The sequence below is a fragment of the Psittacula echo genome, assembly GCF_963264785.1.
Source record: "Psittacula echo genome assembly, chromosome: 4".
Taxonomy (NCBI): Eukaryota; Metazoa; Chordata; class Aves; order Psittaciformes; family Psittacidae; genus Psittacula; species Psittacula echo.
In genome coordinates, this window is record NC_137738.1 from 83,869,796 (window position 1) to 83,939,920 (window position 70,125).

General features: G+C 38.7%; 1 protein-coding gene across 1 annotated transcript; it reads right to left on the reverse strand.

The window, feature by feature from the left end:
- Positions 1-4,821: 4,821 nt before the first annotated feature.
- Positions 4,822-60,699, reverse strand: AGPAT5 (1-acylglycerol-3-phosphate O-acyltransferase 5). The gene is made up of 8 exons (XM_080617074.1): positions 60,272-60,699; positions 44,381-44,450; positions 44,036-44,151; positions 39,842-39,931; positions 32,257-32,347; positions 23,109-23,270; positions 9,032-9,155; positions 4,822-7,290 (listed from the first exon to the last, which is right to left on the reverse strand). The coding sequence occupies exons 1-8, from the start codon at positions 60,488-60,490 to the stop codon at positions 7,065-7,067; spliced, it is 1,098 nt and encodes a 365-aa protein (XP_080473200.1). The 5' UTR covers positions 60,491-60,699; the 3' UTR covers positions 4,822-7,064.
- Between the last annotated feature and the right edge of the window lie 9,426 nt (positions 60,700-70,125).

Genomic DNA, 70,125 nt, shown 5'->3' on the forward strand with positions numbered 1-70,125 from the left:
AGAAGTACATTTGCTCTACCAGGAGACTGCTGTAAAGTGATGCGGGATGGTACTTTAAATGTTCCTGTTGCCTTCTACAGCACATGCAAGTCCTGAACTCCTCTGCAAACTAGGCTTATTTTAAGTCAGGCATCTAAGGAATAAGGGATTCAAAGCTCATAACTTCGTGTAGAAGAATTTGGCCTGAGCTGAGGAAGGAGGGAGAACCTGCAGCCTGGGAGACCCTTATCCAATTATTCAGTGGTATCATTTGATATCAAAGTTACTCCAAACTTTGGGGCTTTGGGAGCACTCCTTCCTTCCTTTCCAGAACGTCAAAAAATGTGGAGAGGATTTTTCTTCTATAGTTCCAAATTCACCTTTTGGCTTGAGTTCCCATTACCAGCTTCTGCAGGGCTTGTTGACGGGTCATCTAGGTTTTCTCACTGTAACCAGTGTTCTTGGTGATGGTACGTGTCCCTGCTCACACCTTTGCTTTCATACATGTTGAGCTGCCAGGAATAATTGTTAGTTTTAAACTGGCTCTGAAAGCAGCAGCTGGCTTTCCAAAGGGACACAGAGGACAAGCTAGCGGCAGCAGCCACTTGGTGTTTCCAACCCTGCAGTGTAAAAGGAGATGTGTTTTGAGTATTGCAACTTCTTGAATCTCTCGTTGTCTTGTCACAGAACAGGAATGCAATTGACAGTATCAGGATACGTACACACAATCTCTTATTACTGTTTAAACATAGAAACAATACCATGTCCTGCATTGACAGGAGTACTATTAGCTATGCAAAATTATTTGTCAGCTCTTTGGAATACCTTTCCTTTTCTGGAAAAAAACCCCCACCATTTCTTCATTAACTGTACTTTCCCATCTTTAAACAGCAGTGGGGATTATGTTATTCACCTGTATTTATTTCTTTGTTGCTAGAAATGCAGGCGGACCTGTGACTGCCATCAAGTCCTATTTCCGTGTGTGTGGTTCCAGAAAAAAGTACTTCTACATTTTAATTTATCCTCCCCAGCTATAAAAGCCTGTGTGTTTTTAAAGAATCTTTTCAACATTTGTCAGTATGTGATCACATTAACGCCATCCTTTGTGGTCAATGGGAATTTATTAAAGCACCTTGATGTCAAACGAGCTTTTACAGCTCGTGCAACAAGAAGGGAACACTTGCTAGTTTATAGAAGCCAAAAAAAGTTCATTGATTATACAGATTAGAGGCAATTTTTTATAGTCTCCTTATCACACAAGACTTTAAAAGACTTCAGGTGCAAACTAATGTAAAGGCAATGCCATTTTCTGGGCCTATGTTCCTGCTGAAAGTGCAACGTTAGACTGTAGGAGATGTAAATGCCTGCTGAACTGTAAGTGAAAACCTCACCAAGGGACTATTATGCATACAGCATGAAAAGTAATTTAACTTAATACCCCCAGTTCAAGTTTCACTCTTGAGAATTCCGCATATCCTTTTATTTGTGCCTAACGATGCTGTACAACACTTGATACTTTTTGGGATCATTACAGTGTTAACTCTCCCATCTTGGCCAACTGCAAATTAAATTCTCTCTAGCTCAGTTTCCACTGTGGTCCCCACTGGATGAAATAGCTGCACAGCTGAGTAAGGCCAGGGGCTGGCTGCATCCAGAAATTCAAAACTGCTTCGGCAATTCCAGCCTTCATGGGTGTCTCGAGATGACAGGGAAGGAGGTCTTGGTGCAGAAAGTGCGGGATCACAACAGGCGCAGTGGTGACAAGGTCTGCTAGTGCCCACGGCGTGCCAGGCTCATTCCCAACATGGAAAGGCACTTCAAAAATATGGCACTTTAGAGCAGAACCCTCCCTTTTTCCTTACTTCATAACCACAGCCTGGAGCTACAGCTGCCTGCAGACTGGTGTGAGCTCACAGGGCCATTTCCAGTTCCACCTTGTTCCTAGGGCAGTTCAATTTTGGGTGCAGAAATGACCCAGGGCTGAAGCAGAATACAGACATCCATGTACCAGCCAGTGCCTTCGGCATCAGTTACAGTCATGCTGGTCCTACAGTTCTTGAAATCTTTTCTGACCTTTGCCAGAGCACCCAGAAGAGGTGAAAAGCAGCACTGGTACATTGCCTTGAGGTCTTGGAGTGGAGGGGACAGCACCGTGAGCTCTGGAGATGTTCCTACATTGGAACAGAAAGTCTGCTACTTTCTGTTCTAATGACTGGGCTTTTCATGCCCTTAGTAGGCATCATCCTCCCAACTCTTTGCCCGTCCATGCTTCAAAGCCCTAGTGAGCTCCAGCTTTTGGGAAGACTCTCTAGAGAGACTACCAGGTCCTGGATACTTTGCAAACAAGTCACGTGGGTTTTAGGCACAACTTCCCTCCAAAACCCTTCGTACTAGCAGCCCATGGTGATGCCTGTCTCAGCCTATGGTGGTGGGTCTGGGTCTTAAGGGGCTTTGTAGGGAGTCTGGCAGCTCAGACCAACAGCTCTGGCACTGCACGGCCAGAGGACTAACAGCAGTGTCTGGCCTTAAACATCTGCATCCCCTGTAGTATCTCTGGGCCAATCGGGCAAACAGGTTGAAATGGCTCTGGTTCGAATTAGTCACGCAGGGAATACAAACAGAGGCATCAAATATGCTTCGAAAACTGGGTTCCCACACAAGATGAAAGGGAGACAGAATGGCTGTGAAATAGTTTGTACAAACATTAACTAATGAGATTTTCACATTGCAAATATGACCCAGGAACAAGTCACTATTTTTCAGGGTAGCGTCTAGTCTTTGCATTTACTTACAGCCACGCAAACTGTCACTGGAAGAGCATGCTCCAGCAGAGGTGGGAGGGAGATCCATCTTGGATATCCAATACAGACTTACCAACAACCCCCCTCAATGGCGGCATCTCCTTCCAGCCCTTCAGCAAGACCTCTCCTCTGGCATTTGCCCACCGAATACCAGCCCCCAAAAGGAGAATGTAGCTTGAAGGAGGTGGGTGTCATAGAATCGTATCAGGCTTCAGTACAAATAGGGAATTTCTTTGGGTCCAGGATGAGAAAGCAAACCCAAGATCAGTATGGAAAGTGATGAGAGACTCTTCCTTAGGAACATACCAGACCAGTCAGCCCAGGGCAGGGGTGCAGGTCCGGGACTGAAAGAGGACAGGTATGAGAAATACCACCCTGACAGGGAAATTGGTTCCCATATGGAAAAGAAATCTTCCCTGGAATCAATCAGATATGGTCATGCCTGGAGCTGATGTTTCTAATCCTTTATTTTTATGTATTGGATTATCACTGCTTTTCCTTCTCTGGACTTGCTCTGTTTAGTTTTACTCGCGTGACTTGTCATTATACAAACTTAAAGTAACAACCGTTTTCTGTCTTAAGCTTAGCAAATTGTGCAACATGCTTCACCGGGACCACAGAGCCCCAGAATGGTGACACAGGCAAGAACATGACAATGAAGACAAGAGAATCACCGTCATGTTCACTTCAAGCCCTGTCATCCGAACTATTATGCTAGAAAGTGACCTGGAGCTGCAGGAAAGGGCCAAACTGTGGTTTCCACATTTATAAAGGAAAAGTCTTTACAAAGCAGGTGCCAGATATCTTGAACCCATTAACTGGTTTTCTATTGCCTTTCAGGGCGTGGTTGAAATTTCTGCCATTAAAAATGTTATTTGGAGGTGATGGGGGAAGAAATCTTGTTTCATTTTAAACAATAAGCCAAAAATCCCCAACCTGCGTCTGGTCCCCTTCATTATTCAAACCTAAAATGGTTGCCTCTCTCCCCCCCCCAGTTTTTGTTCTAAAATTATTCTGATTATTCTCATTATTCATGCTAAAATGCCAGAATAACCAGGAGCCAATTTTTAACTACTAAAATGTTTATACTAAGTGCTAAAAAAAGCTTTACAGCTGTACTACTACAGTCTACTGAAAGGAGAAAGCCCAAGTACTACACTAAGAAAATGCTTCAGAGGAGTTAGAAAAAGACTGCAGCAGGCTGGAGCCCCTCATATGTCTACTCAGTCATTTCTTCACTGTAGCATCCGTCAGTGCTTTAGTCTTCTGTCTCACTTCACCTTCTGTGTTCTCCATTATTTAAGTTAATGCTTCCTTACTATCCCAATTCCTTCCACAGAAGTAAACACAGAACCATTGTGGAACTTGCACATAGTGGTTGTACATATAGTTTATGCATATGAACAGAGTAGTACTTGCATAGAGTGAAATTGCTATGATCAGATGCACTTATGCAGCTGGAAAAACAAGTTTTTGAACATAAAGGTCCCTTTCGGATTTAACACATCACTAAAACTTAGGTGGCATTTGCTGTGGAGACATGCTTTGTGTATTTGTTTGCAGTACCTCTTCCCACTCCCTGGTTGTGCCCAAACTCACCGTCTGTGCAAGGCTGCAGAGCCCCATTCCTGGCCAGGACTCTGCTACTGCACATGAATAAACATTATTAACAAGCAACATGTGGTGCAGGTGTTCATGGGTGAAAAGCTATTGCAATACAACCGACCTGGCCGTGCGTTGCATTGGAACAAGCACAAATCGATTCTAACGCATTTTTTAGCTGCACGGGAAAAGATGACAAAGTTGTTTTTTTCTCATTGACTGCTTCTCACACAAATCCTTCTGCCAAGGACTCAAACTGCACTTGTAGCCTTTTTGTAGGCAGTTCCTGTTAATCAGATTACAAAGATAAAAGTACAGAAAAGTACTGAACAAGTAGACAGGACAGAAAAGTTGAATGAGCATTGGCTCTTCTTATTTTAATGAAGAAATATTTCAAGTTAATATCAGTGCAATTTAGAAATAGCATGTGATACTCCCAATGCCAAATACATCAGCAAATTACAGTTCCAGAAACTTATAAATTAATGGCAAGAAAAAATAATTAAGATTAACAGAGAGAATAAGGTTCAAAATAAACATCCTGTTTGTCTGTTGCACTGCATCGATTATATTCCTGGTACTTAAACAGCAAGAAAGATCTAGTATTTCGTGGTAATTAGGCTGTCCAAAATAGCAGTTATTTTTCTACAAATGAATTAAGCATTTTCCATTTATTTTTGATGTATAATGAAATGTTATTCTTGGCCGTTACAAAGAAATTTAGTCATGTCAGAGTAAAATTTCATTGCATGATTGAAAAATCACACTAACACAGGAACACTGCCTTCTGGTTATACCCACTGGAAACAGCCAGCTGAGAATAGGAAGAACTACATGTGAGCCTATCTGGCTGTTACATAAAATGGCTTTTTTTTTTTTCTTGGTTTCACAGCCTCATAACAATACTGTTTTTCAACATTGTTCCCAGTCATTGTTTTTAAAACAGTTCATCAACATATCCTGAATCAATCACTGATATAAATAACTCCAGTGACAAAATCCATTATGGAAGGATGCAGAACTGCAAACTGAAAGCTGTACCGAATGATTTTAAGGTGGACCTGTAATTACTCTATAAAATTCTGTAAAAAAAGCACCACACAGTAAAAGCAGTATCTTTGATTAACTGGCAATGGTGGAACCTGAAAAACTGAGTCATAATTTTAAGAGACATTAACTCACAAAGGACTCTAATGCAAGACAAATCATACCGAAGCTAGAGAGAGATGCACATTTAAAGCTTGCAAGTGTGATATAAAAATATTCTCTAGTTTTTTAATTTTGACACAGGGAGACCGTTGCCCTAATGGAAGAAGATAAAATACATCCTCTTTCCTACCCCATCGCTGTACGTATATTATTCCCTTGATATCAGGAAATGGCATTTCCCCAACGAAAATACCAGCCATGGGGATCGCAGACTTTCTAGTAGTTAAGGGTTTGTTGATTTTGCTTTTTGAAGTATATTTTCAAGCAGGTGAAACACTGATTGGGTATGAATTTCTTTCACTACGTTGTGGTTTAGTCTACTGCGCAAATCATATACATCAACCCTGTAACTTCAATCCAGCTGCAGTCCTCACTGCCTAGAATGATTTGAGAATTTTGTTTGATGTTACAGCATAGAGATGACCGCCAGATTATGAAACATCAGGCTAAATCAGTTTAGTAGGAGAAGGCACATGCTTCGGATTTAGCAGGAATACCTGAAGGTTCCTTGTTACCATACCCTTACACTCCTGAAGTTACAGTAATTCTGTGCATTACCCAAATGACAGAGTTTGCTTACAGAAAATTGTGAGGTAACAGGAAACTTCTGCTTATGGCACGTACACATGAAAGATCTGTGAGCTCAGCTGAAACTCTCAAGGTGCTAGGGGTAACACAGACACAAGGTAGGCTACAGTCCGGTTACACCAGAAACAAAAACTTAACATTTCATTATACTGCATACATTCCTTTTACACACAAATACAGGGTATGCAAAATAAGCTGTTTGCTCACTAAAATTTGATGTTTTGCCTATGTAAAATACCAGCTAATACTGCCATATAACCAGAAATCATGCACTAGATAAACAGAGCTTCTTCCCCATGAACAGTAGTTCTCAGGAACATTTTATTCTTCTTCAGGTAACAACATCTCATGATTTGCCAGCTTACATAGTCCCTTTTAAAGAACACAGTATTTAGCTAAAACTTAAAAGCAAACTTAAAAAAGAAAAAAAAGAAGTTTATATTAGTTGCGATAGAGCTGGGATAGATGTAACTGAGCTGCTGCAATGCACCAAGGAGTAATGAAAATTCAACATGAATATCAGAAGAATAAATATATACCCTAAATTAATCTCTGTAAATACATTCATAGGTCCACTTAAGACACCCTTATGCATCACTCATACTTCATTGAATCTGCAGACAGAGATGGATGTTAGTTCATGGGGAAAGCAATTTATCACGACTTGGTTTATCTGTCATTATTCCAGCAAAAATCAGTAGCAAATTTGAAAATCTACATTTATTTTCCCCAGACCAACCACACAGAGCCTTAAGTCACAAATTCTACTATCTCCAATGTTCGGTCAATAAGGCTTTATTTACACTTTTTTACTATAAAGTCAGGAAAAAGTTTGGTGCAATGTGCAAGAAAAGACTGCACATTTCACTGGAGACTAACATTTGCTTATGGTTTAATGCTAACCCACAGGCAGCCAATTAAAGTCCCATATAGCCATGTTTTTACATAAAGTTTCCTTCCACATTCTGTCAGAAGCATACTAGCAGTCAGGCCACCTAAGAACAGCAAAGATGGCAAAGTTTTCTTGAGGCTTAGTTTGGAATGAACACTTTTCCCAGGGAACTTATTTCTTCTTTTAGAATCCTTCGCATCATAAAACTCTATTAGTAACCTACAAGCAGACAAAAGGAGATGGTCAAAGTTAAACATTACTGTAAGAAGTTTTAAACAACTCATTTTCATGCAGTAACTGCTTCTAAGCACACATTATGTAATGAATAAGTAGCATCTGTAACAACTTTAAGCGATCAGTATGCTATAAGAATATGATGCATTCAAAGTAATGTTGCTTGTCAGAGTACCCAACCTGAACCCTTGTAAGCAATAAAAGCAGAATTTCTTTGGGGACTAATTTTAAACCCTGAATATAAAAGTTGAAAAGAATCCTCTTCATTCAACATTTAGCAGATAAGCCCAGGGTATTGGGCAATATCATAGGATGAAACAGCACACAGTTAATCATTGAACACCAGAGGAAGAGGAAAAAGTATCTTTATAAAATAAACTAATAAATAACAAGGGTTCCAAGACACTAAATATTTTGGAAACAAAAAGTGCAAAAGTAAAATGTGACTCCACTAGTTTAATAGTAACTTTTTTTTCTCCTATTTTTGAAAACCAGTAATATATGGATTTGAAAATCCTGGGGTTTTGTTTTGAGTATCTCTAATTTCAGCTGACAGACTACGTTGGTCCCAGAAAAGATGTTACAGTCAACAAGAGCCTACAAATGAGACATAGATGACCGGAGTTCAGTTTTGCTGGTCTTAATCAGAAGACTACTAAAGGGACATTAGACAGACTTTTATTTTATGTATCAGTTCCTCTATTTAGTATTTATTTCTTCCTGTATGTACTTTCTGTATCAGATTATAAAATTAAGTTCAGACTTTCTTCCTCTCAAAAGTGAGGAACAGAAAAATTACTTAGTGATCCTAAACTTCTAAGACACCTAGTAACAGTGTCATGTGTACAGATAGTCATGTTAAGTTTTACATGGATACAAAAATCACAGGAAAAATTAATCAGTTTTTTAATTCCATGGAGTTTGAGATAGGCAGAACAATTTTAAAGCAGAAAGTACCTGAAGAACCAGGGAAATTTCTGTCTTACACATGGTATTCAAGGATTTAGATTCAGCTACCTTAAGCTGGACTTTAGTCATGGCAAATTAAACCACTGTCTCTCAAACAATACTTGAAATCCCACATTTAGGCACAAAGTCCTCCTGGAGCACAAGATCCCCCAAGATCTTTTGCATATGCTCACGAGTGACTTATCTGGGGATGCTAGAGGGATCCAGGTACTTTAGTTCTGCCACGATTCAAAGATGGACAGATAAAATTTCTGCTTCACCTGATTTCCCCAGTGAAGGCAGGGAGCTCAGCATTACTTGTGGTTTTATCCAGTTGCTGTCTGATGAAATATGCATAAACAATTCTGTCAGAAGAGATTAGATCAAAACCTTCCCCTCTCTGATCTGACACTGACCGTGAGGTTAGAATCAAACTGTTTTTTTCTTGCTTGCTTACTGCAGGCATCTTACATTCCTGGCTGCACATGACTCAGCTACAAGAAGATAAATAAAGAGTATTCAGAGGAATGAGTTGTACCTGGAACATGGACTCATACCTCTTCAGTCTAAGGAAGGTCTAAAATCCAGGAATCCCAATCTCCTGACCAAAAGATTTAACCACAAGGTCGTTGTACAAAATATGCACAGGAATACCAACAGCATCCCTCTTCAGAGAGCCCTACAGCTTGCACTGCTGGTAACACAGAAATCATGGGTATATCTGTTCATATGGAAGAAATAAGACAGCTTCTTGAAAATTCTGCATATTGCTACTCACTTATCCTTTATTTCAAAACGTTCATGAAGCCACCTTCTCATATACATCTGCTCTTCTGGAATGTCCTTCAGTTCAATTCGATCAATGAAAATATGAACTCTTGGGCACTCCTTGCAAAGAAACTCTAAAAAGAGAGCAAACCAGGAATTAGTTACAAAAACACTGTATGCCATTTATTTGTCTAAAATACACTGAAAATCTGACATAGTGGCTGCAAGTCCCTTGGAAGCCTCACTTCAGTTCTCAAAAGCCTCTCCTCTTCGTGTTTGGATTTTGAGCACTTCACTGAACTTAGGAGACATCTGGCCTACACACTTTTGAAATGGTGCCACATTATCATGTGCAATGTGGAAAAAATTGTCCTAAAATCCAGTGCTTGAACACGCTGCACTTCTACCTCAGCAGCCATTTACTCATTCTGTAATGTGGGATGCAATAACTTTGATGTTGTAAAGTTATCCAGCCTGCCATTTTGATTAAAGTTAGTAATCCTCTTTGCTTGTCCTTTTTGAAATCTAAATTTTGCTTGCTCCTGGATGACAAAATTGGAATTAGAGTGAGTTCCCAAAGTACTGCCAGGAGGAAGCGGGCTTCAGTTTAAGTCATAACCTCTAATTAAAAAGTATAATAGGGCAAAGGACTCAGAACAAAATTCTGCTTTCCATTTTGCACCACTTCACAAATTTGAGGAAATTTGCACAAATTTCCTCAATTTGTCTCCAAAATTTTAGCAAGTGTTAACTACAAACAAACCTCCATTAATCAAATAGCCTTGTGGGATTTCTTACAACAAGTAGTAAAAATACTGCACGTGGGATGAAAAACCTACCAGTATTTGTGTATTTGTAATCATTTGCATTTATTGCAGTATCCATAGCATCCCTGTACAAAGAGATGCCTGATGTGAGGATGGAGGCCTTTGAAATTTGTATAAGCTTCATATTTTGAAAAGGGACCAGAAATGCCTTCCTACAATACAGACAGGCAACAAATGTTACACAGATTGGGTGGTCCCTCTAGGTTGTTGACATTTTTTGGACAGCAGTGCAGATGTACAGGCTTTCTACAAATGTACAGGCCTACAACTGTTACGGGTAACTTGAAGGATGACCATGCAAAACAACTGTTACTGCATGTACATCTTTATTATTGTCTACCAAAGCAGATATCCCCCTATTTGTTCTTCCTCTTTAGAGGAGTATTGATTTTGATGGACTTTGCTAAAAAAGCAGTACTTATCATATACTAGAAATTATCTTAAAAGAATTTTAAAAGCATGAAAATACCTTTGTGCATTGTAGAGGGGCAGGGAAGGAAAAGAGAAAAAGAAATCAGTAAAGTCTTAAAGCATTTTGATGCTGAAATCTGTAAGGTGCTGTGCGCATTTGGCTAGTCCTCAGGCAAAGAGTCCTTTACTGAACCACACCACAGTGTGAAGGGAGCAACATGGCCCACGCATCAAATGAAGAAATGGCTGAGGGCTCTAACCAGGAACAAGTTCACCTCTTTGCCATGGAGTACCAAACACAACTGCTGCTAGAAAGTTTCTGGTTAAACAGTCTCCTAGCTACAGCTATTAGATGGCAGGCACTCCAAGTACTAGTTAATGCGCAATGCTTTAACTAACTACAAAGAAATCAGCATTCATGTATCTGAAAGCAGATTTTTCCTCTTGCTTTTAATTGGAAGAAAGGATTTTCCAGGTCTGTTTCTCTGAGGATACTATCCAGGCCACTATATGCACATCATTCACTGTATGAGCACCTAAAAGCATACTATTAATATTTTAAAATGACAGCTGTTTTATCCATGTCTTAAACGCTTAATAACATTCACTGATGTACAAATCCTCTTTTTGAGTGGCATTATCTATTAAGTGGAACATTCTAAAAATATGCAAAACTATACCTAAAAAACAAAAGCCCAGAAACCATATGATAAGTCTTTTTTCCACTAGTCTTCTATAAAAACCATCTATGCTATGCATATTCAGCTAGAGCTGAAGATCTAGCTTTAAAAAAATGTTTGCAACATTCTGTGCAATGTACAATGTATGCTTCTTTTGCTTCATAGGGCATAGGTTCTGTATAGGAACAAACAACTCTTTCCTGACGTTATTCATCATCTCAGTTGTAACTGATTAAGGAAAATTATAAACAAAGCCAAATTCTAAGTTGGATGAGACAGCATTAATAGCCATACGGTATTTTTAAAACTAATGTTATGCTGCTTAAAAAAATGCTGATATTTGGTCATTTAAAGAGGCAACCACTACATCAATGTTGTATCAATAATCAGCTCTAGTTAACAGGAATAAGACATAAGTATTTCAAAAGAAACACCTTTCCCCAGCAAAGCTGAAAGGCAGCAACTTTACAAATCTGCTTATGAAAGAAAAAAACTGAACAAATAGCCAAGCATGGCTGCATGGTAGAATTCCAAGGCCTTCTACCTTATGCCCAAGTTCCAGTGTATATTGATTCTTACTACTTCCTGCACTGGTCATCTTTGACCAGTCTAAATCAAGTCCCCATATATGAAGATCCTGAAACTTTGTCTTAATTTCCTACCTTTGTAAATCCCAGTGCTCTTCTCTACAGCTTTACTCTCTGTTGCAGTTTAAGACTTAGTACAGCCTCCTCATAGGCTATGTGATTTGCAACTGCAGGTGCTCCCCTAAAGAGGATCAGGATTCCCACCCTTTGAGTCAAGGCCATTCCAAAGCCTGGGCATCCAGGACAACTGCAGATGACACTGTAACGCATGCACTCAAGCTAGTCAGGGAATCTGACTCGTCTTTAATTACCCAGTTGATGTCAGAGTTTAATTTAACTAATCAAATTTATTTTTTTGTTTCAGATGCATAATGTCACCGCAATTACATTAAGAAGACCAGTGGGTAAGAACAATACATTAAGAAGTTTTTGAGAAGAAACAGCTGGATTTTATCACCACAACCTCTAAAGGTTTGTGGTGGTCCCATGACCCTTAACTTCATATCAGCTTAACTCCCAAAAGACTTATGTAATTAAGCTAAGAAACAAAATCTTATTGAAGCAATTTATTATGTGCAAATTACATCCAACTTCAGGCCTTAAGGCAAGCATCTGACAGGCTTTTCAGACCCCTAAACTTGCCAGAATTTGTTATAATTAACAGCAGGGAACAAGCAAGCCTGAACTTCCCTTCAAAAGACCAAACACAAGTCCGAATCATACATTATAATCAAATACTATATTAGTCTATCAAGACCCGCGTATGATTTGGGGTAAATGAACACTAAACTTGTGTGGGAGCCAAGTGGACTGACTTTCGTGTGGGAAATAATTTCCTAATAAAGCTTTCTATCTGGCTAAATAACAGATACAAGTATAGAATGTGTATAAGGCTTCTAGTGATTCACACGGACACAGGACTGAAGGAGTCAGTGCAGAATTAGGAGTAAAGAACAGCCTCCAAGAGAGGAATGGGATCCACAGAGCTTTTAATTAATATTTGGGAGGGTGTTCTGCTTGCTGGGCTTTCCACAAAATTCTACCAGTTTTCAACTTCTCCACTTCAAAAGCTGATTAATTCTCTTTTAAATTATCAGCATTACCAGGGAAAGTAAGGGAAAGGGAGACACTCCAAGCATAGACATACCTATAACTGAGAAGGGACATACAAATGGCCTCAGGCAATCTTACCCCTTAATGCTACCACAGAAGTTCATTCCAAATTATCTGCCTTGCCCCTTAAGAAAGTTGTGACAGTGGCATTACACTTCAGCAGATATTCCAGTTTTCAATTACTAATGAAGGCTATTTTTATATGCACTTTAAACACGACAGCATTAAAGTAGCTCAGATTTCAACCTCCTACGTCTGCTCTTTTACTGCAATGTAATTATTGCCAAAGTCCTTAAAAATTAAGAAAGGACAAACTGAAGCCTAAAATAGTCATGTCCACTTAAAGAGCCCCCCTGTTCTCTCCTAGTTTAACAGATTTCAGTAATGTTTCTGATAAATTGAAAGCAATATCACAAGAAACTGAGATCTGAATAATGTATATTTATTCTAAGTAATGAGTATTTCAAATGTGTAAGAATATCTCTTCAGTAACAGAACAATTGCCTGTTGTGGTGTGCATAGTTTCACAGAGAAAACCATGATAGCAAAGACATTCCTCTCCGAACTGTAGATGCTTTCTGCACTACAGAAAAATTAATTTTTCATTAGTCTGGACTTAAGCGTTTAGCTACCAAAGCAATTTGTAAACCATCTCCTTCTTAAAGAAAGAAATCCCATCTCTCAACTTCCCTTTACCGCTTCCTTACACCAAATTAACAATCAATAGGCGAAACAAACATAAATTCAATTGCTGAGTTGTTTCTTAGCTTCGTGCTTTCTATTACTTCAAGTTGAACTGACAGGGAACTATTTCACGGCTTGCTCTAACAAAATAAACCAGTGTTACAGCAAAACAGCACTAGATGGAAAGCAAACATCCAGGGTACAGCAAAGGTTGTTTAGATGGGTTAGCCTGAGGAGCAGTGGAGAAGCAAGCAGCTGGTACTGCTGGTAGGGAAGCATGGAGGGGATATTGTTCAGCCAAGATTGAAATTTGCAGCCAGGAGACAAGCCAGGGACCTGAGGAATCACACTCCCAGAAATGCTGCCAATCCCCTGTGCGAGGCCCAAGATGCACACATACATCAGAGCCTTCACACATGCATGAGGGGCACAGCACAGAGAATAAGCACCTTAGAAGCTGGGGGATATTTTGAGATGAGAAATTGGATGCACCTGAATCATTAAGCTGGGGTGCTGGCAATGGAAACTGAACAAGAGAGCATTTCAACTCACAGCTGGGGAAAGCTGAAGGTCAGAAAAAGCAGCCTGTTCAGATGGAGGTAATATATGAGGTGGATGTGGCTAAAATTCAGTGTGAAGGCAAAACTCAGAAGTGCATCTGTACCAGTGTGAGAACACTAAACATGAAGACAGAAGAACAAGAATTATAGGCACCAAGAGATTACCCCTGTAAAGCAGGTATCTCAGTGACCTTGAAGGAGCATGCAATGTTACCAGGTTACCAGACTTACAGGAATGACAGAATAGGATCTATAGGTGAGGGAATGGTAGTGTGCAAGAAACTTTACATAATAGCTTTATATAATGAGGATAGAGAACCACAAGGAAATCGTTGTGGGTGGGAAATCCAGACTAATAAAATATATATTAGACAGAGAGATACTAAATGACTCCCTGATAAGTTTGATAATAGTGGCCAGAAACTGTGAAGGCAGACTGAAAGCTGCAAGCTCAGGACTGATAAAGGCAGCTGGAATTTCATACTTCGCTATCAAACTGCATCGATGCTTTATCAGGATGAGGTATAGAAGGGAGGAAAAAAACCCCAAACTAACCCAAGCCAGTCAACCAAAAACACTGGAGAAAAAGATAAAAAGTTGCTTCCTGGAACAACTGTTAGCAAAACCCTCAAGAAAATATGCCATTCTGATGCGGTCTTGAGTGGTGCACTGTGTTAGTGAGAACTGTTCTGAAATCACAATGAAATTAATTTCAGCACTGTAGAGAAAGAGTCTTAATGAATTCAGCACACAAATGCAGAATTAAAGGAACTATGTAATGGGGACGGTGAGGGAGGCAGTGTCCAAACACCCTAACAGAAACAGTCCAAAAGGAAGCAGCCTACAGGCTGTTAAAAAAAACCCCTAAATACCAAACCTCAGAAAAGCTTGTGTTAGAAACCCATGTAAAAAGTGGATAACACTACAAAAGATGTTGTCTGGGTGAGTCTGAAACCCACCTGTATAGCTTAATGGGAAAATTAAGGAGGCTACCACTATTATGGTCCTATCTTGTCTACTCTGAGGAATGGCAAGCTTGTGCAAATAAGGAAAACCCAGAAAATTACCCATGCCAAATATAAACACAAAATTAAGAAGAATGAAAAGGAGCTTGAAAAAGCAAAGCATACTTTAACAAGTATTTTTTAACTTTAAAAGCAGTAAAGCAGCTAAGGCACTGGTGGGACTGCTGGATGACAAAGGTGTGAAGAGCAGCACTTCCATGCAAAAGAAGCTCAAATATTTGTTTGCATTATTCTTTCTTGCTGAAAATGTTTGATTCCTACACCCACTGCATTCTTTGCACCAGATCGCTTAAAGAAACTAGATCAATAAGTAAACAGACAGAAAGTATTAGACTAAATAAACAACTTGGATGTCAGGAAGTCACCGAGACCAGAGAGCATTCATCCCAAAGCTCTCAAATATGGAATTTAAAAACAAAGATGTATAACCTATCATCACAAACAGCCATTGTGCCAGGAAAATGGGGAGTTTCCCTTCTACAAACGAGAGCTTTAGAGATGATGCTGGAAATACAAACCAAAGAGTCTTACATCCCTGGATAAGACAGCAGGATTTGTAATAAGATTGCTAAGCACAGAGATAATCACAGTCTTTTGGAAAAGAGTTGGCATGGATTCTGTAAAGGGAAATCCTGTCTCACCAATTTGCTGGATTTCTACATCAGTGTCAAGATGCAAGGCGGATAAAGCGGATTCACTGGACATGACATATTTGAATTTTCATAAAGCCTCTGACAGGGTTCCACACTGAAGGCTATTAAAGAAATTAAGATGCCATGGGATTAGAGGAAATGTTTTATAGACCGAAAGCTGCTTAAAGGAGAAGCAGCAAATGGAAGGACTTAATGGTTGCTTTTCAGGATGGAAAAGACCCAGGAACTGGGGTCCTCCAGGGATCAATGCTAGATTTTGCTCTGTGTTATGACTGATGAGCTGAAGAAGGGAGCAAACAGTGAATCTGCCAGTTTTTCACATCTTTTTCAGAAGATCCTAAGCTTTTTTTGGTAGTCAAATGCTGGCTAAACTCCAAAAGGACCTCAAAGCTGAGCAAATGGTGAAAATGTGGCAGCTGAGCTTCAGCATAAACAAACATGGAGGAAAAAACCCTGAAACCCTGATTACACGATGCTCAACTTGCAGTTGGTGGTACAATTTGGGAGTTGCTGATGCTTCTTTGAAACCATCTTCTCAATTGTGCAGACCCCCCCCAAATCAGCATCAGGAAGCACCAGGAAGGACACTGAGAACAGGGCAAAGTGAGTCATTTCACAGATACATAAAAAGACTGTGAATCCATATTTTAAATATTGTGTGCAGTTCTGGTCTCTTTATCTGAAGGAAGATGTAGTAGGCTCAGAGAAGGCCAACTAAAACATTTAAGGAGAAAAAGCACCTGCATTACAAAGAAGGAGAGATTAAAAAGGCTGAGTTTTCAGTTTGAAGAAGGGAAACAGAGGGAAGGCTATGATAGCTTAAAAAAATATATATATATAAAAAAGGAATCCTGAAGACAGCAGGCAGGAACTACAGCTCAACAAATCCTGCAAACTCAAAGGTAAATAATCACATTTCTGTGCCTTCCTGAAGATTCCCAGATATAAGAATCTTTTAAAATCATTATTAGAAAATGGCATAGAGGTTTTCTATACTGGTATTAGCACTGAAGAGCAGCAGGGTGTCATTGTGAGCTGTTTTGCTGAAACAAGGTGGTATTTGATGAAGACTCATAGTACTTGCACATTATAGTTCACTGAAACATCCTTCAAGTGGCTTTAATTTGTTATTCTAACAGATGCATTCTGGCCTTTGTACTGCTCTGTAACAGTCTGTGAATATTGTACGTTGGCCAAGTTAGCAGGAGGTTTCCTGCAAAAGCATAACAGTTTTGTTCAACCAGACTGCCAGCAACAGAACTGGGAACAGATTAGGTCTGTGGATTGCGTCTAAAATTCATCCCCACACTGGTAACTGAAAAGGATTAAATTTAGGAGATATCTGCGTCTTCCTTGAACCATTTTTAGTTTCAGAAGTGGAAAAAAAAAAAAGTTGAAATATGCAGTTAATAAAAAGGCAAGAAAAGATACAAGGATTGGACCAGTTCAAAACAATGCTCTAGCAAATAAACAGGATCTGTTAGGAACTATGCCAGTACTGCTAGTATTGATGCTTTTGCTGTTTCTTCAGCCAGTGTGTTTTGATAAACACAGAACAGTACCACGAACAGAGTAAAAGGACTATGATGCGCAAAAAAAGCAAAAATAAACACAGGCTCTCAAAGCAGCAACATATTTCTGGCCAAATCTGACAGCATGAAGAAACTAACGTTGTTTTTGTTATCCTCAGGGTCTAGATACACTTTTGCATAAAGATCAGGAGTTCCCCAGGCTGTTGTACATAAATGCTGCCTGGCAAGCGGAATGCTTCCTCTCACATGTGCATGAGGCCCAGGGTGCAGGGTAATTTTATAAATCTCCAGTGTAAATACTTTCAAAAGCCTCTTTGTGTAGCAGAGGTTTTCTGACGACCGTGTATATTCTGATCACAAATTCCCAAAGGGAAGCTAGGATACCTAACTTCAGTAGGAGCTACTTGAGAGTAACTGAGACACAAAAGGTCCTAGTTTATAATCAGAGGAACAAACACTGTGAGCTTGAAGGGATGCTGAAAGTGGTTTTTATCTCCATTGAGGAATATCACAAACACACAAATGCAGGTGTTCAAGGCCAGGCTGGACAGAGCTTTGGGTGGCATGGTTTAGCAAGAGGTGTCCCTGCCCATGGCAGGGGGGTTGGAACTTCATGATCTTAAGGTCCTTTCCAACCCTAACTATTCTATGATTCTATGTGTGTCAGTGACTTGGGAAAAGGAAGAATTATTTATACTTGCCTTATTCTTACATTCCTCCTTAGACATCCAAATTTGGTTGTTGGTAGAGACAAGAAACTGGGCTACAGGGACTCCATGTATAGTCATCTTTATGTCTTTGTTTTGAGATATGCAAAGAAACAGAGGTGCTACTCATGCTCAGACTGACCTTCATTTTATTTAATTTTTGGAACCCTATGAGAAACTACAGCAAGGCCTGCATACATTCCCATAAACTGATGCTATTCATCAGTGAAATGTTATTTTGAAGCAGAAATACAATGTTTAATTGTTACCGTATTAAAATATTTTGCTTTTACCCAGGCCATCCTTATCTGCAGAATATTGATGCGTATGTCCACATCTGTGTTCAAAGTGCCATTTCAAATAAGCCATCCACAAATTAACAGATAGGCTTTCATGTTATTTGAACTGATTTCAATAGGAAATTACACGGGTTCTAAAATGACAGATCTAGTCCTACGGAAGACAGGTGAAAATACGTTCAGTTTAAAATACAATGACAGTTTACTGTCATCACTCTGTGGTACCTGATGAAATCATGTTATTTAAAAAGTTGTATTTTAATATTTTAAACAAAATAAAATCACTGTTTTCCTTTAAAGGAAAAATGTGTGAGAGAATACCACAGAACTGTATAGCCAACTAGTGTTATCAAAATTCCTCCGAATAGTTCAGTGGAAAATTTACATTTTGAAATATGAAAGGCAGTTACTTAAATTTTGCTTGAACAGATACAGAATGACAAGTTCTTGATGGAAGATTTACTATACATATTAAAAAGCCATCCCACACTTGATGCAAATATCACCAATGCTGATGTCCAGCTCAGCTCTAATCTACACCCTTTGTTTGTTTGCTCTAAAGTAATTGCCATTTAATTTTCAATATTCTTTCATAAAATAAGAACATGACAGATCTGAACAGTCTATTAGTAATTTCATCACCATACATCTTACTTTGGAATGTTTTATGTTCCTCTTACTATCAGTTTATTAATTTAGCTTTGTAATTCTTTCAACATATCTATAACCATGTGCTTGTTATTCTTTGGACCTTGAAAGACAATGGATGTGATCAAATTTAGGCCACAGTCCAGGCAAAGACTGGTTTCTATTGCTCTAGTTTCTTTTCTATTGTCCTATACTTCACTGTCTAATTGGGTCCCAACAAAAGTGCAAGCTTTTGGAAAAGTGTAATTTCCCTAGGGAAGTTAGGCCAGTCTGACCTCCTCAAATTGTACCGATCAAAGTGATGTACGGATTTTCATAAATGCACATACACATGCTTTCAAAGTGTTTGTTCTGGAATTGATATACAGCAGAGTAAATAATTCTCAGGAATTCCTCTGACTTCTTTAAGACAGAGTCTACATGTACTTGCTGTTTTTATTCAGTGTTTATCATTGTCACATGCTGCTATTTCACACACTCTTTCATCTACAATGGCCAGATAAATACCATCTGGTTATGCTAAAGCCTTCAGGCAGAATAATAAAGATGTAGATGTGTACATAATGCTCTCAGGTGCAAGAATGACAGCAGTTCCCACGTCCCACAAGACCTGCTCCTTAACATCAGGCAAAGCTGGATGTGAATGCTTAGGACATTCATTCAGAAGGGAGAAAACTAGGTTCTCCTTCTTTGTTCCCAAGCTTATTTCTACTTTTTACTTAATGACAATGTAGTAAAACAGTATCAACAAATCCAGCACAAGAGTTTCTCCCCCTCCTTTTCCCTTCTAAATAGTTCTTACAGAATTCAGTACCTGAGATGCACTTCAGCTGTACCCCACAGCACCCATATGATTTGCATTTTATTCTAATGGCCACAAAGAAATACTGACTAGCAGCATCATCTTCCCTAAGTAGGACCATCATGTTCTGCCATCAGTGATCTGGACAAACCACTTTCAGTAGTGACAGGGGAGAAATCTGTGGGAAATTGCTATTCTTTGGAAAGGCTGTCATGTGCAGGTTAAGCTTCCACCGGAAACATACCAAGATCCAAGCTTGTTGGAACGAAAAGGAATGAATAATGAATAAATGGTAGGAAAAAGATTGCATCCATTGGTCACAACTGGATGTGAAGCAATAGCAGAAAGCAGCATTCCTGTCTAAAGTTAATAAGATCCCTGTCTTAAAACCTAATCTTAGTCCCTGTCTCAAGACTAATCAAATTTGATTCCTTCTAAAACAAACAACTTGCAGCTGGGAAGTGCCAACAAAACATTAAAATGCATTAATAGTGACAAAAACTTCAACACATTTGAAAGGATATACTATAATAATTTGCCTGTTCTAAAAAGGTACCACATTATCAGATGTGCCTGGCATTCCTTGCAGAGCACTGATGCAGGAAGGATGTGAATGTCTATATTGCAGCTACTAGTATACTGTGTTTTGATTTAATCTTGTTGAGCATGTCAACATTATGATATTTAAGCTCATGGGACTTAAGAAAACCCGAAATCCAATTTTGCTAAGAAAAGCTATTTACATTAGGAGTTCCATAAACCTAAATTTAAAATGTAATCAATTTTTTCTTCAAGACTTTTTCCCGTTTACAGTTTACTGAGACAATTTCTCAGATAAAGCTGGTAGTACTACTCACAGTCACTAAAACGTTTCTTTTAACCTGCTCTGTTTACTGCTGGAGACAGCAGCCAAGAACTAACCACATCCTTGGTAAGTATGGGTTTCTCCAGAAGTGGCATGGTCTCTTCTGAGGAATTGAGATTTATGGAACTAAAAGTAGAATGCATTTCAAGAAACACATTATATCTGTGTGGAATTCAGATTTCATTCACATGGGAAATGTCATACTATGGGAAATACAGTCCTCAAGTAAAGTTGTGTTTATCACAAGTTTGTTTTCCATGCAATAAATTTCAATCACAGTTGCAAGATTGAAAAAGACATGTCAACCTTATCTTTTAAAAATTACCAGGATTGCATTGCCATTTTATTCCGATGAGAATGCAAACCAAAATTCTCATTCAGCACAGACACGAATATAAAATATTCATATGAAATGCACACATGAAAGTGACATTTTATAACTCAGTACTGTAAAAGAGCAATAATGCTAAAAAATGTCAAATGCATAACAATGTGTAATTTAATTCTTGTTGTATTATATTCCCAAACAGACCAATTGTTGGATTTCTGCATAACAAATGGTGAAATGATCTTCACCTCTTAGAACAGAAATTGTTTTTCTTCCACTTTGTGTCTGGAGGGCCTAAAAGAATGACAATTACGTCCCACATTGTAATTTTTAAAGGGTCCCTAATCTATATAATTTATATTATATGGAATATGTGTGACTGCCACAATAGCATGGAATGCGCTGGATGGATATTTCATTTATCTGCTTGGTAACGGGTAACAACTGGTTGGCTACACTTCATTCTGTATTACTGCCTTTATTTTTACCCAAGGTTGAGATAGTAATAACCCCAGCCTTAACAATTAGGGTGCCTGAAAGAGATGCCTGGACTGCCTGCTGTGGAGTCTCCAAAAGGCTGGTTGTGGAGTAGCCACCCCAGACCATCTGATTACCACTTGACACCGGAAACAAGAAACAGCCAACAGGGAAATTCAGTTTGTTGGTTCCCTTTCCATAATTATATCATGCTTCATGCAAACTGGAGGGTTCAATAGGTGAAAAGGTCTTACCAGGAATTTGAACATTTGCCATCTTATCATTAGCTAATGACAATTTAATAGTTTAATTAACCAGCAGGCAGTGAGAAATCCAGCATGAGAGTGGTTGAAACTGCCTAATAATTAAGTCATGAAACAAGATATGCTGCAGGGAAGGAGAAACAATCCTATTTGTTTTGATGGGGGTCTTGAAAAGGGTTGGGTGACAGGACAAGAGGGAGGTTGCCTAGTCTTCAAAGGTCTTTAAGAAGGTCATAAGGTATTAAAAAAACCTCTAACATTAAAGACTTTAATAAAATCTGCAAAATCAAGCTCAAAAGAAAATTATAAATAAAAAATGTGAAATCATAAAAGGCGCTTGTGATATTTAACAAAAAAACCAGCCTGCTGGGAACAAAACGGACTTAAAATAAAACCATTCTAAGACCTTACAGTATAACACAAGTGGTGAGTTAATACAGTGTGTTAACAGTTTTGTTGCTCACATATACAGAAGAATTTTAAATAAGGTGAAACTGTAAAAATACATACACAATTACAGAACTTCTAAGCAACAAGGACCTGAAAGAGTTCATGTGAACCCTACACCACCTGAAGGAGTTACATGTGCTAACGAAGTGACATTGAAACAACCACACTGTGAACTATTCTTAGCAGCAGTAGGAACAAGTCCCAGGATACCAGGCCAGCCAAGGAGTGGGGAGTTAGTTAAGAAGTTCCCTGCAGGTCCCTCAGCCAGCACCGATCCCTTGCCCCAAAGTATCTGAAAGCTCTGTGGAACTACTGCAGTTTTTTTCCCCCGATTGCTATCAGTAATGCAAAAGACTCAGAAGCACCACTTTGAGGTAAGAAGTAACAGACAGTCATGGCTGAGTAACACATCAACTACAAATGGAAAGAAAGATGACATCTAGCCCTCCAGTGTAGTGCAGGTAAATTAATTATTTAAACGAATAAAAACAGAAAAGAAGAAAAATCAATCCACCACCAAGCATAATTAAAAACCAGCAAACCTTGAAGCTCTCTGCCCTAGAGCTCCCCACAACAGAAACCCCAGAACTTATTTTCTGGTTACTTAATTACGCAAGAAACAGATACTGATTTCCCTCATTCTCTTAAGGGGTTTTATGTGGTTTAAAATGAAGTGAAGCTAAGTTGCACAAAATGCTGTGAGGTGTTTGTGAAGTTAGTAGGTATGTGTAATATTACTAGGTATGTGTACTGTTACTACACCTTTTCCCTTTAAAACACATGTATTTCAGCAATTGGATGAAACGTACACATATGTAGCACAACAGAGACAAAGAGAGAGAATTTATAATGACGTCAAATCCTAGTGCTAGAAGAAATATGAAGGTAAATGTCACCTACTGCCTACGGTCCCAAGTTCATTTTAACACCAAAGAGCACTTGTATGCAGAATTTGGAAATATTCTATGGAAATATTTTCTGCATGGAAGAAGGAAGGGAAGGGAAGGAGAGGGCAGGAATGTTACAGGTAGCTATTGTAAAGCTTAGTCACTAATGAACACTGCCCTACCAAAGTATGGTAAGATGGCTGAAGCACTGTGGAGATTATCTTCACAGCATTATAAAGTACCTGAAATTGGTTCAGTGTATTAACAAACATATGGCTGCAGCACTCACCTGTCATAGATGGTGCCAGTTTTCTTTGCCCTTTGTGGTCCACAGTACCTTCATAAGCTACAGTCACATCATACACTGCATCCAGATAGTCTTTCATCGTGTCAATAGCTACGTGAGTTGCTTTCACGCGTGGTGTTAGTACATGCTTTAGTATAGCAAGTCCTAGAGGGGGGAAAAAAAATCAATTATAGTGAAAGTAAATTTGACTACATTCACAAAAGGAATATCATGCGAAGGAACTTCAGCACCCAACTCAGAATCACAGGGGGTTTATTTTTAATCTCAATTCTCAGTCGAGAGAGAGAGTGTGCATGTGTGGACACTGCATATGCTCTACCAAGCACATGTACAAGATGAAACAGAAATCCTAAAGGATATTAATGACAAAAAGGCTGCTCAACAGAGAAGTCCTTTTTACAGCTCCTGCTCTTGAAGCAGTGATGGTTTTAACGTGGCTCACAAGTGTAAGTGCTCATGAGAGCACTTCTCTTTCCTGTTTATGTTTGTCCATCTGAGGTAAAAAAAAAAAAAAAAGGGAGAAAATTAACCCAGAAATACTAAATGCACAGGACATCACCTCCTGAAATTCTCTATCAGAAACAGATTTGGTAAGTGAGGAGTAAGCACAGATAATTTTAAGCACACCTAAAGCCCATCCAGCATTTACTTGCAAAGCACAAACCAATTTTGTCTACATACTGAATCCTAATACTGCCCTACGGTAACAAAGAAGCAGTTGTCTTGCACTACATGTGCTTAAACAGGATGCTACATTTCTCCAAAGCTACCATGCTATCAGAAATTTCAATGTGTTTTGTTATTTTCTCTATAGATTCTAGCTTGCAATGGCTTGTTGGTACAGAAAACGGGACATTCCATTTTACCCTTGCAGCTGTTTTACTTTTCTGCCTACTTGTTCCTGCTGCTGACCTTGTATTGATCTGGCACCTCCCTCCCACCAGCTGACTGAACTCACCACCCCAGTGGAAAACTGAGGAGGGAGGGGAAAATATAGCACTGAGAACCAACAGCAAGGAAGAAATCCTCTTATGTTTCTCTGTGAACAGCCTTTTACAATTGACTTGGCTGCTAACAAATCCATAGTCACAGAAATCAGTTGCAGTCTTCAACCATCCAGGCCAAGACACAAGAGATGGTACATCAAAGACACAAGAATGCTAGGTCTAACAGCACTCCGCAAGTCTTAACAGTATTTCATACCCATGTTTGCTTCAGCTGACCACTTCCACTTAGAGCATACTTAAAAACATTCAAATACACTGGGCTCAAAAGTACAAACTTCATTCTATTTCCAGAATTTTAATATACAATGATTTTCAAAATGAAAACAAACAAAAAACCCCAAACCTTTTCATGATCTGAACACAGCTCTTCCACACTTTCTTGAAAGTGCTTCTAGGAAATAAAAGCATATTATGCAAAAATCTTTCTCAAAGAGAAGTATCAGAATAAAAAGCCAATTATTCCTTTCCAGCCTTATTTTTCATTGCCTTACTCTTCAGCCCATTTTTAAAGAACCATCCATTGGTGCTAGTGATTCCTGTTAAATGAAACAGAAATTTTTCCAAACCAAAGTAGTGTGGTATTGCTTTTGATATCTCTGTGCATGCAAAATCCATTCAAAAGATATTATGTCCTGATTTTGTACTGAACATCTCTCCCTTGTTGGGCAAAGCATACTTTGATCTGAAGTTAGTCTGTAAGTCTAACATTTTTAGAGCTGAAAATTTCTGTATAAATGATTATCTTGATTTAACATTTGCTAAGAATCACCTTGTTTGAGCACAGAGATAAAAAGTTATTTACTAGCAATTCTTCTGAAGTCATTGTTTACCAGCAACAGCGATAACTGTCTACGTAAAATGTTATATGGATTATACAAATACTTTGAAGCATAACATGGTGGTAGTGTTTTCTTAACTTGTGAACTGTTACATCAAATAGCTAATTATGTTATGTTTCCAAATGTTTACTCTGTAAATGAAGCACTGAATATTATAGTGTGGTGTCAACGATGATGTTAGTGTGGACATTACACTCAACACAACTCTTGTTGAGCCAAATTCCCAAACATATTCTAAAAACACTGTCATTCTTTTCCTGCCCAACTCATCATCACCTTACCCAAACTGTTATTGTGGGGAAGAAAAATGGAAAACAAGCTTCAGTGAGAACTGAACCCTCTAGATTAATTCATTTAGGTATTTAAGACTATTCTGTCCTGAGTTTTTTGAATCCATGGGCAGTTTTGGTGGTTAAGATGGTCAGTCACAATCTGTGAAGCGCAACTGTGTAATAAGCCTCACTTACTCCATGTGCTACCAGTGAACTCTTGAAGGTTTAAGTACAAAATGAATATGCATCTCATTAAAATCAATAACTTCCATAATCCATTATTCAGAAACACTCCGGTAAATGACAAATATGCAGCACATCAGGAGTTTAGCACATCCTTTTAAATAACCTGTTTTATAAAAACATTAACCACACATTCTTGCAATTACTTGATGATCTTTGCTAAAATCAACATAACAGAATTTAAACCCAAGTAGTTATAGTATAGTTACCTTGGCAAGCTGCCCGCATCCAATTCACAAAACACACTGTGCTTAAACTGTTTTTAATGTTGTGCAATACTAAGTTAGGACTCTTTGTCAAAGTATTTGAGGTCATGAGATTTTATTTTAAATGCCAAAGAAAACGAACTAGATGTCTAATAATGCAATACTCTTACCTTAAAATGGTATAGCTTTGCTGTTGTTAGCTAACTTTCAAATGATAAACACATTTAAAAAATATGAAAATAATGTGAAAATCTGAAGAAATACAATGAGCAATGGCACTTCAAATATTATCTGTTTACTAGACTACAGCAAGATGCTGAATAACTTCAGAAAGTCTGCAAGAAAGCTGAACAAAATAAAGTAAGGTTTTAGTTTCGGATGTACAAGGGCCCAAATTATTATCATCTATAGAACTGATTTTTTTATCTAAACACAAAAGAACAAAAACCACCAAACAAAATTTATCTAACCTCTCAGAGTGAAGTTACATGTATAATAGCTGAGTACAACTTGACAGAGAAGACTGCTCTTTCTCTTTCCTTCACGCAGGCCAAAAACTCAGAGAACTGTTCAGTGTAGGCAGGTCATCTACATTTTCACGCTTGGACTCCACTGGTCATATTTGTACCCCGGACGTGCACACACCCCATTTTAAAATGAAAACAATAAAAAAAAAAAAAGGCAGCATCTCTAAATAAAGAATATCCTATGCATATTGTATTAGCATCACTGCATTTCACCAACAAAAGTTATGTCCTCACTGAAAGTGGATGCCAGAATTAGTCTGAGACTTTTTCCCCACTATACATACAACCATGTTACTTGACAGTAATAAAAAACTTGAAAGCAGGGTAAAACCCAATGAATTTCAAGAGGGTTTTTTTTCTCAAGCAATTTTTTTTTTGGTATGTGTGTGTGTGCGTATTAATGATATTAGACTGAAAGCTTTGCAGTTACATGGGGTATCTCAAGTACTCATCCAGCACTGAGTTCCCACCAGCCTTCTGGAATGTCTCGAGTGATTGAAGCCTTACTTATTGAAACCAGAGTCAGACTTATAAAATGATATATGGTGGGAGAGCTAATCCATTTGTATGCCATTATTCCATTGATTTACATTAATAGGATTCAGCTGATGACAGTATTAAAAAATTGCATGTTCTCATAAAGCGTTTTCTGTTACCATGAACTGAAATACAAGAAATGCAAGTAACCCCCTCAAGAAGTCTATGACCATCCCACAGCAAAACACGGGAGACCCCACACTTGAGTACCCTTTCTTCTGTGATGGATATCTACATAAATACAAGGTTTTCACAAACTTGATTTCCTAAGGATGACTTTTAATAACAGAAATCCCCTCTTTATCCTATTGTTACTTCTCTCAAATGCTACTCAGTGTCTATAATACCCCACTCTTTCCTAAAATTGTATTCTCCTTTCCACATCTCACTGTGGACTTTTACATCAAGCCTCTTATATGAAAGTATGTGGAAAAAATATTACCAAAAGCTACTTTCTGTAGAGACAGTTCCAAATAACATTTATGGATATTAAATACATCAGATTGCTTTAAAATACAATCTAAAACCAATGCCAAGATCTAGAAGGGAAGTATTTTCGATTAGCTTAGTTAAAATACCTCTTTTTTAACATGACCTGTAAAAGCAATTTTGAGATAAGCATATCCTGCACGTACAAACATCTTAGCGAAAGCATGATACTAGTCGAGATAAACTTAGCATTTAAAAACATTGACATTTGCAACTTTTCTGCATAAAAACAAGGAAGATAATAAATGAATACCTGAAATGTTTGCTTGTTTAAATGACCTTTTTTAGAAATCAAACATTAATACAAAATTCCATGAATGCCTTTCATCAGGGAAGATTGTTTTGTCTTCATTCAGCAAAAGCAAGCCAAGTTAAATTTAATAAGCTTCCTACCCAGTTCTCGTTGACTTTTCAGAGTTAGTAACATTAGGAGTAGGAGGGCTTTGGATTATTCCTATTTATTTTCACATTCTTAAAATGCCATTTATTAACATTTGGATAAAATTAATATTCTACTAAACCTAAGAAATTTGTAGTTGTTTGAAACATTATAGAGGTCTAACTACTATGAAATGATCAGAAACCTACACATACATATTTTGGGAACATATAAATGGAACAAATTTTATACCAGAAACTGGTCGAAAAAGTTAAAATGATGTATTTTGCGGGTCTTATAGAAATTTTGTTCTAGAGCCCATTACCATCAAAAAGAACCAGCCTTAAAAGAATTAAAGTTTGAAATAAATACATAAAATAATTTCCACTTCTAACATTATGACAAGATTAGAGTTAAATCCCTATGAAAATATGAGTGCCACCTACAAATTATAATTCTCTGGACTCAGCAACTCAAGCCCACTGACTAGTGTGGAAAAATCGCTGTACTTCTAAATGCCTCAACTAATAATTGGAGCCTAAAAGGAGTTACCCATATTGGTAGTCACATTAGCTGACTACTCCCATATAATGGAAAACTACAATGAATTCTAAGCTAAGATTAGTGACTCTATACTTAAATATTTGAAATTAGAAGGCAAAGGCTCAGAAGGGGAAAAACATATTCTGTCATATTGTTAGATCTCTGAGATAGTAGAGCATGAGATATTTAATTCCATTATGAGAATATTACAAGATATCCCACTGGAAATGAGTCACCAACCATACTAAAACACAAAAAGAGAGCACCTGTCCTGGTAGCAATTGCTGAAATATCTCAAACAAACACTTAGTTTTCATCAGGAGAGGACAACTAGGTGTATCAGGTTCAAATCCAGCTACATGGCACATTTCCCCATTGGTTTGGAAATGGGGGTTTCATTTGCCTCCAAGAGAAATGAGAAAACATGACACGTCTTCATCTCATATTCTTTGCACACACTGCTTTTGTTGTTTTCTGTGGCTGTGAAAACCCAGCAAATATTGCTATCTTGGCCAACAAAGACAAAAACCAGATTAATTTTCTCAACTCCACAGAATTTACCTTGTACTATGAATAAACCCTGCATTAATCTTTTCACAAATAACCAAACAACTTAGTTTTAGACAGGTAATTTTTGCTTTTGTTTTTGAACTTCAGGAAGCGCATTTTTCCTTCCCCAATGCAACCTAAAACAAATGTATTCTGAGTTCAAATGTTCTATCCTGGGTTAGAATCTGATCTGATTGGAGTTTTCTGCCACTTGTAAAACATGTAGAATGAGTAATCTTCAGTTTCTGAGGGTACTAGCATTACCCTTAGATGACAACACTCTCAGTTCATCACCATAAAAATTAGTATTCCTGGAAGTAATACTGGAAGGAAGCAACTTTCTGTATCTCACTGAATACAACTGTGGACAGAACTTACAGTAGAGTTTAAATTAATTAGAGTTTTAATGTGTCAAATGTATCAGTGCTGAAGGCTGATACATGTGTCAGTATCCAACAGGAAAGCTATGAATATTAATGCCCTAATTTTATCACTTTTTACTTGTAGATGGTTTTGGCATTCTGTGGTTTCAACAGACAATCTGGAAGTACATTCAACTTGAAATTGGCAAGGTACTTAATGACAAATTTGAAAGACCAGTACATGGATTTATTTTTTTACTGTATTATGCCATTTATTTCTTTCTAAAAATAGTTAAAATGTACACATCCCTACTCCTCCTCTGGAAGTTTCTCTGTGCTTTATAGCCTTCATCTCAACTTACTCATACCCAGATCTATTTGATCTACCCTGTGTGTTTGATTTGCCTCTGCCTCAGAAAGTGGAAAACCACCAGCTCTTGCTAGGAGTCAAGATTTTGTGTAGAACACAAGTCCTATGGCAGAACAAACTGTAACATGAAGTATTACCAGTATTTAAAAAAGTTGCCTTTCAAGAATGACCTCAATCACCTTGCAATTCTTTTGCTGTGTGATATCCTTCCATCCTGTTCCTAGACAGATGGTCAGTGAAGAAAGACATAATAGCTGAAACCAGCAAAATGTCAGAATATTCCTTTGCATGGCAACCTAAGGTTTGTTTTTTTTTTTTCTAATTTCTTGTTGTTGTTGAACTGGTCCTAGACCATTCGTGAAGAGGCGGTTACTGTGTCCAAACCTGGTGTTTACATAAAAAGAACATCAAGATATAAGTTACAACTCGTCAGTTCAGCCCAGTAATTCTGCCTAAACCAATGAACCTTCTCTGGAAGAGAATCCAGCCCATGGAGAGTAAAAGTAAACACAGACCCCACAAAACCTTCTCATACTTCCTCTCTGCAAAACTACTATAACATATAAACAGACTTATGTCAAAAAAGTATTTCAGACACCATGATAAAATGAGTTATGCTTGTGCTCTAGGAATAGTTTTATTTGGGTATAATATCTCTGATCCTAAGAACAATTTGAAGTTTAATTCTTGTTAAAAGAAAAAATTCTTTCTCAAACAAAATTCTCCTGCATGTCTGTAAAGCCAACACTGACACACTGTGCTTTGTAACAAATATACTAAGATAAGAAGCCTAAATTATCAGATTTCTTTATAACCCCATGAGGAAAGAAGTGCACATTTTAAACTGCAAGTTAGAGTACGTCCACTTTCTTCTGACTGGCAGAACTACTGGACATTACTACCTTTCCTAAAACTGTAAGAAACAGGAAGCCTCCAGGATCTTTCAAACAAGCAAGCAGTTGTGTGCTTTTAGCTCATCTCAGCAGTATCACCTAACAACCCTCACAGTCTTACAAGGCACACGGCCAGCACTCAGTCTACACACGACCAACCGGTGAGGCTTTTGGTCATGGTTCCTACGCTGTAGACCTGCGACAAGGCCAGAAGTCAGGACTGTGGTGGCACTGGGTCTATTGGGTTGAAGCCACAAGCCAGGGCCAGCAGCGTTGTAGAGTGGGACCCTGGGGACTCATCATCATCTCCTGCAGGCGGCCATGCAGAGTTCCCTGTCCTCACAGCTCCGTCGATGTACTGGCATGTGTCTTGTGGCTCTTAGCTGTCAGAGTAGTTTGGTACGCAGCTTTCAGTGTCAGCCACCCCTGATTCTCAGGGTGCTTGTACGACGGACGCTCTAAGTCAAGTGAACCACAGAATATCAACCTCTGCATAAATATGCAGGGAAGCAGGGGCCCATGCAGACCCTGCTCTCTTCATACAACACGCTGAGGAGAGACCAAAAGAATTTAGCAGTGGGGAAAAGCAGATCAAGAGGATTCTGCACTAGAATTAGAGATGCTTCTTGTTTAATATGTATTTGTCTTGAAAGTTTTTAAGACAAAGTTCTTAAGAGCAGTAATTCTTACAAAATAAAAGCAGTCTGATACTAAGAACAAAAAAAACACTAGAGGAAACAAATAGATGCTCTGAAAGCACAAAAGCAGTGTTTTACTGTTTTGCAGATTGTAGAGATACAGTTAAGAAGTTTATTTAAACAGTAATGACATGGGCCCTTTCTTTTCCCTGAAAAAGGAGAAGAGTGGGATAAAAAAACCCCATCAAACACCCCCTCTAAACTCTCAAAGAACCGCAAACCTAAATGAAACATTTGACTTTCATTTCCGACAGGAAACTGAAGCAATGAATAAATACATTATGACTTAAGCTCTCCTGCTCATACACGCAAACAAATTCCATTCTTCCCAAGGAGGAGAAGAAAAGCATATATCCTTTTGGACAAGAGCTAACAATACTTAATAGCTTGATGATATCAACAGGCTGATTCACAGACTTGTGAATTCATTTCAGTGTGTCACAGAAATGAATTTACCAGACCTATTTGTTATTCTTTGTTTATCTTCAGAGTGAATTATTTAACTTTTGGTCAACAGGAAAAAACAAAACCAGGAAACGTGTTCACTGAACTGTTGGACTTAAAAAGTTTACATGTATTGTGCATATGATGTGAGAAAAAATGAAAAGGCTTGGGATCCTTGTATTTTTTGCAAGTCTTTCCAAAGCTGAAGTAATTCCATCTGTGGTTATAGAGATAATACCAACAATCAAAGCAACTACAGAAAAAAGTGCAACCAAGGAAGAGTGAAACTGGAAAGTGAGAGAGGAACAAAACCAAAAAGCCATGGTAGTACTAACACTAATTGAAAATGAAGTGATGGAAGACCTTTAAGGCACAACAATCTCTATGCAAAATATTCTTTATATCAAGTAACAACTGTAATTGTAATGTCACCTTAGACAGAACAGTGCCCTGATCCAGTGTAGGTAATTCTTATGTCCCTGAATGGGCAAGAAAAGAAGTGTCCATAAATACACACATATAGACAGAAAGCTTTCTTGAGAATTAATAGCCTTGCACAATGCAAAATGCAAGAAATGCCTGCATATACGCTACTCTCATCTTACTCTGTGGTAAGAGACACATTGATTTATGCTATTCTAACCCTTAAGTATCAACCAGGCAGACTTAATGGTCCACTTAAGGTAAAATCATCTTCATATTATATAACGATTTCATATAACATATGTTAACACTGTAACAAAATAATGATTTTGAAACTTCTTTTGCTTACCTTCCTTTTCAGCAAATGATTGACTATCTGCAATGACTTTTGGTATTTCTGGATTGTAACGAGTCCCCTCTGGAAAAATCACTAAATACATCTGCGGGATTAAAAAAAACCAAGACAGACAAGTTCTTACAACGAATGTAAGCCAATTCCTTGTATAGAAATTATCATCACTTGATAGGTCCATATTGTAATTAATTCACACCAATGATTACCATAAGGATTCCAAAGAAAATCAGAATACTTGAGCTACAATTTCTTAGCTCTAAGAAACTGTTCAAGGTTCAAAATAATTTTCCCTGAATGTACACCACAGAAAGTTGCCCAGGTGATTTAGGAAGGGAGATAGAATGCATTAACGAAAGTGTGCAAGTCAGGATCAGCTGATGTCAACAAGACTATCTATTTAGTCAAGCGGGATAACAGGAGATTTTGAAAAGACAATCAAATATGTCACAAATTACCTAAATTATTATTTAATACTTATCTTGTATCTAGTCTTTCCTTCTACTGAAATATAAATTTAATTCCATTCATAATCAGAAATACTATTAATTGAAATTATGACAGATCAGCTGCCTTATGTGCCTTTACGCATCTCACTGTGCTATATCTTAACTATATTATGAACTCACGGTTTAACATAATTTGAACTTCAAAGTCACATTCCTTTAAACACGTCTGCAAGGTTAGACTTTCCTAGTGAATTAGTGCGCTTGTCTAGTCTGTAACAACTGCCTATAGGTTCTCAAATCATTACACAGGTAAATGTTGCCTAAATATCTGCATATCCAAGTGTAAAATTATGTACCCAAATAGAAGCAGTCAAATGTCATGAATTTTCCATTTGTTTTCAAAACAGAGTGGAGGTTTCCATCTCTTTTTGTGTGTGTTTTGCATAATCTCCTACTGTTCCTGCAAAACAGCACTTAAGCACTGAAAAATTTGCATTGGGGGCTCATCTGCTGAAGAAAAGGCTATGGCCACAAACGATAACTAGCGTGGAGCTGAACATGACACATTAACAGTAAAAACCATGCCTAGTGTGCCTAGACTAATGACAAAATTTGTTACCTTCACAGAAACATATCGTAAGGAATATTTTAAAGAAAAAGAGGTAGTGGATGTACAACAGTCCAAGGAGGATTATCAGTGTACAGAAAGACACTGACAGCGTGAGTGCGCATCATGGAAAGATGCAAAGTTAATTAAAAACTGAGAAAGAGACACACAGGAATGCAACTTTGTGCTTCTGGCCCACAAAGTATCAGAATGTGCTGGTATCCGCACTTAACGACTGCAGACAACTGGAGAAAAGACTGAACGCAGAAAGATAGGACTCAGGGAGAGAAATCTCCAGAATCACCCCATAGTGAGAAAAGTTGAAGGATGCATTAAAAAGCAGAGGAGGGAAGAAGTTTAGGAACTGTGCTAATCATTGAACCCAGCAGATCAAGAAAGAGGAGAAATGACTGCATAGCCTAGAACCCAGCAGGGAAAAAACTCAACCCAACCCAAAAAACCCCAAACAAAAAAACCAGTGACAAACCAGTAGAGAGAGCTCAAGGAACGGCTGTACTTGTCATGGTATGTTTAGGGAGGAGGAGGGCTGACACACTGCAGAGGCAGGTTTAGTCCAAGAATTTTCAAGGAGCAGTGAAAACCCAAGATGTATACAGATTGGTGGGGAAAGAACAAGAAAATGGGTGTAAGAGGCAAGGTGCTTACTTTTTTATAACATGACAGTAGCATAAGCACAGGGATGAGTACAGGAATCCTTAGACTCAGCTGAAGTCCACACTTTCCCCAGTCATGTATACATTTCATCTATGAAGTACACTGTTGAGATATTTAAGTGACTAAGTAAAACTTTTGAGAGTTAGTTGGAAAGGGCATAATATTCAAATCCAGATACATTTCCCCCCCAACTCCCTTTTCATAAACAGGCTTATATTCAAATCACATAATTTAGATCCTTAAAATGGTACTTCAAGATGATGTAAGCCCCCCCTCATTAAAGACTGAATGTTCAGCTCTGAAGGGTAATACAGGGGCTGTCACAGGTAATAACTGTCAGAGTAAAGAAAGTGAAGCACACAGGATAGGAATTACCATTCTCGCTGCAGAGGTCAGGACTTAAAAGCAGATAATCGGCCACTGATAGCTGATTACACAATGGAGAACAGTGTCTGTTTACTCCAGTCCTACGTGTGTAATACAAAGCAGGGTTGAAATTATATGTTAATTATTGTTGTAAACCTCTAGAACACAAGCAGCTGAACAGGTTTGTTGACCAGAATCCGCATATTTCTGAATTGAAAACATACCAACAAGACAGAAAAGTTGCCTTTGCTTCAAGTTCAGCATATAGAAACCTAGTATGTAGCTCATTAGGTCTACTTTACTTGAGTAAAATTCATGACTATAAATAGATGTCTTATTTATTCTCACATAGAATCCTGCAAAAGACAAAGATATTCTGCCAGTGCAATTCAGCCTCCCGAATCTGCTTGCATGACTGGCTTTTCTCTTCTCCCACCATGGGCTGCAGAGGCTAAATCCTTAAGCACTATTTCCAAAGATTGTAAGAACAACAATCTCTCAGACTTACTACTAAATAAGCTCCCCTGAACTTGGATTAAGAACTGTTAAGTGATAAAAGCATTTTAATTGTCTAGAAACACTAGCTGCAGCTAAGGCCATTTTTTTATACAGAGTATTTCATTTAGGGCAATTAGCTTCATAAGTTATGCATTTTATCACAGCCACTGCAAAATATAGTGCTCATGTTCAAAATGGCATAGCAAATTTTGCATTACTATAATCCCTGGTTCATTGATACAGTGATATAAGCAGAGTAGGTCTGTATGTTCAGTTACATGGCACTTTCATACCTATTTCTGTGTAACGGGTGGGTGTCAATATACTCGCTATCTCTCATCAATTTGAAACCCTTGAGGAGTGGATCAGGATTCATTTAGTAGAACCCTACCAATTCTTGCTGGAGCCAGAAAACAGGAAAGAGGCAGGGGTTATCCTCAGAGTACCCAGCATAATGTCAGCGAACCTGTGCAATCCACAAATGAAATGAAATGGATGATGAGAACTGCTTTCACCTGAATAATGAATCTATTCATTTCCTCAATGCTGTCAAGGTCTCCCAGGCAAAGAAATAGCAATGGCACTGAGCAGGGATATGCTTCCAGAGGAGGGAGTAGGGCAGCCAAGGAAGTCTTTGAGATAGATCAGAGTGCCACAACAGGAGCTGGTATGGATGAAGCAGAGGAAAGGGGTATGAAGCAACGTGAGTGCCTGGACTACAAAACAAAGTCAGCCCAGATGCAACAAACATACAGTGAGAAAATGTGCTAAAGAGAAAATGTGGCTGAGGACAGCAGTTTGGAGAGTGTCGGGGGAGAGCAGCTGCCACTCTGTAGAAGAACACAAGGCATCAAGAAGTGGTAACTATTGACTAAAGTTATCTTGCATTTACTGTGCTGTTCCTGGGTGGGTGACAAGGGGAAAACAATTAAATATTTTTATTTAGAAAGTTCAAAATTATATCAAACAACACATTTCCTTAGTTTTAATTTTATTATTATTGCATCCTGCCAACCAGACAGATTCATACATGATCTATTTAGACAGTTGCCTAGAAGATATGCTAGATGAGAAACATTAACATTCAGCTCAGTAACTGAAAAAGATCTGGTATGAGAAAGCCTATCTAGTATAACTGGAATGAAATACAAAGGTGGTATGAGGAAAACAGGCAAGGACATACAGGATTTACAAAGAAGCTGATAGGGATTTGCAAATTAGTAACTATATGAAAAATAATTATATTAAGCCTTAAAGCAGTTGTAGTAATGTATCTGTCCCCTCCAGGGACAGATGTCTTACTGTTTGATTAGCACTGCTTCATATGACAAAGGTTTACTCTGTAACAGAAAGAATGACAAACCACATAGTAACCAGTAAAAGACTGGTTGTACTGAGTTAAATCCCACATCTCAGAATGCAGATTTTCTACTCCCAGTGCTTGATGAAAAGAAATGTAAGTTGCATTTTCAGTTATCACATCAAACAGTTCGCTGTTCAGAAGAGTTAACTTTCTTTATAAAACAAGTAGATTGAGTATATCAAGTGTGGGCTGGATACATTGTTACATTAAGAAATGTGTTTATCTTCTTATGATGTACATTAAAACAGTATTAACACAAAAGCGTCCTTCAACCCGTGTGACAGTCTCTGCTCTCACAAGATATAAGGTTGCAATTTGTTAATAATCAGCCAATCTGATGGAACTTTAAGCAAAATCACATTGTTTCAAGTGAGTTTTGCCAGCAACAGGTCCAATAATGAACCACATGAGTGGTTCACTTCAATGATAGTCTCAGAAACAAAGTAATTTCCAAAAATAAATAAGAAAATTTATTAATTCAAGATCCCCACTAAGAACACAGGTGCAATAGCATTTCAGTCTAGCATCAGTTTCATGCATGTCTAATATTGCTGCACTACATCTTGGAAGACGAATTGACCAATTGTGAACAGCAGGTCAGTGGAAAAGGCTGTTCAAGGCAGGCAAGCGAGTAGAAGTTGTAAGACAAGGTGAGCAAGGAGCATCATGCAAGTCCACTGTCCATATCAAAATGAGGCATACCAGGTTACTAACCTGGTTATACTGTGAATATAAGACAGCCAAGAGGCAGCCTTATTTTTCCTGTCTGCATTCCACCTTCAATTTACTTTATAAAACCAGGATTTGCTACACTAATGAGAATAGAAAACTGGTTCTGCCTTCCTACACATCTTCATTTTCTTAATGGGAACAGGGATGGCTCCAGACAGGCTGAACATTAATCATCTGGATTCTTTTGTTTAAATTGTATGTGGAGAGAAACTGTAAATAACAGTGACCCTTAACACAGATTCCCGTCCATCTCCTCTCTATTGGCTTGCAATTCTTTTCTTAACAGCTTAAAGGCAAGCTTTTCTCTAACACTAGTTAAAGAAAGAACTCCACCACATACGTGCAGAATGACAGCAGCAATAGCTGCTCACTAAACTGAGGAAAAGCCCACCCTGAGCTGTAACATTCAGTGCATAAATTTTAATAAATATTCCAGAGTAGTAAATCAATTATTCTCACATGAAACGGTGAGTTCAGGGCGTACTCGCTTTACTGATTAAAATGTCTCCATTTTAAATGTAATATGTTTGCTTGTGAATGTCACACCAAGCTGTACAACTGCAAAGTTTCTTTATGAATAATGCAGTAAGGACACAGGTCATCATGCTCTCCCCGTAGTAACTGTAGGTTAAAGAGCATTTACAGCATCTTCATTTAAATTCTCAGATAAAGTGGATCACAGAAAGTTTAGACTTCCCTCAAATGACAACTCAATGGTCCGTGTCCTTTAGCCCAACAGATGTAAACATTTATCTCTGTGAATAGGCTTTTGACAGCTTTGGTTTTGTAAAACTGAAGTGTCACTCCCTATATGGTTTGACCACAACAGATTTAAAACAGAATGCATTTCTGCAGCAGTTACATTTCTCTTTTATGCTGCTGCCCTAGAGAATACAAGGAAAATGGCACCAACTGCCTGGTAAACACGTCCAGGTTCTGTGCCCATTTCCAACACCACCAAACTTTCAGATAACCAACTACAAAAGACAAATAAACCCAAGTGGTCCAAAATTCGTTTGGCATTAGCTTAGATAGATTAGGTACAGGTTTTCAATCCACACACAACTAAGGAGGGAAAAGAAAGACGATTTCAGAAAAAAAGCCTTCTGGATTTATTTCTTTCATTAATTACATGCAGACATCCACCATGGAAAGCAGAACCCACAGCTGATGTAACTTGAAAGAAAAACTTTATGCCTCAATCTCCCCTTACATTCCAGTTGGGCTAAAAATCACACACAGGCCTGTCCAGTCAATTTATGGCACTGTAACAACACTGAACGTAATTTCGAAAACCACACAGAATTAAGTGAGGTTCTAGGCATATCTGCCTAAGATTGTATTAAAAAAGGTCCATGTTTCTATAAAGGACACTAATTTTATGGAGTTCAAATCAAGACTCTTGACAACAAACCCTTGTATTTTAGGGGGTGCAGAGGGAAGCCAGAAAGCCAGACTCAACCAGAAGCTGCGTAGAAAACCACAAGCTAGCAAGAAATAAATAGGCCAACACGAGAAAACACCCTGCTAGGATATTTCATCCAGGCTAACCTGAAGTGAACTTAACCAGCACATCATAGGAGGGAGGAATTGCTTAGGGGGATGACTACAAATATGTTTCATACCTCCTCCAATTTGTCTTTCCTTATTCCATTACACCTCAGCTTTTACAGAAAGTAGAATCTTTGCCAGTGATATACAGAAAATAACTTGATGAAATGCAAACTTTTCACATCCCAGGACCCTCCCTAGCACAAGTCACCACTTGCAGGCCCAAGTTACACGACTGAAGATGACCGTCTTCTTCATGTGGACATCATTAGATTAGACATAGGACAGAAAAAGTTTAATTGTTACAATGTATTTCTGGCATTTGTAACTTACATGCTATAAACTGGAAACAGATGCACTTTCTTGCTTTAATTAAAAACAAAAATACCTGGTTTATGCTACATCTCAGTTCAAGACACAACGAGTTTGAGCACTGTCTCAAACAGGGATGCTTTAGTCATTTAATCCTCTCAGTAAGCGTAAGGCCAGTTTACGTTCTCAACACAAACATGCACAAACATAAACACACTATCTCCAAAAAAGAAAAAAAAAAAAAAAAAAAAAAAGGTTTGACACACTGCATTTGGAGTGGCAACTCCTAATCCCATCATTTTAAATAAAATTAAAGTGTAACTGTTCTATATCAATGCCTGTTGAGCTGGTTTTCTTAAGTCTAGCCAGCAAAGCAGAAAACATTTTAATGCACAGCAAGTAATGGAAGTGAAGCACTGTGATTTTAACCACTGAGCCACAAACCATACAGGGAGTCATGAGAAAAGTCACTTGGCACTAACAATCATTCTTCAAATAGAAAATTATCAAGAGTTCAGGGTTTCTTTGTTGTTGGTTTTGTTGGGGGTTTTTTTCTCCTTTAGGCATAGCAGACAAAGTTACTCAGTTCTAAGATGTCACTGCCATTAAAAATGATGGATCACTGGGATGACTAATTACGACTTGGTAACAATGGTTCTTGACTTTCAGAAGTCAGGAATACCAGTCTCTGACAAGTATACAGTAGTCTTTTGAAACACAGGAAACACTAACAGTGGTTTCTCAAGGAAGGTGTTACAGCTTATGTTCTAAGATGTAGTCCAGATCCCCCCTGCCCTCTAAAGACAGAACCTCAAAGTTGCTGTTATTCGTAAAGGACTAGTCAAATTTTCCTAAGTTTAATTAGAGGTATCACTCTAATTACAGAAAGTAACTGTAAAAATAGAGAAAGAAAACAAATCCATATTACCGTCTTGTAGTTTGTAAATATCAGGTATGGCTCATTTCTCCAACAAGCCTTTGCCATTAAAAAAGGCACAAGACATGCAGAGAAGGGAGGTATAATCTTACCGGAGTCTCAGCTTTCATCTGGGCCCGTAACTTCTCTCTCATTTCTTTTTCATTGAATTTGGCACTTCTTTTTACGTAGACTCCACCATGCTAAAAATAGGGAAACAAAAAAAAAAAGTATTAAATATTTAAGTAGTTTAACATAGAACAGTTGATAGAAGAACAAACAAGATGAGAGCGAAAAGTCACCTTTATGATTCATACTGCAAATTGCCCACAAGACGTTTTCTCCTAGGATGAAAGCACCTGAAACTAATTTCAATTTGCATGTACTTAAGTTCACAAGAATCTGTTTAAGTAAAGATCAGATCTAAAAAAACAAACAAAAAAAAGGCATAAGACACTTGAAGTGTCTATTTATAGGTGTTAGATAATTAACTGAAACATGGCATTGGAACCAACCCCAGCAATCTATCTATTCCCAACAACACTGACAATCAGCTTACCTTGTATTTAAAGTGAAAATAGCAAACTGAAGTTACTCACATATAACTACTTATAGGTCAATGTTTTCAATTTGGTGTGTCCACTCTTAAATAGTGACCAATGCAAATACTTGAATTACAAGTATAGTACCACCACATAAAAAAAATTATGAATAGCACAAAAGTAACTACCATAGGTCTTAAAAACTTCCATGCACTTTTATTTGAGAAACAAACCTTTAATAAAGATATAATGTACTGAGAAAATAAGTAACACAAAGTCTGTAGAAGACAAAGGATATTATAGAAGCATTTTTACTGAAAACCATTATAAAAAGCTAGACCATTTCCGGGAAAAGATTCATTTTATAAGTTGTTCCACACAGTTTCTTAGAAAAACTTCAGTAAAAGGACTATGACAAAGCTCAAAGAAAGAAAGTTATAAAGAAATAAAATTTGCCTCATCATTTCCCTCTTCCGTCACTTTGTTTTATCTAAAGTGTAACTAACAAGAGGATGTAAACAAACATGCTCCAAAATGAACTACTGCTATTGATGCAATGAATTCTGGGGGCATAAAAAACGAAAGACCAGAACTTCCAAATAACAGAATTCTGTTTGTGAGGTACATTGTTTTAATGGGTTTTCTAACAGATTCCCTAACTCGTTTATAGTCTTTTCTGCCTGCCCTGACTCTTGGCATTAGGATTTGTCAGATAATTTCTGTCCATTTATGGTTTTACACCCTCTTAACAGAAAGGTGACAGTAAGATTAAATGCTGAACCTTATTAAAATGTCTTCTCTCAGGAAAAGATATAGTACATTGTAGAAACAGGGGTGGTGGGGTGTGTGTGTGTAGCTATTATTTTATTTGCATGGCACAGACAGGAATAAAGTTTGAAGACTTAGGAGGAGGCAGGCAGAAGTGGCAATTATGCAAAGTGTTTTCAGCATTTATTTTTCATGGTGTGGAAAGATGGCTGTGCAGCTGCTTAGCTAGTAGTATTTAACATGACTTTTACATTGTTCTCCAAAAGCTGCAGTGAAAAGGAACAGAAAGGCAATGGTACATCAACTCCATATTAAAAATTCTGTCTTAACATTATTGTCTGTGGTTCCTTTCCAAGGTGAATTAGCTAGCTGCAACACTAAGATGTGCTGCTGTGGCTGGCAGGGGACCAAAGCCAGGAAGAGAGTCCCCCAGTCCACCAAGCTTGGCCTTCAGCAGGCTAGAACATTGTTATCAGCACCCCCCAAAAGCAGTTTACCAGTCACGGATAGATAATGGCATGAACAGAAAAACGGCCCATCATCTGTGCAGCAAATGAGAACTGTGCATTATCCCCTCACTCCACATGTAAGAACACTTTTAAGATACGACACCATTAAAGTGAAGTGGAAGTCTTACTCTGTACAGTGGTACCACAACAGCCGCTTTCAGGAAAGGCAGACTCGATTTGGTTTGAGAAATAATGCACCTGCTTCACAAGACTTCCATGTAATTGCTAAGCAATCATTCCATGTGAGCTCAACTATGTCCAGTTTTGATAAATGAGGGAAGGCTGGAATCACAGTCTTCCCTTATGCATCAAATTACTAACCAGCTGCAGTAAACTTGAAAAATATTGGACTACCTTTTCCTTGTTTAATTTGTAAACCTGGAGAAATTAAATTAATATTGTACAGTTTGCTTAGGGACACCACAAGACCAAAGACAGGTTTGGTGTCCCTACCTCAGACTTTTTAATGCACAGGAATAGATTTGTACCTCTCATGTAGGTACAAATATATAGTCATGTAATGTAAGAATTATGTATTGCAAGATCACCATTTGCTGCACACGACTCAACTACGTATATGTCAGCTCCCCTCAGCTGACATATATACATAGAGTTACAAAGCTGAAGAGAGGCAAAATGCCGTACTAGCTAAGTATTAGCCTAAATTTCAGTAACAACCAAAAGGGTGCACAAGCTGATGCCGAATAACAGAAAAGATAGAGACGTGCTTCCTATGTGAAAAAGTTAAGCAAACTCTGGGATATCAAAAATGTTTATCAAAATTACATCTAGCCTCACCAGGAGGTTAGATGAATAGGAGATAACTGCATTTTGGTGGAGATAGATAGAGGAAAAAAAAATTTAGATCCACCCAAAAATAATAAAGCCAATTTTATGAAAATAAGTATTTCTACATAATAAATCAAACCTGGAACATAACAGGTTAATTTAAGTGGTTCTTTTCTTTTCTTGCTATTAGATAGCTGCCTCCAAAGAAGAATGCTAGTTATGCAATTGTATATAGCTCAAATTCCCCAATTTGTATTGCATTTCCTTTTCAGTAAGAGATCAAATATATGAACACTTTTCAAAACAGATTTCTGGAAGTACTGTTTTTAAGGTTAGAATTTTTTTCCGCTGTACTTTAAAAGCCCCCCTCTCAGTCAACAATGGATTATGTTTACAAATATACTTCCTTTGTGCCTGAATTTTGCTCTCCTGGACATCCAGACCACGTTTATTTCCAAACAGGATGTTTACCTGAGGTAGGGAATATGAATTCCGTGAGCATGGCGTAATTACGTGGCTTTGGAAACTTTTAGTGGAGTGTAAGTGACATCACTGACAGAACATCAACAGGAAGGGCAGGAAGTGTTTTATGTTTTTGCACTGTTTGGTGTGATAAAAACAATAAAAATACCTATTAGCTTGCACTGCAGGCCTGCTGCATCCCGTCTCAGTCATTTAAACACACACTCATCATCACTGTTAGTAAGCTGCCTTTCATTTTTGTCACTAACATATACATAAAAATATATATATACATATATATAAAAAAATATATATAAACATCACCCAAGAAATCTTATAGAAGTTTTGTGCTTTAAGGAATCCAAAGCTGAACAGATTTTAATATATGTTTTGATTAAAAATGTAGGCTACATTCAGGTTAAATTTCCACAGGAACCTTCTTTTAACAGTCAATATAGCAGTCAGGAAACTGAGCACCGGATATTCCAGATAGCAATAATAATTTTCAAAAATCTTGAAAAAAATAATTTCTGGACACCTAGTGATAGCGGATGGAATATATATCCTGTCTGTATTTTAATTAAAGTAGACTTAAATCACCACCAATGTAATGGCTACAGACAAGGACAAAGAGCAAAATATTTCCATGCAGCAGACTGGTCACTTTAGAGGAAACAAAATGTAGAGAAACAGAGTCGTTAGTGGGGACAAGCATCAGACAGAAGTCCATCTTCTCCCAACAGATACCTTCAGTGAGGTGTGACAGTCCGTACTTAATTTAGGGGACTGGGACAGCAACTCACCAGTAAAAATATATTTTGACCGGTTTCCTACTTTCTCTGCAGCATATTCTTTTCTAAACATAGCTATGCTAGCAGAAAGGATGGCAACTACCCATACTCCAGCCTAGATTCATACCCTACTTGATGTTTAAGCAAGTAGGTGCTCTTCTCATCCAGAAGACAACAGATCTTTTTAACTGTCAAGGTGAACATTCATTGAACCCAGTATCTTGGGCAACACTGACCTCTTACACAATGGACAGTAGAAAAGTCAACCACTATCTGTACTCTAAGACAGAATGGTGAGACAATTCACACCCTAGCGATGGGCATCTTGTGTGACATGATTCAAGACTGTCAACCTCTGTTCAAATCAGGTACCTACACCCAAGCTAGAAGGCAACATCTGATTGCTGGAAAGGCCACTGTTTAAGGCAGAAAGGAAGTGGGCTTACCTGTGAAAAATACCACCCGTACAGCGGAAGCCACTTCAACCCATCTTTCAAGACATACCGGACATGCCCGAGAGCATTCTGCCTAATTGCCAACATGTCTGCAATAATCCAATCAACTGCAAAGACAAAAGCCCAAAATGTTTAGTTAAATTAGTTTTTAGTTGCCACTGATGAAATAAAAAGTGCATGTTGTACATATAAATATCATTAAAGGTATCTGAAATAGAAGTTCTGAACTAGAAGTTCTTGCCTGTTAGGGCAAGGCAGGAAAGAAAGACACACAGTAAACAGACAAGCAGATTTTAAAAAAACTATAAAACTGCTAAGACAGACATAAATACAAACCTGTACATTGATGATTTGATAAATATATTACATTTTCTTTACTTTTTGGCAAATCCCCATAGATTATTACCTAAAAAAAAAAATAAAAAAAAAATTACAGCATTACTTTACTATTTATTTTCATTGCATTATGCAGTGATGACATCCAACAGAGTAAACTACTATTTACTAGAGAAACTGCCAGCAAGTTAGCACCATTAACAGAAAAATACCCCCATCACTGCTCACGCATACAACTGACTCCTCAACAAAGCAATGAATATTAACCAATGAGGGCTTAAGAAAGCTATTCAGTTTGAGTGCCTCAGCCCTAGAACTGAATCCATGGAATCTGACCTACATCCACAAGACCCCTACATTACTGTAATTAAAGGTAAACAGGAATCATAAAAATATGCAAAAGCACCATTTAACTTTACATATCTAATGAACAAGACATACTTCAGCCAGACACTTATTATCATTCGATCTAAAATAGTAAATATTCCTGGATTAGATCAAGGAGAAAATCTCAATCATTTGCCATGATTTTAATAATCAAGATTGGACGAAGAAGCATGAGATTGAGCGGTGTGTCTAAATTGGGTGTTCAGCTTCCAGACACCAGGTTTTGTTTCAATTTTTCTGTTATATTAAAGACACCTTTTAGCCTTTTAGTTCCCTGCTTACTAGTGAAATAACCTTCTGAGAGCATGACAAGGGCAAATGCCAAAGCAGTAAACCACGCCACCATTTAAAATGGATTAATTCAATTACTTTTATTTCAAACATAAAATGAGAAATTACTTAAACCATTCCAATTCTGAATGGAATAATCCATACAGCTGCTTTACCTTTAATAAATATTTTCATTATTGTCCTGTGCTTTGGTGGGATAGAGTTAATTTTCTTCCCAGTAGCTGGTACAGTGTTTTGAATTTAGTATGAGAATAATGTTGATTTCTAGTTGTTGCTAAGTAGTGTTTATACCAAGTCAAGGACTTTTCAGCTTTTCATGCCCTGCCAGTGAGAAGCCTGGAGGGGCACAAGAAGCCAGGAGGGAGCACAGCTAGGACAGCTGACCCAAACTGGCTAAAGAGATACTCCATACCATATGTCATCATGCTCAGTATATAAATAGGTGGCAGCTGGGCAGAAGGGGCCAGTCACTGCGTCAGGTCAGGCTGGGTACTGGTCAGTGGATGGTGAGCAATTGGGTTGTGCATCACCTGGGTTTACTGTGTTTTTTTTTTTTTTTGTTTGTGTGGGTTTGATTTTTTTTTTTAAACTTTTCTGTTATTTCCCTTTTAATTATTATTAATATTGTATTTTACTTCATTTCAATTATTAAACTGTTCTTACATGAAATGAAGCTGTTTTTCTACCAGTAAATTCTATGTAGTATTCTCTCCCTGCTCTGCCAACATCAGTGGCTATACTCTTTGTTTCTAGCAATTACCTGTTTAAACATACACTGTTCTTCAAAGTGACTCCATTCACCAAAAACCAAAGCACTATTTGGAAGGTTTACCCACTTATCACCACTTCCCTAGTCTGGGCCATGTGGGAACTTTATGAGGAAGATCTAGCTAATATTCAGATCTTGATTAATATAATTTAGTATGCAGGGTCTTGTATTGATTTTTACAGAAGGTTTCTCTGAGCACCTCTGAAAAAACCTGCCCACCTCTTGATTAACCTGTGATATCAGATGGGTAATGCCTTGTATTGTAGCACTCTGCAAAAACCCCACATAAAGCTGTACATTTCACATTCATGCCATTTCTTCTTCTTTGAAAACGCAACAGCACTGTTGATCAAATTTTGTTTTCAAGGCAAGAGATATTGGCAGACTGAGACATTCAGTAAATATGTGGACAAGAGATCATCCAACATACATAAAGAGAACATTATTTATTTGAATTATTTTTTTTAAAAAACAAAAATACATGCACAATAAATTTTAACTGAACATTATTTGTAACAAGTCAGTTGACAAGTATATTCTGCACAGTATCCAAGAAATTCAAACAAGCTGTAGGAGTGGTTTTCTCATTAAAGTTCCAGGAGAATTTATAATCTTACTGCTGACACTCTATTTAGTACCACATACTATTTAGTGCAAGGTAGCGGTCAGAGGATGTGATCCTACATGTCAGGTGCAAAAATTACACCGAAATAAAAAATTATCTCCTACTCTCACTTATGGAGTTAAAACTTCATTTTCAAGTGTAGAGTTTTCAAGCAGTGTTATATACTAGGTCCATAAATATTGTTTTCTTTAATTTCAAGTTAAGACCCTACTACAGTTTCTGGCAAAGACTGCTTTAGAGGAAGATAAAAAGTCCAATACAACAAATCACTAAACCAGAATATCCTGAACTATCTGTGCTTTGTTTAAAACATTAGAAAATACGAACAAAACAAAATCTCCCCTTGACACTGTACGAGCTGTCCCACACAAGAAACAGGGTTTGAAATACACAATTTATAACTTCAGCTTGTAAAAATTTCCACTTTAATGTACAAGATCTCATTGTAACCAGACCCATAATTCAAAGCATTCACTTGTGACTATTGCATGAGTAAAAGCAAATATAAACGATAATTCCCTTATTCCCTTAAAAAAAAAAAAAAGTATGATTGTGTCTGCCAAATGTAACAGTTAATCTTTATTATTTTTTATTTCAGTAAGATTGGAGCTAGTTCACTTTTTAATCCCAGAGGAACACCCGCTCACTGTAACTGTAAATAACTTCTATATACAACATTATGTCTTACCAGAACAGTTACATGTGTTTACGTGTAATGAACCAAAATAATTAATAAAAATCTGTCTTTTCATATTTATAATTAGTTCTCTCAAACACAAAACACTGAATATTTTATTTCAGAGCAAAGGAAGAGTGAGAAAATCTGGAAACTGTTTGCCCATGCGGCCAAAGGGGATGCAACAGCTTTCTCTGCAGCATCATTCACTTCAGCACTGCCCACTGCACTGATCTGGAGAAAAGGCTTACACAGCTCATCAAAAGCCAGCAACTCACCTAATAGACATTCACAGCTAGGAACTAAGAGGTACAAACTTACAACTGTTACTACAAGCAGGTAAGAATGACAACTTCCAACCTGCATTCTCTCTAGAATCTCTTCAGATTTCACACGAGACACCTACGCTGTGAGCAGCCACACAGCTCTACTCTAACAACGAAGTATTTTCACTTGTTATTGCATTTCTCAAAAAGTTAGTAGACCTTACAACAGAAGGCTAACAGCTAAAAGCTTTGAATCCTGCAGAAACATTGCCCTTTTCCCTTTGAGATGATGTCTGACGAATTCACCAGCTTGTGAATAAGCAGGGAAGAGTCCCCTCAGGGCAAGCCTTCAATTTCTGGCAATCTGATGCTTCTAGGTGAACTACAGTACCTAATGTAAATTATAGCTGCAGAAGGAAATGGTATCGTAGTCTTCTTCATGGTCTCCAGAAAACCTCTGACTGTCTTTTGTAGCTAACTTTGCAGAATTCCCTGCTGCAGAGACTGCAGAGTCTCTGGCACCTTTCTGCTGCTGCACAAGAGATCTGGGCACCACAGTAAAAGCAAGCACTTGAGTGATTTACCATGGACAGCAATGCAGAAACAAATACCCACAATGACAATGTTCTGAAGAGAACAAAGTAGCTAAGAGATTCCTCCTCAAGGGGGGGAGCAAAGAGGGAATGAAGAGCACCACAGGGGATGGTCTTCCCCTCTGCAAGGGCATTCACTAGCAAGCAGCTAGGAAGTGGTGGAGGACATGCTTATGAGGCGATTTTCAGTTTCAGAAGTTAAGGTACCTAGTGTTTCAGATATTTTATGCACAATTCCATTAATGCCAGAGCATCCTATATATTGGCTTGAAACACTGAGAAGGTGTCCTGTCTACCACAATGAAGCATGTGAGGATCCTATTCAGCTGAATAGGTGCTGCTTTATTAAAGATAAGGCACAATGAAGTCAAGCAAAGAACACAAGGTAAAAGGAAAGGCAACGCAGCAAGCCAAGTTAAGCAGAAATTTGAGGGGGGAAAAAAATCAAAATAAGACTTACAGTCTAACACTGCAGACATTACTTGGTTACAGTACATTAAAATGTGTGCTTTTAGACAAGTTTTGGCTGCTTCAGAGCCCAGTTCACAAGAACGAGTAATACAGTTACTGTTAATGTGGGGTCTTTCACATCTGTTTACATAAGTGTGCTGTCACTCAACTCAGTGAGGTCTCAAATAAAGGAAACTGGATGCTATTAGACTCATTTCTGTGGAAAGGCTGATATCCAGCTTCCTTGGATGACATACACTAAGCTGTTCACATGTCCAACAGGCACAAGACACACCTCAGACTGTCGTGATCAGAAGTTCTGATTCACTCGCAGGAGGTTACAACAAATTCTCATGATGGGAGAATTTACTAATTCAGTGATAGGCTGCTCTAGGCATGCAAATGAGAGCTCCTGGGCGATGTGGTGACACCAGTTTCAGCTTCCCTACCAGTATCATGTTTTCTTCCAGTGCAACATATTCAGCTGTGGCTGTGGTAACATGGTAGATCACTTAGCAGTGTAAAACAGTCCTGCAGCTATGCAGTCACACCTGAATAACTCATATTTTGCATAGGTTTTCACTGCAACAAGATATACATTCCCAATTTAGACTTTCATGTCTTGCTTCTGAAATCTGTACATACCAAAGAAAATTAATCACTTAATCACATTCTAGCTACATCAGCTCAGTAAACAGGGCCATGATGAGGTAAAAGTAACCACACTATCAAAAACCTGCTTGCAGCTCAACTGGCAACCACATCAAACTCCTAGCAAAGAGATTATCTTAATATGATAACTGGATGTTGCTGATAACAGGAGCAGTTCAGGAGCTGACAAGCAAGCAGTTCTGGCACTTCTGTTTCAGTGGCAGTAAAGCAACACAGCTTGTTACTGGTGGTAAAAATTCATCTTACACCACATCAGATGCCTACCAGCATACTCAGTCTTGGTTCCTCAGACTTTTAACCCTCCCCCCTCCTCTATTCAAGGAACCTAGGTGTGAATTGCAGAATGATGCTCCCTTCTCTACTGTTACTTCAACGAAACTGATGTGCTCTGAAACACAGTGGTGTGTCTCCAGAGAAGGTGGAGCATTCTGATCAGAAAAAAAAAAAACACAAACCCACCAGCTTCAAGCACAAGCAATAGCAACTGGAAAGAAGGTTAAAAGCAGTTGGATAATAGCAAAATATTCCCTCTCTCTTCTGGAGGACAAGAAAAGAAACATAACATTCAAGTCATCAACACTTAAAACCAACCATACAAACTTCATATACTTAGCTGTGCTATATCACAACATGGACTTCTGTCCATTTCACTATTTCTTCCTGACTAACTTCATAACTGGAAATGTATTCCCCTTGGGATAAGAGCTGGGCACTATTATAACATGAGTACTTATCAAAATAAATAGTACCCTAGGATGTATTTCTTAGCTGTTTGTTAAAAGTCTGGTTATAATTTTGTGGTGAAGGGTGGTGCTTGCATCACCAAAAGTAACTACTAGATGTGGCTTCTGAAGTCAATGGGTAACCCTGTGCAAGCTGACTTCTGCAGCACTGCTGTAGACATCTTATCTGAAGATGTTTAAATTCTTAGTCTAAAAATCTGCCTGATTACACAACCGGTCCTTTGAACTTCTAGAGAAAGTACCTCAGATCACAGAATCTATTTACCCGGTTTGACAAGAAGCAGGCTCAAGACAGGATACAAATGGGGAATTCGTGCTGACAAATTTATCAGGTTTTCAGATGTCCTACTGCAAGAATTTCAAATGTTTATTTTTCTTCCTAGAAGATAAGAGAAGTACTTTTATTTGCATTTAACAGATAAGGGTTTCACTTGCCTACAGCATAAGGAATATGAACGGGACAGACAGAAAAAGGACTTTAATGTTGTTTTTTCTCTAGATCTAAAGAGAAAAGCTTACCTTTAAGCATAGTTTTTCTAAAAATACCTTTATATCACATACAATTTTTACAATAATGGTCATGTCATTGCTACACTTCATTACCTCTTTAGTTAAAGAGACTATCTGCTCAATACATAACTGAGCAAGTCTGAAGTCTGCAGCTCAGGCTCAGCATCAAACTATAAAATCACAATGCAAACAATTTTATTGAAACAGAGAGTTCACTTAAATATTCTGTAGTTATGTATTTTACTGGGGTTCAGTGAAGAAAACCATTGCCAAGAGACTGACATCTGGGGAATACTGAGAAGACTCCTATATGCAATCATTTATTTGATTGAACAAGAAAGCAGATAACAAAAACTACAGTTACTGCAATTTTATTTCCTTTTCGTAATAAGACTATATTAGCAACCTATATGCATTATGCAGGACTGAATCATACCATGTGATGTTAAGTATGAAGTCTATACATTTTTGTTTTCATATTAGCTTTTAGTCTTACGGTCTAAATTGACGAACTGTTATGAACATGAGTAGTCACACCTCGCTCAACAGCAGGAGCTACATGTATAGCAGTCTAGTTCTGATGCTGACTGTAAAGATTTTACAGTCGCTCAGTTGAATTAAAGGCAATTGACCCTTGTATTAAGGGAAATCTTCTGGAAGAATCAGAATCAATAAAATCTTGAAGCTAATTCAGTTACCTTGTGAGCTAATGAAAGCATATATTAATATTTATAATACAATTTCTCCTATATATGTCAGCAAAAATATATCTTTAGTCTCTTATTCTTTGCATATTTTACTACTTTTTGTATTTTAGCATAAAAACGACTTGTAAATATTTAGGCTATTAGAAATAATTGCCTAATTTTCTACAGTTTTATAATAAATTAATATTCACTGCAGGAAGGCCTGTTTTTGAGGTCACAGTCCTGCCACCATATGTTAATTATCATTTAATAGTACTTTGTAGATTCAGGAGCTTTGCTTCTAGATTCTCATCAAGGCTATACAGGGGTTGGGAACTTTTCTTAAAGTACAAACATTTTGTTCCTATCTGGACTCCTTAACTATTTGAGGAACCTTAAAAAAAAAAGACATCTGTATAAGTTAACTGTTTCAGTCTTGGTGACAGAAAAAAGCAGGACTTAACCATGAACATAATTTTAAGATTTTGGCATCTAAATCCTCAATAAATCCTATTTTCAGTGTCTAAATAATTTACTGTGTCTTTCTGCAAATGACTTGTTTTTTGAATACAGTGCAGTTCTATGGCAGGGACCATGGAGTAGCCCACACTTACAATCAGTAGCCCACATTTACAATCCAGGAAAGTCAAAGTTAGAGCATCTAAAAATCTTTTATCATAAATCCCCACAAGTACTGCATATATTTCAAATATATGTAGCACATGTAAAAGTAGATTATTTATAAGACAAGATTTCAACAGGAGAGTTTTTCTGAACATCTGGCATCTTGATTATATGCAAAACCTGAACATGCCTTCCAGCACAACAGTGGAAGGAAGTATTCCACCTGTTTGATTAGGAGAGAAACACTGTCCCTTATAAGCCTTTGGCACCTCTGTAGACTATCTTCCCGCATATTTTTGTAATTTCCTTAAAAGAAAGGAAAAGGTGACCCACATTTAATGTAGCTATTGTTTACTTTATTACTCTTCTGTAGCGGAAAATACATAATGTCCATGTCCCATCCCATCTCATCCATTCCCCCAAAAATAGCAGCTACAGTGCCTTGGTACATTAAGCATGTTCTGGAAATTTTACCCTTCATGCACCTCACAACAGCCAGAAGCAGGAAACTTCATGGCAGTTTGCAGTGTTCCTCTAGCTAGAGCTCTTTATAATAGGAATTTTGCTTCTAAATGCTAAGGACTCCAAGGAGTTGATTGTGCTCTTATTTGTAATACTCATACAAACGTGTACAAATGAGTACAGACAGAACCGGCGTGAAGTTATCAATGAGCTGACACACGTAGGAAAAGGGATGACTAAGAAAACTCAGAAAGAGACTCAGAAACTAAGAAAACTAAGAATCCTTTGCTTGTGATTGTGAAATAAGGTTTCTGAAAGCTCCTTCACACATCATTTTTGTAAGTACTTAGAATTTAGGCACTACAGACTTTCAAGGTGAGGCAAAGGAATCACTGTGCAGCAAAATAGAACATGCAGGGAGGTATCTGACCTACCAGCAATTAATCTGGCTCCAGACCTGAACACAGTAAACTTGAATGAGCCTCAAAAAATAGCCACTGTTAAAACCACTCTAATATCTGCACACCACCACAGCATGTAAATAAACTAGTTCACCTGCCTCTTGCTCAGAACCGTGCACTGTGTTTGCTTACACAAAAAGAAACACAGGTGCCCTCAGATTCCCACGTAGCCCTAGAAAATGGGACAAGATAACTCAAGTAAATCCGTAAGTTCCAGAGGAAAAATTACTGCAACTACCACAGTTCAAAGTCATACAATTATTTTTTGCCACATTTAGTTATTTGCTCAAATACAGATTCAACCAAATCATGGGTAGCTAATTTTACATTTAAAAATCAAACTAGAAGAAATAATGATTTCCTGGCCCCACACTGAGGAGCTAGCTATAACAGCAAAGATGACAAGTAATACGTGACAGAAATGAAATTAACAAAAGAAATTAATTTCCCTGGGTTTTTATCCCAAATCTCTTCATAGCATAAATTCAAATTGACAGAACAAAGATTAAAGAATATTTTTCCCCAAAGAAGATACGCTTCCTCGTAATGATAATGTCAAAATCCCTGATATCCGAGCCTACTTTATCTAACGCAACTAAGAAAAAAAGGACACCCTTTAAGCCTGAGGTAAATAGTTTGCAATAATTGAAGTCAAATGTTTAACTATGAATAGAATCTTCTCTTAGCAAGAACAGTGTCTGATGGTGAAGTACCAGGAGAAAAAACTTCTCAATTAATCATCCTTACATAAAGTATCTGGACCTATTATATAAGCAGAAGGAAAGGGCATTGAAGAGCACTGTAAAACTCCATGGCCCACTATCTACCAAAACACAGTTAAATGCTAAAAGAGGAAAGCATATAAAAATGCTGTGTGTTTAAAAGAAAAAAAAACGCAATAACATTTGTATTTTTAAAACACAACAAATTGTGAAAAATCAACGCAACTTATATTAAGAATCAAATATACTAAAAATGTTAAGATATTCAAATTAAAACATATTTAACCAGAAAATTTAAAAATCAAACCTGCAAAATTTACTGGCCAAACACTTGGAACCAGAATTCGTAAGTGCATTCAGACTTGTTGTTTGACTTCTTAGCTTTTCCTAACCTGAAAAATACCTGACTTTTTGCGACTTTCATAAATAAGGCTGATACAAAATTCAGATTCAATTGTGACTTGCCAATAAGAAAACATGCAAGGCAAATCTCCACATGAAGATTCTAATTTAGAAACCCCGACAGCAGTTTTGGTTCAAGTAACTGAAATGTGTTTCTAAAAATGCTAGCAGACCTCAGTTTTAACGTACTGATGTTATTTTTCACGTATCAGGCAGGAGGTGGGAGACGATCAGGACCAGGACTGAATATGGAATCTCCCCATACCAAATTCTTTCCAGACTGCCCCAGAGCCAAATCTGCAGCACAGCAGAACTCTAGCTGATATCCTGACAAACCAGACATGTAGGATTTCATTTTTACCTTCAGAATGATAGCCAAAGGCAGACAGAAAAATTAAGATATATGCAAATATACCTTTTGCAATATGTAAAAAAGAAAGAGCGCAAAGCTTACATATCTAATATATCTATTTTTGCTGCTTCACACCACAGTTGAACGCAAGAGTCTAAAATTAGGCATCCAGCTCAATTTGAAAGCTCCATCCCTCAGGCTTAGCAGGTATCACAATTTCTGTTACAGTAACACACAGGACTTTCATGTATACTATAAAAGATGTATACGCCTGCAGACACCTGCGCATTGAAATCTCTAATGAGATGAGCCAGGGTAAACAATCTTCACGAAGCCAGCACCACAGCAGAAAGATTTAACCTGGCTTCTGTCAGAAGTTTACCACACAGAAGTGATTCACTTCACTACATTCTCCAGTTCCTTTTCTAATCTTTGCACGCCACCGATCCCCAAATCTATCACTTCCCAAAACCTTTGTTTCACCATTTCTGCCATCATAAATCCATGACAAGTTTTGATTAATCTCTCAACACAGCTCACAAGAGCTAACGTAGCTGCATAAAGCAGCAATCTGATCAGGGGCTAACAAGAGTTGCTGCTGCAAGTTATGTGGAATGAACAAGGAAAGCACAAGCCCTCGGAGGCTGCTCAGCTACCACCAGAGCTTGGAGGTTTGCCTTGCCTGTGGCTCAGTGCCTTCCCTCTTAGCTCCCATACTGTCCCAGTACTCTCCCACTCCTAAGTTGCCAGACTGGGAGGAAAGTTTAGGGACCCAAGCACAGGTTTGTAAAACCAGGCTCATTCGAAAATGCAACTGACAGCAATTTGTTTCTGAACGCAACTAGACAAGCGTAAAAAGTGACCTCTCCTTCTGATGTTCTGCTTATAGCGTTTGCCCTGGAAAAATTCATCTCAAGGGGAGTCACCCTGTCACACACACCTACCAACAGAGAGCAGTTAAAAGACAAACCTTCACCTTGCCTTGATGAAGCCTGGTTATGATGCCTTCCCCACTGTGAAGAGGAAAGAACCAGGTTCCTAAAAGATGACAACCCACCTCACCAACAGCAATCAGAAGCACTTCCTGATGTAAGTATGCTTCAGCTTGGCTATTAGACTTGCACTGCCTTTTTTGGCTTCCCACCTCCACTTTGGGCCTTTGTAAATTACCTGAGGGATGGCTGGACAGCTTCAAAAAGGAATCAGGGAGTAATAAAGATAACCTCAGCAGTGCCTGCCTGCTGTGCTGGGCACACACCTCGTAACCATCACTTCCAATGCAAACTAGCCAACAGCTGAAATACAAAGAAACCATCCCAAACTCAGACACCAAACTCTCCTGACAGAATTCCTAGGGAGTCAAGACAGGCTCTACTCCACTGGAAAGCGCTGTCAGCAGCACAGTGTCTCTGCAAAGTTTTAATTTGCAATAATATTTTTCAGTCTTGTTGAGACACATCTAGTCCACGCTTCAATACCAATCCAGAAAGCACGCTGCATTCACAGAACAGTTTGCATTAAAAGCGACCTTAAGATCATCTAGTTCCACCCCCTGCTGCCATGTCAGGGACACCTTCCACTAGATCAGGTTACTCAAAGCCCCATCCAGCCCGGCCTTGAACACTGCCAGGGATAGGGCATCCACAACTTCTCTGCGAAACCTGTTCCAGTGCTTCACCACACTCACAGTGGACAACTTCTTCCTAATATCTAATGCAAATCTACCCTCCTGTAGTTTAAAGCCATTCCCCCTTGTCTTATTGTTTAACAGGGATCTCCTGTATTTCTAGAAATATTACAGCTCTGCTAAATAACACTAAGGTAGCCTACGACTGACACAGCCCTTCCAGAGTCCTGTAACAACAATGAAAACCAGAATTTCACAGTGTCTATAATGAAATCACCACTTTCAAAAACTCTTACTCAGCAGGAAGTAGGGATAGGGAAAAGCTGACACAACCACTGAACAAAACCACGCACATGAATTCAGTCAGGGATTTTAATCAATTGTAAAAACCTTTGAGATGGAAAACGATCCTTTAGGAAGCAGTCCAAGTGATGATTTCTTTATTATTTCTTCATTGCCACTCAATACAAAATATCAAACACAATTACAACAAAAAACAATTGAAGAACATTTAGTCCTCATTTCATCTGAAACATGTGCACAAACACAGCAGGCATTAACTTCATTACCCTGACAGCAACTGGGGTAAGATGCTAAGGGTCACAAAGAGACAAGAGCATTCATCACATTGAATTACTAGTCCTTCCAGCCCTTCAGATGTCCTAATCACAGTCATATTTGCAGTCATTTTGGTTTTCACATGCAACTGCCCTTTTTCTGGATAAATGTGAGAAACCAGACTTCCCTAACACAGTAAAGACAAAAGCAGCAACACAACCAACATTTTACAGGCTACTTGATGATTTAGAAAGTTCTGGCCAGAACAAGCACTTGTATTTGCTAGTGCTAGTAGTTGAACTGCACCTGTTTGTGTTAGTGACTGTGTTGGCTCATTGCTGATAAAATTAACAGACTTTCTACTCACCAGAGTTCAAGCACCTCGTATATTCCTTCTAGAATTCCTACTAGAAAACAGTACTGTAGTGCTTCTGCAGCTTACAGCAGGACAGGTGGGAAGCCACACGACTGAATCATAAGCAACATAGAATCAATGCACGGCTGCTGTCTCTATGACACTCTCCAACAGCCTACCTCTACAGATTTTGATTATTATGAATTTATAATCCCAGAGATCATTGAAAAGCAATGAATTAAATTTATATCTCCTTAGTAAAATTCATGTATACTTGCTAAACTGCAATTGCACTTAGAAATTTACCCAGCATTAGAGGATTTCACATTATAAACATAATGGCGTTGTCCATTTTACCTCATTTGTGGGACTGGTATGTCCTGGATTGATTTTTGTACTCCGAGTACTGACTCTTCATTTTTCTACAGCCAACTCTTCCACGACAGTCTACAAAAGGGCTATTTTTGGCAATTCATTAACAGAATTCTAGTATTATTGGAAAAACTAAACTGATTGCACCTTAGCTCTAAACAAATCATTTTGGTAGAAACAAACACGCCTGATCGAAAATTTTAAAGGGAAAGTATTTACAGTAGGAGACAGTAAGAAACTTTTACAGTTACTTCGTAAGACACTCTCTAGAATATACTCAGTAAGAGTTCACAGCAATTGTTGCTCTGTAATTATTTCAGATTTCAAGTCAAATACTTACGAGAAGGGGAATTATTAGTCTCTCAAGATTTTCTGTCATGCAGATCAGGTTATCACCTCATTTAGTCACATTTTACAACTGGAAAAAGATTTCTATAAAGATAAAATGCCTTCCCAGCAAGACCTAGAGCTTTTGCTTTAATAAACTTGGCTAAAAGCATCCAAGTCAAGGAGAACAAAAAAAAAGAAGCAAAATACATTTGTGCATACAGCTGTGAGGAGGAGACAGATTTAGATATTTGATGGCCTAACAGCAGATGATACACAGAAACATCAGTTTGTGGCAGATAAATAAAAATACACATATCAAAATACACTAGTATTTCATTCAGTCAAAAAATTATCTACATTCACGAGCCAAACCAACTTTACTTTCTTACAGACCCACTCACATAATAATTTTGCTGAAATTCCCAATTAAGATCAGACATTTCAAATGTTCACAACTGCCTTAGAGTGTTATCATATTGAAAAGCCACAAATGTAACAAATTAAATGTAATAAACACTAAACAGTACATAATGTTAAAGAGCTTTTATATAGGATAAGACAGTGGCTGTGCTAAAAATCACAAGGCTTTGATTCAGTAAGTCACTTAAGCATCTGTATAATCCTAATCACTTCACTGAGATTAAGCAACAAGTTCCCGTATTCTGACAATTGATGCTGCTGGCCTCACATTTATCCAGCTATAAAAAATATCTCAACACACTTCAATCGATTGAATAAATTAATAGACCTGAAAGAGATGCTGAATTCCTCCCTCCCATGGCTATTATGATACCTTAATGCTAGTAAAGCCTTAAATAAAGATGCCTTATAAAACCACGCAAGTTACTATTCTTGCATTGGGTTTTAGGATTAAGTTTAATGATGCTACACTTCTGCATGTAATTACATGCCTTAAAACAGTTGGTTCACAGTAGCTCTCAGGTTACCATCTCAATACCCAACACCCAGGCACATGCTTAACTTTCCACTGTTTCAAGTTAAACGTGTTCAGCGTTCACAAGAGTAGGCCTGAAAAAACACACATCCTTAAACTAATGAGAGATATCTTCCAGTTAAATGATAAATGAATTTTAAGGATTCTGCCTCTTGCCTCTCTACATATGTATCATATATTCCCAAGCTTTATTTACATTTCAGTCTCTACTTCTAACTTTCAGTTAGTATTTTACTTACCCTGAGACATATGCCACACTGGTTCTGTGGGCTCTCTTTATTGGCTTCTGTTACCCTCTATTTCAGCTTTGCATACACCATTCCCTCTTCTCTTAACATCATCTGTGGCTTACTATGACAAAGCATCTCTATTTTAATATTGTCCTAAGTGATAACCTCTACCATCTCCCACCTTTTTTTTTCTTCATGTATGGGTGGATGACGTTTTATCAGTGCAATAAAAGAAAAGAGATGTCAAAAGACAATGGCTGTTTTGTTTCTTTTGGTTAGCATCTTCCTTTCTGTATCTTTCTGTCACACACATTTTTTAAATAAAAGTTCTTATCAAAAGTTCAAAGCGGTTGCTACTCTATGCATGCTATTTGTAGGAAATCTGAGTATTTTTTCTGTTACAATTTATAACTTGATTTTTGGCTCTCATTCTTAGAATGGGTTGAATTTTCAGCAGCTAATGACCAAGGTGCGTCACAAATCAAGATATCTGCATTAAACATGCTGCATAAAAAAAGAAGGTGGATAAAACAACAAGTAGGGGCAAGAGCGAAGTTATGCGAGTTACAGGCTGAAACAATACTAATTCACCAGAAGATCTCACTTGTTTTGTACCTGTTCCATTTACCCTGATGTCAAACTGTGCGATTCTATCTTTAGTGGGCTTTGGGGGTTCCAATGAGAATCAAAATAAGGTGAGGCCTACAACTTTAGCTCAAGAGTGGAAATTTGGGAAGATGTAGCCTTATGTTGAAATAAATGATTCATAAGACAGTGGACAAATGCTTTTAATATAAGTATGAAGACAGGCTTAATTGTACCTGCTCAGTTACCTGCCAGTCAACATGTAAGCACCTCTTATTCTAACTCTCAAGCACCTACAGCTGACACTAACTTCAGTACACTTCAGTACATTCAGACAACTTTGAAAGTCAGGTTTAGGCACAGTAAGCACCTGTCATTTACACAGTTATTTCTCAGATGCAGACTTAAAAGTTTCCTTTTTTACTTTTCAAATTGCAGACAAATATGTAACCTTTCATACATTTAATGCTTCATAAATATTATTATTTGAATGTAGATATCTCTCTGGTCATGCAAGAAAGGCTTCCAGTTCCAACCCACTAACACAAAACCTTGGACTTGGGATACTGAATGATCACTATCTATGGCTATCAAAATTTAGGAGCCAAAGACTTATAGGGATAGACTGTATGAAAACTGAGAACCTGTAATAATTTAGAGATTAAGTGATCTATTCATTAAAACACTTGTATGTATATTAAGTACAATTAAAGTTGACTATTGTTCTCTTATTTGCTACCAATTTAATACTACAGATGTGCAACACAGGCCACAGTGTTCAAGTGTGCAAAGGAGACTGCCATTCAAGTGCTGACAGAGCACGACCGGTGTCGCATCTCTTCCGTTTTCCCGACCTGCAAAATGAACACAACACCAACACTCCGTGAAAAGCATCACCAGAGGAGCAACAGCGGCTGCGAAACAAGACTGCCCCGGGCGAATCCGGAGCCCAGGGGCAAGGCCACTGCCTGCACCTGCCACTGCCGCCGCCGGCCGCTGCCTCCCATCAGACCTCACATGGCGGCGGCGGGCCGAGCGAGGCGTGCTGCATCCTTCCTGCCCCAGCAGCTTGAGAAGAGGTAAAGCGCCGGCCGGGAGGCCAGCCCAGAGCCCACACTACCGACGGCTGCTGGCTCAGAAGGGACGCCAGGTCGGAGCCTCCTGCCCTGCTCTCCACACCCGACTCACCTGCACGCCCGTGTAGTTCTCGAAGAAGAAGAGCACCATGCTCTGGTAAATGGTGTACAAGCGGTCGTCCACCTCGCGGTAGAAACGGGCGGGCAGCACGGCGGAAAGCAGGCGCCAGGCGCCCCAGGCCAGCACGTAGGTGGGCGCAGTGCCCATCATGACGGCGGCGGGCAGAACGTAGCGCATGGAGTAGGTGTGCAGCACCAACGACAGCAGCATCTTTCCGCTGCCCCCAGCCTCACCGGGACATCCACATGGGCAGCACGCTCATAGGCAGCCCCGCAGCCGCTCCGCACGCATCGCCCACCACACCGGGCAGCCCCGCCAGGCGAGCGGAGAAGCAGCAGGGGCGGCGGCCTTCGCCGGCAGCGAAACTCAGGAACAGGCACCGGCTCAGGCTCGCAACTTCCCCCGCGCTGCCTCCGCCACCATAGTGCCCAGCCAGGGGAGGAGCCGCGCCGGCAGGAAGACAGCTGCTCGGCGGGTGCGGGGCACTTCCGGGACGGGTGCGCGGGAGGTGCCGTGGCTCCGCCTCCGCGGCGATCGGAGAGGTAGGGCCTTGTCGCCCCGAGTGCTCAGCCTTTGTCGACTCTGCTGCCGGCAGGCCTGAGGCCCCTTCACGGGCAATCTCCAGAGCAGGTCCGGGACTGTATCCCTGTGCCCCTCGCTCCCCAATCGGGCGCGGCAGGAGTGGCTACAGCAGTCCTCCTCTGTGAGGGGCGCTGGGCTGTGCCCTCATGGTGCGCTGGAGGGCTGCTCGGCACCATGCAAGATGAGTCGCCCGCCTTATAATTGATTAGCTGTAATTAGCGTTAATTTTAACCTAGCGTAGGTTAGAAGAAAATATACACACACGCACACCCTGTCCTTTTTGTGGCATGACTCCAGAGTGGAGCACTAAGAGAATTTTGCTGCTCACTTTCACCAGCTACACGGGAGTTGTAGGAATTTCATACTCACCAGTTTGCGTTTTGACTGCCTCAGGTTCTCACAAAGGCAGGCAGCTGCCTGCCTGCCGTCCTCCCCTTTCTGATCCCCAATACACTGGTGACAGCAGCAGGCAGAGGCACCAGCTGCTTTTGAAGAGAATACAAGTCTTTTGGCAAACAACAGCGTGATAACCTTCCCAGAGGGAGTTTCTTACTAAGCTCTAGCCCATAGTGAAGTATTTATCCCTTGTTTTTTAAAACAAGAAGTTTTACCCCGAACCTTGTGCAGATATCATTGTTTTAAAGTAAGTGGATGCTCATCTTAAGTGATCTGCTAAGATCACTTTTCTTCGCCAGGCTTTAATGGGGGCAAGCTTTGTTCTCATGCTAGCTGTTTTTCAATGTGCATTGAAAATTGTATCCTGAATAGTTTGGCGAAACAAGACTGGGGAAATGATACTAGGTTGAAGAACTGTGGCAATGTTCTCATCAAACCACCTTGGGGGTGCTGAGCTCTGCCGTGAGAACTGATATTTGACATGCATCATAGCTTCTATGTCCCTAACAAGACTAAATGGTCTTATTTCCTTCCCTTTCCAGAAAAGGGGAGGGGGGCAAGAGGGGTCATGGAAGCTTTTCTGTCAGGGCCCCCGTCCTGATCCGTGGGTACATTTCTGTCGTCACTGAGTAACTACATATGCAGCCCTTGGCTCAGGAGTACTAGAATAGAAGCTCTTCCCCATCATGGCCTCTTTTGGCAGGGATTTTTTCTGCTCTAAGACAAGCAATGCTTGGTTAGACAGAAAATTGAGGAGGATGCTTCTTTTTCGTGATGCTAGTGACATGGCCACGTGGGAAAATAATTCACCATGATACAGGGAGGAGAAAGTAATCCAATGCAACACAGAGAAGGTAAAGTTGATGTCAGCAGAGTAGAGCCAGGTATGCAGGAACCAGTGCTCTGGTGTAGCTGGAACAGCAGGATGGGTGGGAGAGTGGATCCAGACCTGCTGCTTCACAAAGGCAACTGCAGAGAAAGACTAGGATTCAGAGCAACTAGGTGTGTTTGGCTAATGAGACTGCAATCAAGGGTGGAAAATGTAGATTAGCAGTCTGTAAAATAAACAGTGAAGTAGGATTGGGAAGTGGCAGAGAATTTGGGAAAATATAGCAAAATTTAGCTAGTGGGGCTTAAAGGCAGGGTAGGAGCTTGTGAGCTGAAAGTAAAGACTAGGTGCACAGCCTGAAGAATGTATTGCAGTGAAAATAATGTGGAAGGAATAAAAATAATCTTCAAATCAAAGAATGAACTGGAGGCCTCTGATTTCATGTATATAAACCTGTATCTTTCCTTACAGAACTATAAATCCACTTATACTTCTGAGGAACCTGCATATTAAATTATTACAAAATCTGTAGAAATCAACAGTTCTGCCTCTGGAGGATGGTTTGGCTATCATGTAATAAATAAGAACTTAAGATGCACTTTGAACAAAAAGAATAAAATACCTAGATCATCAAGAAATAATACATATTCTACACACCAAATGCAACAGAGGTCTAGAGGAAAAGTAGTACCTAATCTCATAGTTGAACTCAAGCAGTCTAAATCTGTCATTCTTTGATATACTTAAGTGCTGAACTTTGCAACTTTAATAGTACTCTTTCAGTTGAGGATTTGTGAGGCTTTTTTGTGTATGTAGTTATATACATGTTTTTTTTTCCTGTCTTGAATCTGACGCAGTCATTTGACCCAGTGATGAAAATGAGCACTGAGATCTTTCAGTTCATTAGGCTTACATATAAGAAGAAATCTTCACCAACTTTAGAATATTTGTGTCTTGATTCCTTTGAATGTTTGGTTTTTTTTTTCTCCTATATTTCCAGTGAGTAAATCATAGAGTCATAGAATCATAGAATGGTTTGGGTTGGATGGGTCCTTTAAGGCCATCTAGTTCCAAGTGCCTGTCATGGGCAGGGACACTTTCCACTAGATCAGGTTGCTCAAAGTCCCGTGCAACCTGGCCTTTGCAAAGAAACTCTCAGGGACTGTGCTAGAAATTTTAAAAGTCAAGTTTTGTAGGCTTTCCAGGAGACACCAGTGTGATTTAGAAAGGCTGAAAGTCTTTTGAAAGTCTATTTGTTTTGAAAGAAATAAGACTACCTGTCTTGTCTTTGCTGTATTTTACATTCTGTATGTTTTTAACAGCCCCCTCTTCTTGGTTTTTTCTTACACTAATGTTGGAAATTTTTTTAATAAGCGCCTAGGCTTACTCTTTCTATGCAGTGCATGTCATGCAGAGAGCTAAGCAGAACAGAACAGGATCCCAACAATCATCAGTCTTAGCAGGAAGTTGATTAAAATTAGCAGGCTCGGTGTGTATTTATGTAAAGTCAGGTAAAAGGAGACACTGAGGATGGCATTGTGGCCTAAGTATGGTCTCACAGGACCTCATTCTGGATTTCAGAAACACATCTGTAAACTTGAGATGCACAACCCACAGATCTCTCTCAAAGAGTTTGGTAACACCTTTTAAAATGTGGACAGAGAAGACATCAATATTACCTCCTACTTCGGAGAACTGGATTATACTTAAGTTCAGCTTGTTGAAGGTGTCAGACTCATACCTCCCATCACCAAGGTGGGTGAACAGCAGGGTAAGGATAATAAGCAACTCTCATCTTGAAGATGCATGTACTTAGCAATTGTTTAATGTAACATATAAAACCAGTTAGATTAGATTACTGGTAGACTAGTCTAGATTACAGTTAGACTAGTTCAGAGAAGTAGACTAGTTTAGATTACAGGCCCTCTAGCTATGTGCCTTTTCTCTACCAATGGCCATAACCTGCTGCATCTCTCTGCATTTGCTCTGGGAGGTGACAGCTTCCTTGAATCCTGGAGTCGTCTCCAAGCTCAGGTGAGACCTGTAGTAGTTCCTATCCATCCCTGACTCTGGCCTTTCAGGGCTTCTCTGTCCTATTGGACTCTTTGGCTGCCCCTCACACAGAACATGGTAAGGCTGTACAACATCTAGCTGGGCCACCTCAGAAACATGTCTACATGGTTGTGCTCTGCTGTCTCTTACCACCAGAAAATGGTGAGGAACCACAGTGGACTAGCTTGTGTTCTGAGCTAATTCCATGGTCCACAAGAGGATTTCCCATCTTATGACCCTGGCTGGCAGTGGGAATGGTTGTGTTCATGGTGTGATTTATAGTCTTCTGCATCATGCCCTTGTAATTAAAGGGAAACTGAGGTTCAGCTGTACGTTAATTGAAGGAGGTTTCAGTTCTCTGCCTGCTATGAAATTTCTTTTTTGAGGACATGACTATACTTTGCATCTCTACAAGTCAATAATAATGGCAGATACAGAAGGTTAGGGCAGACTTGTCCCAGGCTCTCCTAGCCTTCTCCAAACTTCCCATTTGTGGTTCAGGGACTAGAGGCAGGTAATCACCAACAGATTTATCGTATGGGTACCTATCCATTCTTCCCTTTACCTATATTGACTTTTAGGCTCCACAGTATCCTTTGGCAACCAGTAGAATCATCTCCTTTAGTTTTGAACCCACCTCACTGTTCATTGAACGTATCTTAGAGCTTGTCTTGAAAGAGACAGAAAATCCCTTTCTGCTCTCTTGTTTGTACTACTCATTATTTTTACAGATCTCTATAGTATCCCCTCTAGGCTGTCTGTTTTCCAGACTGAATTTTACTCAGTTTTGCCCTGTATGAAAGCTGTTCTATAGCTTCTGTCTTGCAAGTATAATCAACATTACCTATGGCATTTGCTAACTTTCAAAGTTTCACTTTGTAAGTGATTCTTCTTTTAACAAAAATAAATCCCAAAATTTCACAAGATATTATGTTCCCTCTCATAGGATTTATCCATAAAAATAACTTTCAGATTCTCTGCTACGTCTAGTATAATATATCACCATTTAATAAACAAAACTAGTAAAGAAGAAGAAGACTTTGCCAGTGATTCTAAAACATATTTGATGACCCTAGAAATGGTGAATCTCAAGACTCTTTATAGATTGTGGAGGAAAGAGTATTTTAATGAGCACAGACTCTTTTGCATCAGGCTGCATCACTATCACCTTTCATCTGCCTCCACATTTTCTCCTTCCCTTGTTTCCAGCCTTCACCCATCAAACTCAGTTTCTCTTCCAAAATGCATCCTTTGTTCTCAGCTGTGCTGTGTCTCTACATGTTTTTTTCCAATCTCCTTCCCAGACAAACCTAGCTAATTTTACTCCCATGACTCCTGTGCATCCCATTCACATTTCTCACACAATGTCAGCCTTTTTTTTCTCCTAGTGAATCCTAGTTTGCACTTAATTTCCCTTGAGAGCTTTTAATCCTGTTATCCACTCTTCTGTATGTCAAAGTCTCCTTGCTCAAGCAATTCTAATTTTTACTTCCTGCCTACTTGGTCACAATCCAGTCTTTCCTCAACAGTTCTCAGCCACAGCTTCACCCTCAACCAGCCCCTCTAGCTTTGTCTTTTTCCCCTCCTTTGGTCAAGCTCTCATTCTCTTTGTATGTAACTTGGGTGGCCTCTTCTTCCATGGCACTTGGGGACTGAAAGGGAGAGCACTGAGAGAATGGCAGAAATAAGGTACTGTGGCCTTCTAGCTCAACAGATGGAGGACTTGGACACCCTGAAGAAGACAAAGCATGCTGTCTCTCACAAAATGACACCGTCTGTACATCCTGTTCCGTGAGAACAGGATTTGTGTTGATAAATTCTATTATGCACTTGGCAAACAGATTTATCAAAGGTCTGTGACTTTGCCAAATTTGAGCCAATTTTCACAGTAGTTGTAGAAGACATATCCATAGTTTAAAATCAACTCACTACCTCATCAAATTTCAAATTTCTGTTCAAAGGATGAAAGTAGTAGAAAAGAAAAAGGTTGTGAAGATACAAACACCAACAGAATATCACATTTTCCATAGCTAAGTTCACTAAAAGAATGCAGCTTAGGAAATTTTAACCCCAAATTTTAAAATAGGCAAAGACAAGACAACAAAGAAAAGCCCTCTGCCATTTGAAATGAAAATCTATTAATAAAACTTGAACTGACTTTAATACCAGCTGATGCTACAGTTCTTGCCTACAATTAAGGCTGTGTTCAAAGTGGAAATCTCGTGAAGGACAAGTTAATATTTACATAGAGAAACCTAAGAAACCTGGGATCATAGAAGACTCGGGAAGAGACCTGAGGTGATGTGCCTAGGTATAGCTATAGCCGCTTGTGTTTAGCAGAACCAGGAAAGCCAGTTGAATTTTATATATGAGTGTTTAGGGAAGCACTATTTAAAGTTTTAGTTCCGTACTACCCACAACCACATAAAAGGGCTTTATTCATAGTAAACCAGCATTTTTGTGTGGGCAGTATGGCTTCAGTATAACAAGATTTCAGCACAGAAGTATTCTGTTGTAGAAATCTATACCGTTGCTGCTATTAGTACGGTTAGGTAAGTAAAGTCATCCAGGATTGACTGTATCTTGTCTATATACTTTGTCCACCAAAGAAACAGGTAGGCTTGCTACTAAACCTTAGGAGCTTTAGGAACATTGGGTTCAGGTCCTGGCTCAGATACAGACTTCCTATCTGCTCTTGTACAACTTATTTTGGTTTCCTGTTTATAAAATGAAAGTAATACTTACCTCACGAAGTCATTGTAATGGCAAATCAATTAAATTTAGAGGAAGGATACTCTTGTGATTAAGGGACGACATGGAATCTGAGTTTCCCTCCTGACTGTAGACTTTCTATAGCACCTGGCATAACTTACTTCATATCTCTGTGCCTCAGTCCCTCTGATGTAAAATAAGGACAGTATTTCCTCCACACACCCTTTATTTGTTTAGATTGTGAGTAAAGCCGGTTGGAAAAATTCTGACATGTTTTCAATTGAGGATTTGCTGACTCATCAAAATCTAGTGTTTCAATGAGAACCCTACCCAGCTTCCTGACAGCTTGCTGACCTGGCTCCTTGGCAGAGATCTGGGAAGTGCCGGGAGCCATGGCTCTCAGGGCTTCCAGGCTCATTCTTTCCTGATAGCTGGAGCTCTCAGCATCCACAGCTGTGGGTCAGCCTGCTGTGTGGGACTCCCATTGCTCATGGCTCTGGGGCAGTCCACCTCCAGTTCCCTAGAGTCGCAGTTTCACGCCTTTTTTTTCTAAATAGGGTATTTTTCCCAACAGAAAGAAACCATATTCTGAAATAACACAGTCTCCCACAAAACAAATTTACCCCCCTCTATTCAACTTTTGAGTGCAGGAGTGTCTTGCCTTAATGCTGGTATGTTGCATAAGACAAGAAGTATAGTCCTCTGTTTAAGAAGCAGTAAACTATGTGGAAAGACCAACATGGCAGATACAGTCAATCCTTTCCCTGCCTCCCACAATACTTGTATCACAGTTTCCAGTCTCGGAACACTAGACACATTGCTCAAGCCATCTGCCTACGGATGGAACCCTCCTGTGAGAACTGAGCTGGAAGTTGTTGGCTGATCTTCACTGTACTTACTCCCTCTTCCTATAAAGGGCAGATGATACCCTTACCCTGTAAAGGGGAGGTGATGTCCTTACCTGACATTGTAACACCAAAGAAAAAGGATAACATACATAATGTTTTAATAATATATCTGGCATCCGCAAAACTTACCTCTTTTTAACTCCAAAGGAATAATCTGAGACATACAGCAGTCAGACTTCATGGAAGATGCATACACGCAAAGTCAGAGTTCTATGTATGTTCACTTGTAATTTGTGAATTAGTAGATGTAACGGGGTGGAGGTTTGCTCCCCCTTCAGCTATACGCCGTCTTTATCTCTCTATCCTTCAAAGCACTACTCAAGAAAATAAAAATAAAGCAGTTTATATACAGATACATGCATGACGACAACCATCTCAATTCTCAAAGGCACTGATGGTGAAATCACTAGCTGTAAAATGTCTGTTGGTGACATTGGTCATGACTTTCTGCCTTGAGACAAAAGCATAGAAGTGCAAAACTGACATATCTCAAGAGATTATCAACTTCAGGCCCCTTGCATTAAGAAAAGCTCAAACATAGTTTATTACCATATTTCTTCCTTGAAGTCTCTTCAGTCTTCCTTATCCTGGAACAATCTATTTTGTTCACTCTTTTGTTTCTATGCCACAATTTCTATATCGCTTCTCATATTAGTTACTTTTTTTTTCTTTTTTATTGACTCAATTTTGTAAACTTCTTAAAGTTGAAGCTCAAAAACCTCCCATAAACTGAACAGAATAATTATTTCATGTTTTACAAATGCTTTTGCTCAGAGAGATAGGAACCAAGCAGTCAGAAAGGGAAAAGCAAAGTAATAAACCATGTGTGAGCACCCAAGACCACTGGAATCAAAGTGATAAACCATGTGTGAACACCGAAGACCACTGGTATTCTACCCAAGAAGGCATTCCAAAAGGAACAGTATGTAGAAAAAAACGGAAGGGAAAGAGCATTGTTGTTCTTTCAAAGGTGGCTGCAGTACAATAAGAAAGGACAATCTCCCTTATATGCTGTGGACTGTAAAACTGAGGACATAGTATGCTGTAGACCTACTCTTTGTGAGATAGACCTAGCAGCTCCTATCAGACAGTCATTTCAAGTATCTGTTCAAAGTTCTGGAGAAGAGATGTTAGAAACATAGCTGGGAATCAACATCACAGACTGCAGAACCGATGTTCTTACTCGACAGAGGCCTGCAGCGAGCTGCCACGCTGGTACAACAGGGATTGCTAATACAATCCAGAGTAAATATAGATAAGTTATCCAGTTCTGCTTTGGGCAATATAAAATTTACTGATTTCTCATTAACTTACTTGAAATGCCTGATGGAGGAATTTATTGACTTTTTAAATTACTGTTCATCTACCAGCAGTACTTTTCATGGTCTACTGAGAGTAGGCAGAATGTGCTGCGTGCATGAAGAAACATTGATTATGCAGCTTGCAAGGTTTCAATTATGTCAATACATAGTGCTATATTTGGGAAGGGTATTCTGGGTAGTCTTTCAGTTTGACTAAACAGGACTTTAAAATCTTTTTTTTTGATGGAAAATATTTTAAAAAGACTAAAGTTTCTGTAAAAAAGGATAAAATGCAAATGGTATTTGGCAGCAGTAGTTCATGCTAGACTAACTTGGTTTCTTTCTTTAATAAGAAAATGCAAATGAAAAAATGCAATGGAGTTGTCATCTTCTGCAGAGGACCTGATAACAGTGCCAAGTGGAAAATTACTAATTAAGGTGCAGAACCTGAAGATTAGTGGTAAAACTGTAGGCAAGGTGAGGAACTGGCTAAAAAGAACTAGTGTGGTAAGAAGAGAACTTGTGTAGTCTCAAAAGCTGGTGTTAAGCCTGATACTGCTAAAATGTTTTCTGTAATGACATTGCCACAAAAAGTAGGTCTGTGCTGTTGTTATTTCTTAATGGCACGAAGCTGAGTAGCTGGGTGGGGACAGGGGAGGTAGGAACACCTGCCAGTAATGGCAGTGACCCATCAGACTAGAGCCTGGGGTGTGCTAGTTCACATATGGGTACAATGAAATTACTGTCAAAGCTATGGGCCTACTTAAAGGAAATAAAGTTATCATTCCTGTTTTTCTAAGTTGCTTACTTTTTGCCATGGCTGACATTTAAGCTGAAGGCAGAGTTTCCAGAAACACAGCTGAGAGAAGGCTGCAGAAAATTAGCTTTACTTCTGGTTTTATCTGTTATCTGCTTTGCCAGTTCTTTTTCTAAGTATATCATAGCTGTACTGATTCTTGCATTAATATATTAGGTTATAATTATATAGGTTAATATAGTGGAATTCTTTTTGGCTACACAATTACATCTGTAAAGATTACTTCAATACTCCTTTCACAATCCTGT

Bases quoted from the DNA above. Each gene is read 5' to 3' on its own strand.
- AGPAT5 (XM_080617074.1), bottom strand. From the start codon at position 60,490: ATGCTGCTGTCGTTGGTGCTGCACACCTACTCCATGCGCTACGTTCTG. The intron at 39,932-44,035 runs GTAAGCCCACTT...CCCTATTTTTAG, and splicing joins ACGGGTGGTATTTTTCACAG to CATGGTGGAGTCTACGTAAA. The intron at 7,291-9,031 runs GTGAGTAGCAAT...GTCTGCTTGTAG, and splicing joins CGTTTTGAAATAAAGGATAA to GTTACTAATAGAGTTTTATG.